Genomic DNA, 70204 nt, shown 5'->3' on the forward strand with positions numbered 1-70204 from the left:
ATTAAAGGTTTAGACATCGGAGGTCAACGCTTTTTTTGGCACATGGTAACAACTTAGGCATCAGCGATTATGAAAGAGTGAAGTCGTAACTCATCTTTAGCGATGGGGAATGTCCAAAGCGTATCACTATATCATATGCATCGGTTTCCAATACATCGGTTGTTGGGTACCTTTAGCAACGGAGTTTCCCCGAAGCAAAAAGTCAATTTTCGCGTAGTGTGCGGCCTAAATTGGAACTCCTAACAACATATGAATGCTGGTCCATATTGAAACATGCAGCTTGCTCAGATGGTAGTTCTGATATACCTCTTGGTTTAGAGAGAATTGGATGGGAGATTGATAAAAATTGTGAAGGTCTACCATTGATGGCAAAGGTACACGTACTATATATTATACATACATATATATTTTTTATACAAGCATTGCTTACATCAGGCATTTTTATTTATTTATATTTTTATAGATTATTGGATTATTTCTGGGAATTTAGGGATCATATCATGAATGGGTTATTTTGAATTGCATTGATGAATTTTCATGAGAAGGAATAACAAGGTCCGAAGAGAAAGAAGATTGTCAATTTTTTCTTTGTGTTTCATGCATCATGTCATGCCCATTCTCCACAATCTCTTTCTTCACAATCACTTTATTAAATAGAAATCAACAAAGATGTTCCACAAGACATTTGCACTAGTGGCCCACGGGAAAGGCCTTAATTGATCACCATGGAAATGATCACCGCGGCCCTGCCAGGGATGTCTCCAAACCTTAATTAACCTCAATATTGATATATGTAAATTGCCAAACCTCAAATTCACGAAAATATTGCTTATTGGTGTGGTGATTCGCTAAAAACCTTGCTTCTAGAAATTAATTTTAATTTACCTAACAAATATAAAATTAAGGGTTAAAAACCTTTTTCATGATTGGATTTTGTATAAAATTTAAATATGGTTACTCAAAAGAAAAATGTAGCCGATTTTGTCACTGGATAATCTAAAATGTGTTGGAGAAGAGATTTATGGAAATGACGTATTTCCATCACTAAAAGAATTATGCATTCGTAATTGCAAGGTGCTAATTGAATGGATGGAAGCACCAAAACAAGTCATGGTGTTTCCTTGCCTGGAGAAGTTGGATATTGAGAATTGTCCCAAATTGAGAAAGGCTCCCAGTCATTTTCTATCTATGAAGAATTTGATGATAGAAGGTAATGAGGAGCTTACATGTGTGCCAGAAGGGATGTTGTTGAAGATAGAAGGTATGGATATAATGGATTGTGAGAAGTTAACTTGTATTGCCCCCGATGTCTTTGGTTGTTGTGCATCTATCGGAAACTTGGTTGTAAACAAGTGCTCTAGTCTACAATCTATTTCAGATTTGCACAACTTCACATCCCTCCGTGAATTGAGCATTGGAAATTGTAAGAGATTAGAAAGTTTGGTGAATAATGGACTCGTCTCTGTTGTGGAGTTGCTGCGTATAAGAGATTGTAATGGTCTACAATCTATTCCAGTTTTAAACCTCTTCACATCCCTCCATAAATTGAGCATTGAAAATTGTGAGAGATTAGAAAGTTTGGTGAGTAGTGGGTCCGTCTCTGTTGTGGATTTGAATATAATTAAATGTAGTGGTCTACAATCTATTCCAGCTTTAAACCTCTTCACATCCCTCCGTGAATTGAGCATTGAATATTGTCGGAGATTAGAAAGTCTGGTGAGTAGTGGGTCTGTCTCTGTTGTGGAGTTGCTACGTATAAGAGTTTGTAGTGGTTTACAATCTATTCCAGCTTTAAACATCTTCACATCCCTCCGTAAATTGAGCATTGAATATTGTGAGAGATTAGAAAGTTTAGTGAGTAGTGAGCCCATCTCTATTGTGAAGTTGAGCATAATTAAATGTTGGGTTCTACAATCTATTCCAACTTTAAACCTCTTCCTTGTGGAGTTGAAAATAAGAGATGCCCCTAATTTAGAGAGTCTTCAAAGTTTAGACAACTTCACATCTCTCTCTGAAGGGGTGGCCCAAGCTCAAGTCTCTGCCTCAACAAATTCAACACTTCACTTCTCTAACATATTTGGAGATACGCGATTTCGATGGAATGGAGACTTTTCCAGAGTGGTTGGGTAACCTTACATCCCTTACGACACTGGGGATTTACCTTTGCAAGAAGCTCATGTATCTACCTAGTGTCAGAGCTATGCAACGCCTCACCGAATTACAAACCCTAACAGTTTGGGGATGTCCCCTTCTGCAGCAAAGATGCACCATGGACAGCGGCTCAGAATGGCCCAAGATTTCTCACATTCCTGATATCAAAACTAATTTCTTCTTTCCTAAAATCAAATTTCCTTTTCATTCTTCACCTTTCGGTTTAACTAGAGTTTATTCATTCTGAATAATTTCTCCTTTTTATTTTTTTATCAATGTTTTGATGACCAGACAGCAGACGGATTGGCTCTATGCGTACAATGAATTCCTAATAGCTCCAACTTTCACAGTGAAGAAATGTAAGCTTTTCAAACTCCCACTTCCACTTCTCTTCTAATGTGCCCATGCTCTACCTTCATTTATAAACAACATACTTATGTTATAGTCGTTACACATTATGAAGCTAGAAAAGCCTCTTATCTCCAATATAATCTTCTGCATCCAGACTTGTCTTAAACTGATACAATCTTAATTATATTAGCATAGTTTATCGCTGCTCACTGCCGCTTCTGATCAATTAAGCACACTCTGCGACTACCTAGAGAGGTTTATGGCTACTTAATTTTTGATAATATTGCTATTGTTTCAATAGAAACTAAATTTACTATTATTTGTGAAATATTACCGATGAGTTGATCTGAAGTTGTTTTAACTTCTGCTTTCACACAGATGTTGGTCTTCGTCTACAAGTTTCAGTAATATATGCTGTTGAGGAGTTTATCTGCATTCACTTTTTACTTTTGTTTTAGGTTTTAATCAGCATTGGTTGTCTGCTTGAGTCTCACCACTGGATTCTATTCCAATTCTATTAAGGATATGTTCAAAATACTCTGTTAGATGGGTTCACGGACTACATTTCTTGGTAGGAAGGCCATCCCCTACAGCTAGAAAATATGACAAGAAAGAAAAGAAAATGAAATTTAACTCAATAGTTTGTTGGGTTTATAACATAAAAGGCTTTCTTTCTTAGCGGGAGAATGAAATTACAATTCAGCTCTAGCATGATTTCTGTTCTTGTAGGTTCAATTAGAATTACAATTATAGGTATTTATCACTCCATGATTGGATTTATTTATGCACATGAATATTTTCTTAAGCATGCCGTTTGTCATCGAGCAGGTACCCTTTCGTTGGAAGGCAATGCTTCTCGGTATTTGTGGATTCTTTATCACGACTTGTTTAGAGGTAATGTTTCTAGTCTGAGTAAATATTCTTGTGCATTGTTAATTTCAGTATCTGTTATATGAAGTTGATAAGGCTGAGCATTTTTGCTCTTTCTTTTCAGGGCCTGAGGGGATGGGTACAGAGAGAGAGATTGATATATAGAGAGTGGATTTATTTGCATCGTAACAACTTAATTGAAACAGAACAAAGAAGAAGGAAATGCAGGAATGCCCTCTCTGTTGCACCATGTAGTTGATGCAAACATGCAGGACTTTTCAGATTTTGAACCTACATTTTTTAGCATATTCATCATCTCCATGGACAAAAATTGAAGTGGAGTGGAGTTCATTGTTTCTTTGAATGCTATGATAACCGTTGACAAATATTTACGTCTTAAGCATCAGTTTCAGTACCAATATTGTTCTGACATACCCTGTTCTCTAATGCCGGGATGTGTGTATAACTTTTGTTGGTTGGTTGGCATGTCAACCCATTTCTTGTCTGTAATTGATATAACCTTCAAGTAATTTGAAACATTTTCTGGATCTTGCAGATTTTCTCGATTCATAGTGTGGGATTTAATGTGAATCTTGAAAGTGTTGAACCGTTTTCATTTTTCTTGTTTGATGAGAGGCCTCCTCCCCTGTTCACAGAGTATATACCAAGTCTTTCTTATTATTAGCAGATGGTGCTCCGCAATCCTCATGTTGTTTTCCAACAATAAGATTAAGCTCATTGGTCGGATCAAGGGCAGAGAACTTTGTGGGCTTCTGTTTTGGCCTCTCCATCGACCTCTGCCCCAGGCTGGTGGAGTTCTTTGTTAACCATTCTTCCTATTTGATAGTTGAACATCAGGGTATCATGTTAGTCAACTTTCTGGAATGCACCTTTCTTGTTTGGATAGGTGGAAAATTCAAAACCCAAAGCAACTCTCTATGTGGTAGGGGTGGGCACGATCTGGTTTTCAGTAAAAATTAAAACCTGAACCGTACTGTATTGTCACGCCTCGGACCCGAGGGTCAATAGAAACCCCGCGCCCGGTGCGTGAAAAAAAAAACTAAAATAAAATAAATAGAAGCCAAAACATGGGTTTAAAATAAATTTCTCTTATAAAAATAGCTTCGAAATCTTACAACTTTACAAGAAATAAATAAAGCTCTACTACTCTCATATAATTTAGCTTCAATCGATTTAGTCTTATTCTTGCCCACTAATTCATCTGAAAAGTTAAACAGGGTGGTGGATGAGCAACCCTCGCTCAGTAGGGACATGAGACCTTACCACAGTAGATTGATATAACTAAATTAAGTGACATGCAATCACACAGCCAAATATCGCATTAATAATAATAATAATAATAATGCATGAATGCTCTTCATCAACTCCCGTTAATTCATATAACTGGACAAGCAGACATGCACGTCCTATACCATGCTTATACCACTTTGTCCCGAATGCCCATTTATATGAACTAACACCCATTTCAATCATCTCATAATTCCCATTTTGTTAGTCGTCTTGTCTAACCATTGATCTCCAAGCCCAAATCACCCAATCGACAATTATACCGCCGATTTCCTAGTCTACTGTGCACACAGGCTCGCCTGGACTTGATCCCTACAATGGTCAGACTCAACTACACAAAAGATCCTTCCTATTACCCTCTTTTCCATACTTTCTTTATCAATCCAAGAATTCCAGCCATCACTGATAACATATGATCATGTCAGTATTAATAAAATGATATAATGATAATTAATAACACTTAAACACCCAATATCAGTAATAATCAAATAATAATATCACACGTAATATATTGCTCACGAAATTTAATTAGATCAATCTTTGTAAAAAGTCACCAAGAAACCCCTACCTTGACACCAAAGCTTTTGCTAGAATTGTAAAACGATTCCCTAATTTCCACTGCATTCACAAATTCAGTCTCCCACTCTTTTTCTTGACAATTCTACTTTTTTCTATTTCTATTTCTCTCTCACTTTCTATTTTATTTCCTTGTTCTACTGCCTCTATTTTTCTTAAGAGGGAAATGAGAATTGAAGAAACAATGATTTGTATTTATAGGATTCCAAAGGTGGTGGCTATGAGATAACTTCCATGCTTTTAGGATTAAATATATATATAGGAAATCGCACTTGTCCAAATATATATATATATATATATATATATATATATAGGAAATCGCATTTGTGGCTTTTCTTGGTTGTGCAAAGTTTCTGAGAGAATACTATATAAGTTTTTTTTTTATAAATAAAAATAAAAATTCTTCCATCATGAACATTAAAGAAGCATAATGGATTCCAGTAAAAACAAGAAAAGGAACCATGATGTCCATTAAAGGGATGAACATATACGGATCCTATATTGCAATATTTAAGATGACACTATGCAGTATCATATCATGTATATATGACTCACTTCATAAACAGGTCCAAATGATTATAAGCATATAACGAGATAGTTAAGGATCAAAACCTATATATATATATATATATATATATCCCCTTCTATTGAGGGATCTCTCAAATAATTTTATTTGAGAGACGCTCTATAGGGTACCCTACAATTTTTTTCCCAATGATCCAAACCATCTATTTTTTAGGTCTTCATTCATAGATCATCCTTACAAAAAAAATTAGATAAATCGGAAACCGTTTCGACATTCAATTGTATCTTACAAAATCAATGAACACGGTGCTTCATGAAAGTACTAAAATTTCAATAACTCAAATGAGTGGTCAAATGATATCAGATTCAAGTAATTTTTTGTAAAAATGATCTTTGAATGAGTTTCTACAAAATAGACGGTTTGGATTAGTGAAATACAATCCGGAGTGGGGCCTACAAGATTTGTACCTCAAATAAACTTATATACAGAGATTTCCCTCAAATAATTTTATTTGAGGGACACCCATTAGAGTACCCTACAATTTTTTTCCTAATGATCTAAACCATCTATTTTTTAGGTCTTCATTCATAGATCATCCTTATAAAAAATTAGACAAATCGGAAACCGTTTCGACATCCAATTGTGAATTACAAAATCAATGAACACGATGCTTCAAGAAAGTACTAAAATTTCAATAACTCAATTGAGTGGTCAAATGATATCGAATTCAAGTGATTTTTTGTAGAGATGATCTTTGAATGAGTATCTACAAAATAGACGATTTGGATTAGTGAAATACAATCCGGAGTGGGGCCTATAAGGGGTGTCCCTCAAATAAGTTTATTTGAGGGATCCCTCAATGGAAGCTCTCTGTATATATATATATATATATATATATATATATATGAATATATATGTTGTGGACTGTTAAGATCCCACGAGCACGACCCTGCTTGGGCTTGCATATGTTTATTTTAAAAAAAATGGTAGAACGAACAAAGAAGAAAGGGAAACAAAATAAATAAATAAATAAATAAAAATAACGGCACTTAGCGTACAGGGAGTTCGACTAGTGCTGCAAATGTTTCTACTGAATTCTAAATTTTTATCTAGTAGAGTTTTGCATTTTAGATTTATGTGGTTTTAGTTTTGAGGGCATTTGAGTCTATTTAAGTGGATTTTTTTGCTATTTTTGAAAGTTTTTTACAAAACTTATATTTATGAAAATAGGGGTAAATTTTGGCCATTTTTGATAAAAACTCGAGAGATGATGGAGGGATGGCTGGGGTACGGGAAATGGTTGAGGAAGTGATACAAATGAATATAAAGAGTTGGGCCTGGTTAAGAAATAGAGTTTGGCCAAGTGAGATGGCTAAGAAATGGAGTTGGGCCTATATATTTATTTGACTTTTGGAGTGGACTTGGTGTGGAGAGGTCTAATAATATATAACTATATATTAAAATTATATATTTTTTAATTTGACCGGTCTAATTCGGTTTGATCTGGTTTTTGAAGGCATGGAATCAGAACCAGAACTGGTCCGGTTCGGTTTTTTGACAGTTGTTAACTTTTTGGTCAACTCCGTTTTTTTATGCGATTCGGCTCTGATTTTCGGTTTGCCGGTTTGAATGCCCACCCTTACCATGTGGAGAGGCAAATATTGAAGGGCGACAATGTGATCCATAAATACTTGATGTACATCATTGTCTGTATTGATAGTTTCTTCTAATTAAGGTCTAAAATTATGTATAATGCTTATGAAATGAAGGTGCTTCAAGTATGGAATTGGAGATTTCACTTTTGATGTACCAATCCACATGATATTTTATTTCTTCAAATATACTCAATCTTTTATGTATGTGACTACTTATGGGACATTGGAAGTTGTAAAATTTTTGCTTTCTCCACTTTCAGTGGATATTCTAGTTAAAGATGCAACAATCTAGGATAAAGACTTAAAGATTTAGGTGGATTATTATAGGGCTTGATTAATGATCATGATGGAGCCAATACTTGTGACATTATTCCAAGGAGGCCTAGTCTAGTCCAGAATTGGTGCGTCATGTGCAAAAGAAACCTGGATGTATGGATCATCTCTTCTTTTGTAGCACTATTACATTAAAGCTTTCTTTTATGAGAGATTCATTGTTATACCCAATATAGGAGCCCAAATTATTTATATATAAAAAACCTATATTAAATGGACTTTAGAAACACACCCAAAGCTTATTTACAACATAACAAAAAGGCTTTTAACTTCTTTTAAATTACAAAACTGCCATTAATTTCTTAAAACAAACTCAACCTCAAACCTCATAAAAAAGCCCAAAACACTTAACAGGGCATCAAAGTAATTTAATAATCAAAATGAAATTCAATAGGTTCAACTGTTATTTTTTGGGTTTTTTTGGGGTTTATTTATAGAAATTAAATGGTGTAGGATTTATCTATATTATTAGTGTTAAGAATAAGTATATGACTAAATATCACTCCTTGTATTTATTTTGGTACTGTCTCTTAATCAAATTGTTGTTATCAAAGATTGATTAGGATGGATATCATCTAAAGATGGCAAAAAATGAGTCACATTTTATTATAATTGCTAAATTGGATTTAATATGATGTAGATTTGTTCAGCGATGACTAGTATGGATTGGACCTTAAAATATTTATGCGGTGGTTGTAATTTACTTATAAGCCAGGTTTATTTGGTTCTAAAGGTGGACGAAGTGCCGGATTATGACGATGAAGTTGAAGATTGGTTGTTTGGGTGCAGTGAGCCCAAGGTGGAATCTTCAGGGTTGAGGAGACACTTGAGGTATGGTCAGAGGCTCTGCGGATACTTTGCTGATGTTCACACTCTACCGTATGTCATTCCATATTGATTGACTGAAATGGGCATGCTTCACCTCCTAACTCTGATGCGGGCAACCCTCGCCAGGACCACACTAGACTGAAGCTAGAAAGGCATCTAGCCACCTTGGACATATATTCAGAGTTTTGTAGCTGCATTCATCTGTGTTCCCGAAACCGGCTGATAATTATATATTCATCTCTGACAAAGTCTTCAAAGTTTTAAGACGTTGTCTATCTAACTAAAGACCATGACATGACATGGCATTGACTATGCTCCATGACTTTTCTCAAAAACACAAGGAAGCATGTGGCATCTTCCCATCGCTCTTTTCTGTGTTGAACAATTACATAAAAGGATTCATCCTTTTTCCTTCTCGCGAACCTAATTTTCCTTTCGGGGTAAAGCGGCGTGAAGCTTTCTGACTACCATAGGAAGAGAAAAGTTGTCTCATCCTCCAAATCATTGACTTGGGCTGTCTGAAGCTGCTGTCTTGTCTCTCAGTTACAGGTATCATCCCATTTCTCTTTGGATGAAGCTATTATGTACTCTCCTACTCAAATATCATGTGTTCAACATATTTCTTGTTTTTTTCCCTCTTGCGTCATTTGGGGATTTGTCTATTTTCATGATTTGGGGATAAAGCTTAGGGTTATGATGATTTTTTGCATTCTCTATTTTCATAGATCTAAGGCTTTAGTTTAGGAGTTCTTTGTGAAAAAAAAAAAAAAAAAAACCTGACCAACAAGAAATGTTAGGTGTTGCTTGGGATTACTAGTTGTTATGACCATGATTATTTTCAGAACATATTTCTTTAAGTATTGTAGTGGATCCCACATTATCTCACATGTGGTGTTTTCTTGGTATGCAAAAGATACAAAATCAAAGGATCAGATCTCTTTCTGGTCTATATTTTGATGGCATACATGGAAGCAAGCTTTACTTTGGCACATTTTGAGAATGTTAGTTTAGCATACTTTCTTATATGTATTTTAATGGCATACGTGGAAGCAAGTGTGGTATGTATTTTGATGGCATATGTTTGATAATATTAGAACCACTCTGTATCTTGGATTACTGGGAGTTGGTGAGATAGATAGAAAATATATATCAGCTGCTCTATCCTGGAGTTGGTGAGAAAGATGTGCACAACACAACTCCCCACAAATATCTAAGTGTGTGGCTCCTCAGTCTTATGTTCAGTTTTTCTTCCTCAGCATTCCATTGCTTAATGCTTGATATATTGTGTGGCTAAAAAGTGTGATTGTGCAACTATGCTCATCATCTCCTCCTACCTACAAGAGAAACTAGGTCTCTGTGCGTGTGCATCTTCATCCATCTCCAATCTTGTTCTAGTTTATTAATTAACTATAATGAAGCATTAATATCCTGCTGTTTGTCTTGCGATGTTACAGAAGGTAACTAAGATGGCCGAAGGTGTGCTTACTTTTGCGGCCGAGGGAATACTGATGAAGCTGTCTTTCCTTGCTGCTCAAGAAATCAGTCTTGCTTGGGGATTCAAAGGTGAACTAAGCAAGCTTTGCAAAACACTGTCTACCATTGAAGGTTACTTAGGTGATGCAACCACAAGGTCGGGGCAACTCTATAGAAGATTGGGTGAAGAATCTTAAAGGCATAGCTCAAGATGCGGATGATGTCTTGGATGAAATCAACTATGAACTTCTCTGATACAAAGTAGAGCTCCCAAACCATATAAAGAAAAAGGTACTTGATTTCTTTTCACTCTCCAACAATCCAATTGCCTTTCGTCTTAAAATGGCACATAAAATTCAGAAGATCAATGCCTCCTTGGAAGATCTGAGAAGTGAGGCATCTGTCATTGGACTAGTTTCCAAGAGAATATATGCAGCCCCTCAAGGAACTAGAGGACGCATACAAACTGACTCACTCCCTGAACATGATGGAATCAGTGTTGGAAGGGATAAGGTTGTGTCAGATATAGTTACAACCTTGACCAACTCCAACATCAATCAAGAAAATCTTTCGGTTATGGCCATTGTGGGAATGCCAGGCCTAGGAAAGACAACTTTGGCCAAGTCAGTATACAATGATAATTCTATAAAAGGGTATTTTGAAAAAAGGATATGGGTGTTTGTGTCTGATCCTTTTAACATCAATGTGATTTTGATCTACATGTTAGAATCTCTTAACCCAGTAAAAGCCATTGTAAGAGAAAATCAAGATGCACTGCTTACTTACCTTTAAGAAGAGTTGAAAGAGAAAAGATACCTGCTCGTACTTGATGACGTCTGGAATGAGGATTCTAGACAATGGAACAGATTGATGAGTTATTTGGAAAAACTTAATAATGCTCCGGGAAGCAAAATTATTGTCACTACCCGCAGTGCCAAAGTTGCATCGATCTCAGAAAAACTACTTCTGCGGCATAATTTGAGTACTCTGTCAACAGACGAGTGTTGGTCCATATTACAAGATAGAGCTTTCCTAGATGGTAGTGCTTGCATGGATCCTGATTTAGAAAGAATTGGGAAATAGATCGTTGAAAAATGTGCAGGTGTGCCATTGGTGGCAAAGGTACGTAAGTACTATTGTATTATAACATTAAATTTACACATGTTACTTTTGATTAACAATTTTATTTTTAAATTATATTCAACTCAGAAGTTACTAGGAAGGGGGGTGAAAAATATTAAGCAAACTAACTGATCCAATCCAATTGAATCTTATTAACTGTATCTTTTTGCTTCATTGGATTGGATTGGATTGCATTGGCTGCAAATTTTGAAACTTGACCAATACAAACTAATCCCATTAAGGTTATGTCAATGTTATCATTTGATGAAATGTTGTGCTATAACTCCAATTTGTATTTGTTAGTTCTCGTATTTTCGATTTCTTTTTTAAGTGTTACCCAAATTGTAGAAAACAATTTGATATGTATGATTTACTTAAGTCTGTAAAAGAACAAATTTAATAGTAAATACTAAAAAGAACTCTAAACAAGCTATAAAAAAAATAGCCCCAAATATAAAACTAAAGTAGAAAACAGTCACATGTTCGACAAGTGATATAGTAATTTCTCGAATCTAAGGAATAAGCAAACACATGCTCGATGAGTAATATTCTAACCAAGCAATATTGTGTTACATGCTATACAAAACACATTTGTTTCAAAATTTTCTAGCAAATTTCTTATCAAAATATAAATCACACCATATCACATCCCACTAAACCTTCATATGCAAGTTAATTTGAGATGTAAGATGTCCCTAATTTCCTCACGTCTTCGTGTGGCGCTTTCATATCTCAGATAAGTATAAAGTCCCCATGTTTCATGAATAGCACACACTTTCATGCATAAATATAAACCAAAAACATTTCACAATAGAGTAAATGCATGATTTCAAATGGAGATATAATTTATCAAAACCACAAAGTCTTTAACAACATCATGGTTTCCATCTTTATAGTAAAATATAGAGGTTTGATAATACATTTCATAAACCACTCACCTTGATATTGAGCTGTTAAACTCATATGGCAACTCATATGATCTTTAACTCATAACGAAAAGAAAATTCAACGTCCTAGAGAGTTGAAAAAAGCAACTACTTGTTTAAAAGAGTAAGAGATGCTCTTAGTAAAAAAATGTAACAATGGTAGAGTCACCAAATGATGATCTACATATTGCCATGAGTTGCCTTAGCCTCTGAACCTCCATAGGAGATTTCTTAATTTCTTTAAAAAAGTTTACCAATATATGTAATGATTTGGACAGTATGGACAAACCACATGTATTTTAATCCTTAAAGATAAGCAGCTAGCTCTGCCTCTCCGTTTGGCTTAAGGTTTAGGAGCTTGGGAATGGGTTTCAAATTGCATTATCATGTTTGGTAAGTGCACTCTTGGGAGTGCAATTATGGACTCATGGGTATAGGCCTCCCATGTAGGGGGAAGTTCATACCCTTGGCTCAGCTTGGGAAATTTTTTCCCCTCACTTGGAAAAGCATTTAATGCAAATTTTTGGAATAACTTACCCATGTTATTATTTAAAAATCCACTTTTGACCCTTAAAAAAACTCTTCAAATTAATAGCTTTTAATAATAATAAAAACAAGGATATTGTTGGAAAACCGATCAACTTTTCATAACTAATACTGCACAAACCAAACAAAGGAATGAGAGAAAACGACATTTCCTAGTCTTCATTTCCCAATGTTCCCAAACATGGGAATGAACATCCTCCTCCATTCCCATCTTGTGAGATTAGACATGGGAAGTTTATTCTCAAGAAGTTCAATCCGCGAACCAAAGGGGGTGGTACGTGTCAATATTGTCTTGTTAGAAACAAATAAGCTTTAAAGTGTACTTATATTTGAATTAATCAAGCATTGCCACGTGGTTTGATGATAAAATATAGTGAACAAATTTGTTTGTTAAAAATGTTCTTCCAGTACTTGTAGATGACGAGGGAAATCCAAATTGGATTGGATCCACACAACTTACTAAAGACATTCTTTCCTCTTTTTCTTTATTATTTTTTTCTTTTTTAACCACATTTTTCTTTTCTTTTATCCTGAAAAGAAAAAAGTTGGGCAAGAAGCTCTTTCTCATTTACTACTTGATAAGTCACCTCTAACTTCTTTCATTATAGCTCTATTTTAAAATACACATGTAATAGTTCTAACAAAGTTTTTAAAAGAACCAAAAACCAAAAACACAAAACTCTCGCAAAGTGGAGTATTATTATCCAATAGAATGTGATAGTTAGCGCCATTTAACCTATTGATGGTCCATTATTGTTTTTGCCAATTTTAATCGTATTCAGTACTTGATAGAAATTCTAATACATGTAACAGGTTTTGGGAGACATTTTGCGCTCAAAAAATAGTATTGCTGAATGGTCTTCAATCAAAGAAAGTCGAATATGGGACTTAGCTGAAGAAGAAGATAGAATCATTCCAATCTTGAAGTTGAGTTTTGATAATTTGACATCACCATCTTTGAAGCAATGTTTTGCATATTGCTCAATGTTGAGAAAAGATGTCGAAATTGAAACAGATAACTTGATTCAACTTTGGATGGCTCAGGGATTACTCCACCCTTCTCGCAACGAAAGTGAATAGATGGAGGATGTAGGTAATGAATATTTTGATATTCTACTGCAAAGCTCTTTATTTCAAGATGCTACAGCAAATGAATATGGCATTATTAGCAAATGCAAGATGCACGATCTTGTGCACGATCTTGCAGAACTTGTATCCAAATCGGAAAGCTTGATAGGAGATAAGTCAGGTTATACGCTTGAGATTCAACATGTTGCTCGGGTTTCTACTTCCATGCAAGAAAGAATTCGAGAAAGTTGGGTTGGGAGATTGAAACACTCGAGGTATCTTGACATTTCAGAAACAAGATTGAAAACACTCCCAAGGTCTATTGGAAAGCTCTATAACCTACAGACATTAAGAGCAAGATACTGCGCTTTTGAAGAGTTTCCAAAAGAAGTGCAAACCTTGATCAACTTGAGACATGTTTATTGTGACAAGAGAATGAAATTTCCTTGTGGGATATTGGGAAAATTGACTAGCCTCTGAACATTACCTCCCTTTTATGTGGATAAGGAGATAGGCCGTGAAATTCAGGAGCTGGCTGCCTTGAATCAATTGAAAGGTCAATTGGTTATTTGTAATCTGGAACATGTGAGGGATGAAGATGAAGCAAGGAAAGCTAAATTAGAGGAGAAGAAAAATGTACGTCACTTGATATTTGTATGGATAGAAAATAGGTCAAGAACCAACAATAATGAGAAGGATGTACTAGAAGGCCTCCAACTGCATCCTAAATTAGAAATCCTAGAGATTGTACGTTTCATGGGTGCTAAATTTCCATCATGGATGATGAATAGTTCGTTACGGCTTGAAAATTTGAAGAAAATTGTATTTCACAGGTGTCACAAATGTGAAGAAATTCCAGTACTCGGCTGTCTACCTCATCTTATAGTTGTTTGAATTTATGCAATGGATAATCTAAAATGTGTTGGGCTTGATTGTTGCACATCTCTCTAGGAATTGTGGATATGGGATTGCAGTAATCTAACATCAATTCGTATTACACATGGCATGGCCCTCACCTCTCTTCGGGAACTGACAATTGGATATTGCAATGTGATATCAAGCTTGCCTACGTTACAACAATTGTGTTCTCTTCAAAAGTTGGATATATCATTTTGCCCAAAGCTAACATCCATTTCATCAATATCACTCCATGAACATGACCATGACCATTTATTTGATAGTGCTTTGCCTGCCAATGTAGATATAAGTGATGAAAATTTTCTACTGAGCAGGAGCTGTAGCAACCTTGAACAGTTATATATAACCTATTGCCGTGTTCTACAGTCTATTCCAGAATTACAAAACTTCACATCCCTACGTCAATTGAGCATTCAAAATTGCGAAAAATTAGAAAGGTTGCTGTGTAGTGGGCTACAAATGCCTGTCTCTCTTGTGGAGTTGAAAATACGTTGCGCCCCTAATTTAGAGGCTCTTCTGAGTTTAGACAACCTCACATGTCTCTCTAAGTCGGAAATTAATAGTTGTGGCAAATTGAAATGTCTACCTATAGGGCCACACTGCTCCACCAGTTTGAAGGTTTTGAAACTTGGAGGGTTAGACCTCGATTCGTTCCCTGATTTTCAGGTTGGATCATCATAGCTTGAAACATTAATATTGAGGGGGTGGCCCAAGCTAAAGTCTCTACCTCAACAAATTCAAAACTTCACTTCTCTAACATATTTGTCGATACAATGTTTCCATGGAGTGGAGGCTCTTCCACAGTGGTTGGGTAACCTCACATCCCTTACGAAGCTGGAGATTTGGAATTTTAAGAACCTGATGTATCTACCTAGTGTCATAGCTATTCAACGTCTCACCAAATTAAAAACCCTAGAATTTTGTGGATGTCCTCTTCTACAGAGCAAAGAATGGCCCAAGATTTCCCACATTCAGCATATAGATGGTAATTTCTTCTTTCTTGAAATCAAATTTCCTTTCCATTCTTCACTTTTCGATTTAACTACAGTTTATTGTCTTTGGCAGAAAAACTTTCTTAAGCATTTCGCAAAGGAATGAAACTTGTTTATCCTTCACCTTTTCCTTTTACTCGCGAAGGTTACTCACACGTTATGGAATGCTCCGAGACCGGGCGGGCTACTTGGATTGAGGGCTGGTTTTCCCCAACAACTAATTCATTCAAAACGGAAAATTTCATAAACGCGACCAATTGAAGGGTTGCATAGAAAGGGAGATAGATATATAAAAGCTTGTGACTTTTGTTTTCATTTGCTTAGGAGCTGAGAAGCTCATTCTAGTTGAGAGTTTAAGAGAAAACTAGCCACAATTTTGATTTGTAACATAAAACTCTTATTTACAAGAACTATAAGAAAGAAAGAAAAAAACGAAAAGCCCATGGTCATCCCCTGTTTCATCCTGCAAAAAGACCTTTTATGAAGAACCTCTCATGAGCTTCACAAACTACTTTCTTTTTTCCAAATATTCATTTCACTTGGCGTGTGCAACAAGGAATTTCCTTGAAATCGTTTGGGTGATGTATTTTTGCCAAAAAGGACTGCTGTTGTGATGAAGCTTTCTGAACCAAATAAAAAAAGGAACAAAACGTGTTTATGGTTATCTTTTCTGAAGCATTTCTAATAGGAATCTACAGAGACCAGGAATGACAATTTTCTCCATGGGTAAGGGTCTTTGTTGGGCTTCAATCCTATTGGTTCAGGTATAAAGGATGAAAAATGGGTATGAGATGGGTACGGGATCAATAGGTACAAATTGAGTCCAAATATTGATGCACAAGATATTTAGGGCCCGGTAACGTTTTTAAAGAATGTTTTTTGAAAATATTTTCGAAGAATGAAAATGAGAAAACAAATTTGCATTTTTAGGATTTGAGAATGTGTCTAGTAGCTTAATTAGAATACAGTCTCATAAAATAAAAACAATGAAAATGTGACTGGTAGTATAAACAATGAAATATGTATAATTTAACCCCAAAAAAAATCTGATATTTTTTAAAGGTTGAGATTATTATAAACAATAAAAATATATATAATTTAACAAGTAAAAAATTCATGTTTTTTAAAGGGTAAAATTATTTTTATCTACTTTTTTTTTCTTCTCATTTTTCTTTCTTTCTTCCTCTTTTCTCCTTTCTCTTTCTTCTTCCTTCCCATTTTTTTTTCCTTCCTCTTCTCTCCTCTCCTTTCTCTTTTCTTCTTCCTTACCAGATCCCACCTTGATGTAGTATTGTATTTGCCCTACTCTTTATAAATAAATAAAAACATTCATTTCTCTCTCTCTTCTTGGTTTTGTTGTTTTGTGGTTCTCCAACATCAGTCGCCGGTGCCAATGCGGCATACTGAAATGGATAGACCAACCTGAACTCAAGGTCAACAATGCTGACGATGGGTCTGGGTTGAAGGAGATGGTTTCCACAATGGTGCTGCTCAGTTGATTGGAGAAAGAGAGATTGGGACAAAATGAATTTTCATATATTCAGAAAATGAAAATAAAAAAACATTTTGTGAGGGAAAACCACCGAACGTGTATTTGCCTAAAAACATGATACAAAAAAAAAAGGGGGCTGTAAAAACATTATTGAATGGGCCCTGAAGGTATGAGAGTTTATACACACACTGCCAAAGTGTCTTGAAGGTTCCAATTTGAGACACTGATATACAAATCGAGATTTTTTTTTATTAGACTAGACCCGTTGGCTAGTAGTCTAGAAGTTCTAAATTTGCTATGTCTCCAATCCAATTATATATATATATATATATTTTTTTTTAAAAAAAAGCAAAAAAGCAAACTGAAAATTACAGCGTACTTGTTGTAGTACCCCTTCAAGATTTACAACCGTAACACAATTTAAATCCCGAAGTCACGGCAGCGATAGTCGCCACTTTTACCCCCCAAATATGAAGATCCACCGCCTAAAAGACCAAAAATCCCATCTCAACGTTCGAAATTCCCCCCCTATCCCCCATCACATTGAAGCCCTTTTCAGTAATTTCTACCCAACATAACGTAAAAATATCAACCACTCCCTCCAGTCCGAGTCTTCCCTCTCACACACAGAAAGACACACCCACTCTCCCTTTTTCTCTCTCTCCTTTTTTTTTTTTACCTCATTGGAGCCATCGAATCAATATAAAAAGAACGAAGAAGGTGCAATCTCAACCGTCCATCTCCCATCCAACGGTCCTCGCTAGTCGGCGATTGGTTTCACCCAAAACTCCCCCTCTGTGGTTTTTATCATAAACCCTAGCCGATACCAGTCCCCAAAACGCACTCTCCCGCCTCTCTCTCTCTCTCTCTCTCTCTCAAACGCAAATCCCAAAACTCGATCGATCTTCTCTCTCTCGTTCTCTTTCAGATCTCAGTTGTGTGGATTTGTTTCCTCTGTAAATTAGTATCTGTATGTACTTGTGTACTTCTTCCTCATAATCTCTCTCTTGATTTTCTTTCTCAAACACCCAGAGCTTTCTTTTTTTCTTTTTGGTTGTGAAAATCTAATCGGTTTCTTCTTTTTCTTTTCTTTTTCTTTTTTCCGATTTTTTGTGTAATTATTTTTAATCTTTTTTATTTTATTTTTCTCTGTATAAGAAAATAAAATCTGTATTTTCATCGTTATTAATGAGCCAAACTCGTTACCAGTCCCGAGTCGAACCCCGAGTCGAAGCGAGTCCATAGAGTTCCGACTTCTCCCAGCCCTGAAAATGGCGCCGGACCATGAGAGCTCCGTCGCTGCCGCTTTCTTCGGTTGAGAGTTCCAAGCACCCCGAGTTTGCGACTGAGTCGACTCGGAGATCGACTCGGCGACTCACTGAGTCAAGGAGGAGCAGCAGGAGGAGGTCCGGAGTGGTGTTGCTTCGGAATCTGAGCACGGAAATGCCATCGGTGGAGATGAGACGGACGACCAGGGTTTTCGGGATGGGGATGGTGAAGGGTGGGGTCGATGGGGCTCGCGTCCTGCGTTCCGGGCGCCGCCTCTGGCCCGAATCCTCTGAGTCCAAGCTCGAGAGGGCCCGCAATGGCGACGAGGACTGGCTCAAACTCATGAAAAGCCATGCCGGAGACTCTGTTGTTGGATTAAATCACAAGAAATGGGCTGGGGCCAACCAAGTCGGTAGTCCAAGACGAAACACCCCTGTTTTGAAGACCTCAGTGGTCAAGAAGCCTCAAAGCAATGAGCTTTTGGCTGACGGGCTCAAAGAGCATAAGAGGTATGGGATTGTGTATACCCGAAAGAGGAAGCGTGCCAGTGCAAGTTTTTCAGGGAATGTAGAGAAGGAAAGTGGATCTGATGATAGAATGTATGGGCGGAGGTTTGCTCGGAGGCAGAGGATGAAGAAGAGTAAGGAGTTGGATTCCCATCTGGGTTTTGTGTGCCCAGAAGTGCTTCGCTTTTCGGTGGAGTCTTCATGGGCTCAGGGTTACTGGGCTGGTCGGTTTTTGTATTCTGTTTTGGTGTACATGACGAGGGCCAGTCTTGGGTTGACTGAATTTTCTGAATTTCTTGCTTTAGAGCCGATTGGCAGCATTTTTGCCTCCTATGGCATTCAGTTCTCGCTGGTAAGTGGTGGTTGTCCATTACATTTGATACATGTCAATGTAATGGGAATTTGATTGCAAAAAGGTGTCCTTTTGTGGTTTGTGAATATGTTGTTGCTTTTCTATTTGGTCATGAGTTTGATTTATTTTTTATTTGTTAAACCTTGTTTCAGGATCGTTCTTGTACTAGGAGGTCTGGGGTTTGCAAACTTTTTGGGGCCGAGCAGTTTATCCCATTGTTTTCTGTGGACTTTTCTGCAGTTCCTGGATGTTTTATGTTCATGCATACCAGCATGCATCTTAGATTCCGTTGTCATCTAGCTGTAAATAATCTGATTGATGGGCGTGAAAATGGCGAATTTATTGATCAGGGAGATGATGATGATGATGATTGTGATGGTGAAAAAGTTGATTGGATTGAGAACAGGCATGCGTTGCATTCGAGTGTAAGAGTTCCCAAATTAGCTTGTAGAAGCACCCAGTACAGGAATGGTTTATCCTCGCGAGGTATTCAGAAGCGGCGGAGTTCATTGAGGAGAAGACGGTCTAGAAATCCTTCTCTGGTTTCCCTACGCAAACCCAATGGAGCCCTAGTTTCTGAGTTAATCAGTATTAGGAAGAATGGCCTCCCTTTTTCTTCTGTAGAATCTAAGCATATGCTTAGGAAGTCAGTTTCATTTTCTCCTGCAGGAAACTTGAAAGCAGAGAGTTTGACCATGGAGGGATCAAGACGGGATTTAGATTCAGCATGCTGCTCAGCGAATATATTGGTCACTGAATTAGACAAATGTTATAGAGAAGATGGGGCAACTGTCATGTTAGAAATGTCTTCATCTGGAGAGTGGCTTCTTGTGGTCAAGAAAAATGGATTAACCCGATACACTCACAAGGCAGAGAAAGTAATGAGGCCCTGCTCAAAAAACCGTATAACACAGGCTATAATATGGTCTGCAGATAGTAATGGTGATAATAATTGGAAGCTAGAGTTTCCCAATCGATGTGACTGGTCTATTTTTAAGGATCTTTACAAGGAGTGTTCTGATCGTGTTGTACCAGCTCCAGCTATTAAGTTCATCCCCGTGCCTGGGGTGCGTGAAGTCCCAGGTTATGCGGATAGCCACAGTACTCCGTTTGACAGACCAGAAGCATACATTTATCTGAATGATGATGAGGTGTCTAGAGCCATGGCAAAGAGGACTGCGAATTATGACATGGACTCTGATGATGAGGAGTGGCTGAAGAAGTTCAACAGTGACTTCTTTGCGGAGAATGAACTTCATGACCATGTTTCAGAGGATAATTTTGAATTAATGGTTGATGCGTTTGAGAAGGCATTTTATTGTAGACCGTATGATTTCTCTGATGAGAATGCAGCTGCTAATCTTTGTCTGGATATGGGGAGGAGGGAAGTAGTAGAGGCTATATATAGTTATTGGATGAATAAACGGAAGCAGAAAAGGTCGTCATCACTGCTTAGGGTATTCCAGGTACTAGTGACATTTTGCTTCAGATATCATGTTGTATATTGGCAATACATCTATGTCAAGTTATTTAATGTATATATGATGGGATTCTTAATGCCTCGGGAAAATTTTGGTTGACTTGTTTCTTTGTTAGATAGGGAATATTTATAAGATTATTTCAATCAAAATTACTAGTTTGTGTTTGTAATTGTTCTGATTTATTTTTGTAGATAAATTTATTTGATGATTGTTGTATAATTGAAATTTATCACCATTCTTTTCAATGATGAGTAGTTCAGCCCCCGTCCTCTCTCTCTCTCTCTCTCTATTGATGATATGTAGTGCCCATTGAATGAATTGCCATTGTTGAATTTCAGTATGCAATTTGTTTTTATTCTTTATGCCTTTTGCCAGTAGTGAGATTGTTGCAATGCAGTTCTGGTGGACTGGCAGTGATCTTTGGTTTTTTTTTTTTTTTTGGTGAATCTATGGATCTCAATTTTTAAATCCACGGAATTATATTTGAATGAACTGCCCCTAGCCTTCCTCATATTCAGTGGTCTACATGTATAGCACCGAGTTTTAGCTTTTGAAAAGAATTTATTTTTCGTACATATTATTAAATTTTTTTGGTATACCACTCCTTATCTCCCTTTTTTTTTCCCCTGGTTGAGTGCACCTAAATTTGACAATAAGATCTTGAACCAGTAAATATAGTAAGAAAGGTAGCACATGTTCCATCAAAATTTCACTTTCACTCGGTGCTATGCTCAGTACACTCTAGGAAGTTGAACCACTCTCTGAAACTTGTGGATGAATTTTTTCTTTTTCTGGAAGAAATCTTATTGCAAATGCGATTTGCATATTTAAGTTCTAATAATTTGGTTATCTGGACGCATTAATGACCCTTTCTAACAGGGGCATCAATCAAAGAGAGCTCTGCTGGACCCAAAGCCTGTTTTGCGCAAGAGAAGATCATTCAAACGACAGCCAAGTCAATTTGGTAGAGGAAAACAACCAAGTTTCCTGCAAGGTACTTTTTCAATATTTTATCATGAAATCCTAGTTGTACAAGAGTTTCACAATTTTTTTTTTTTTTGAAAAATTCAAGTCTACATGGTAGCGTATGTTGTGGCATTGACATTTGAATTTTTAGTAATCCAGCAGCAGCCCAATACCTGCATCAAACATGGTATCAGGGCACATCTTATTGGTACCTGCATAATTTTTTCTGTGCTTGGGTCAGTTGTCTTTTTCCTCGATGTTTTATTGGCATTTGGGTTGTTCTAGACCGAATGCCCAGGTTAAGTATTTGACATTGGCAGATTGAACTGATTGCAGATGGGATGAAGTGTTGAGTTTTGCTATCACAATCCATCATAATGTTGATCGTGCCTCCCTTTTTTAAAGTTCAGTTTTATCTTCTCCCATACAACTCTACTTACCAACATTTAAAAGAATAAAAATAAAATGAAATGGTGCTGGCGATAGGGCAGCACACTTTGAGGAAGAAAGAGGGGTGCTGTTGTGTATATATGTATATTTTAAACGTGGAAAAAGGATTTGGATGTCGGTGTTTTCTAATATTGGTTGGTGAATCAAGCAAAATGATTTTCCAATATTTTTGTGAAAAAGCAGGTAGACAAAACGAGCAATTTTATGGATTTTATTACTCCCTCTAGTATTTCTTGATGTTCTGTGAGCTGTATCTGCATGGTTGAATCTTAAATATTTCCAGTAACCATTTTTGACACTGCAAAATGTATTTGTTGTGTTTCCTGTAAAAGATCTCATTCTTGGTGTGGCTTTTCTGTTAAAAGAGAACTAAATATGTGAACTTGTATTGGTGTACAGCTATGGCTGCTGAACAAGATGCATTGCAAGAGCAGAATGCCATGCATAAAGTTGAAGAAGCGAAAGCCGAGGCAGACAGATCTGTGGAATTAGCAATTCGCAAACGAAAAAGGGCTCAGTTGCTCATGCAGAATGCAGATTTGGTAACTTACAAAGCCACAATGGCCTTCAGAATTGCTGAGGCCGCTCAAGTTCTCGGATCGCCAGATGCTGCCGCCGCTTATGTACTTGATTGACCGGTTAGGTATTCCTGAATCCTGATGACCGTTGGAAATTCGAATAACCAATTTAAATTACAGGAGCGAGTGCAGCCTTGATGACCCATGGCTGTTTTTGAAGCCTTTGGAAGACAGGTCTTGGATTAAGTACTATAATTTTGTATAGGTTTTGATTGGATGTACATTTGTATTATTATAACCTCACACCAAATTATCAATAGTGTACAAGTCGAACTAGTTGATTTTCTTGGTAGAAAAAAAGAATGAAAAAGGGTGAAAGTACAGACAATATTAACCTTATGTTTTGGTGTTCTTAAAGATATTGTTTACATGATGCCAACTTTAACTGCTTAGTGTTTTGCAAAACTTACCGCCAGGTACTCATCTTCTTCTGGACCACCGGACGTCGATTTTGACTCTGTAGATATATATTCAATGGTCAAGATTGTGCCATGTGCCACATGCCACATAAGATATGCATATATCGTTTATAGCCTAAATTGTCTCTAATTTCATAGATGTTTATTTTTTTTTATTTTTTAATAAAAAAAAGTTTAGATATTGTAAGAAAACTATTATTTTTAACAAGCGACAGTTTAAAGCGATACTGTAACTTCTGGTCCGGAAGTCAATGCTCTTTTCTTGGTGTAAAGAAAACTACTTAAATACCCTTAAAAGGTGATTTACATGGGCTAAAGAAAAAGAAATGATACAATAGCGGACCAAATTTCATTTATTTTTTCATTGGTGTTTCATACAAAAGCTGGAGAAATACAAGTAGAGTACAGAGAGAGGGAGAGTTAAGTCAGCGAGATGGTGGTGAGTGGTAAGTGCTGGTTGGTAATTGAGAGGGAAGGGGTTGTCTGAAATAGAATTAATTTGGCTTTCACTTTTAAATTGAAATTTCATAAGTGAGATGACAACTACAGAAAAATTCAAATTGCCAAAAAGTGAAAACTGGGTGCAGGGCTTTTGGCTTTTATATGTAATTGGGTTTTAATTTTGAAGGTACTTAGGTCTATTTAAATATATTATAAAATTAATATTAATGAAAATTGGGTGTGAAATTTAGGCCAACCATAAAAACTCCTAACTTGCATTGAGGATGCAAATTTATGTTGTTTTTTTTATTATTATTTTTTTATCATTACTGATGGAGAATTGATTTGAATTTGAGACGTCTTTTGTGATTAGGATTAAAAACTAGTTGGTTTTGTATCTAAAGTTATATTGGTATTCCACGCGTAAATTTTTCTAGCTCGAAGTTGTGGATTTGTCCTGCGCTGGTGGGAGTAGTCAATTTCTTCATAAACTTTTCTTCGTTAAAGAAAACAAAAAGTTATATTGGTATTGCGCAGTGGGTGTAGTATCTTACTAAAAAGAAAATTGCACCTTGATTAATACCGAAGGAAACGAGGGATTTTATCCTGAAAAATGTTGCAGCTTGTTTCCTAATCATTAATATCTTATGAGTTTTTTTAAGTATGATACAATATGTGGGATTAATTAGACCATATGTTGGATTAGGCCAAGCTCTAGCCCAATATGGATGCCCGTGTCTCTATAAAGGCCTTTCCTCGGATCTAGGTGAGCATCTTTAAGTGAGTGTGCAAAGGACTACACGTCACTATCTTTCGTCTTCAACGTAATAGATATCTTAATACATACTTCTCCCCAAGTAGGCAATGTTGCCTACTTCGAAAGGAATTCGTGTATGGGCCTCCACCTATTTTTTTATAATGAAATATCCTCTCCATTTAGTTTTCATTTGGTAGTTGACACATAAAATATTTATAAAAACAATACACGTAAAAGATACAAGTAAAAAAGTTTAACAACTATTTGGGGTGTTTAGGAATCTAAAAACATAAAATCAAACACGTCAAGCGTATTCATCTGGATCCTAGTCATCGAGTTTAGTCAAAAAAACAAATTATGATAGGTCGGAGATAAGAAAAGATACGTCCGAATTGGAAAACCCAAATTGTTTAAAGAAAAAATCTTCTTGGGTCGGCTTATGTATTGAATGAAAAATAGATGATATGTAATTGTCACGGCATCAAATCCAAACTTGTTAAAGGGGTTGATTAATGACAAAGGCATGCCAAATTAGTTTTTTGTTTTTTTTTTAAATTTAAAATTTATACTCACCACATCACATGAGCTTCTAGATTGAGAAGAGTCCAACAAATATTGAGCCAAATTTAATGTCAAGAATTGACAGGAGAGTGCGAGGAAGTACTAAAAACTCAAGTGTTGTTGAATTTTCTGGGAAAGGGGAGGCTCATAAATGAAAAGGCTGACTATGTGAGAGAGTGGGGCAAACTTTAATTTTATTAATGGTTTTTGCCACCGTTTATACTGGTTGCTTTCAGGTTTTAGTCTAAAACCGACCGACAATATCCATGTGGGCGAAATAATTATTGGTTTTCTTTCTTCTTTGGTTTTTTTTTTTAATATTTATTTTTTATTATAACAACCTGCCAGAGGTTCTGGTGTCTTAAATCCTGGTAATTTTATTTGCACCTAATTTTTCCTTCTCTACCGGTGTGTTGAGCAGAAAATTTTGTTTAAATTCATGATAACCAGTTAGCAAGTTTTTAGGTCGTGGTTTAACTATTTAACGGTTCGAATCATGAGATAATATTGTAAAGTAAGCTCAAACGTAGGTGTGAGATTTTGTCATAAAAGGCCTCAATGTTAGTAATATCAGTAGCAGAACCATTCATTTTATATTGTATTTTATTGAATTAAATTTTAAACGTGGGACCTATATTCTTTAACAGTTATTAACTTCCCAAATCATATAACAGGAAAACATTATATATGTACACATGTTCATCCTTAGATTAATCCCAAATTAAATATTCAACCACTCGAACTTCAATTCTGAATGGTTATTCTAGCAAACTTTTCAAAAGTTTTGGAAAAGAGGCTGCGGAGAAAAAGGAAAGTAAAAGTAACTAGTGGTGCCGTTTGATGAGATGTAACAGAGAAACGACACACCATTGAGAGAGTAGAGCTCAATAAAGGTGTCAAGTCAAGGTTAGGAGTCAGTATTTAGGACCGACACTTTCAACCTAAACTATTTTAAGGTTTAAGAACTTATCACTGCCCGCCAATTGGCACTAAGTTTCAAAGGATAATCAAGTTAAACCATCTTGGACTCAGTGGCGGATCCAGGATTATGTGGCCAAGGAGTTACAGTGTAAAAGTTCCGAAATTTTTTTACAAAGAAAATAATACTAAAAAGATAGAAAAATAGTATTTCCATTCATAATTCAAAACAAAACCAATAATACAAGTTACAATTGTCCACGACGAGTTTTCATATTTTGAAAACGTTGCATTATAGTTTCGTTATCAATGCAAGCAAAAACATATCTTTCAATGTAAACAATCAAGCTATCATTCAACCATTTATCTCTCATTCTATTGCGAAGTAGATTTTTAATAATATCCATGATGGTTGCAACAGGTAAAACCAAAGCCAATGTAAGAAACAAATACACATAAGGAAATATTTTATGCATTCCTTTCTCCACCATTTTTTTCGCAAGACTATCCCTTCCAATTGAGAAAAATCACTACTCGAATGCATATGATGAAGATAAACACCAAGTTGATCTTTAAGCATCAATAAGTCTCGATTTGAAAAATCTTGAGGATAAAATTAAGTAAGATGAATTGGCTTTCGTTTGTCAAAATCTTGAGTGATGCATTTAAGCAAGTGCGATAAGTTGTGCGAGTTCAGTTTGTTTGCTTGATCACAATTGTTTCAATGTGTGTAGTTTGATGCATCAAATTGAAAGTGACTTCTCTAGCTTGGTTGTGAACACTACCAACCGGTCCCACATCAAGGTTAAATCTTTCTTTCCCCTTCTTCTAATTATTAAAGCCTACCCTAGTGAATACATCACCACCCACTTGATCAAAATTAGGTTTAAAGAGATAACAATGAAGACAAAACGCAACATCTTTAGCTATATTATATTCCAACCAATCAAACTCATCAAACCATTGAGCAATGAAGCGTCTATTAATTTCTGATTGATTAGTTTGTGGGAATTTATAACTTCTAGGTTGACAAGGTCCTTTTTGTAAATATGCTCTTCGGATCTTATATTGAATATTAGGATTATAATCCGTCATTCGAGTTCTTAGTCCAAAGTTTGCCTGAAGATTAGCCAATATCTCATCTACTTCAATTGGTCTTGCATTTGAACTACCCGGCGGAGAAGGACTATTCGTAGATAATCTTCTTTTAAAAAATTGTTCCATAAATCAACACATCAATTAATTCAATCAATCATTAATTTTTAGGGAGACTTTGAAAAAACACAAAGGAGAGAGAAATTTTGTAAAAGAACCCAAAAAGGACAAAATTGCCCTTATTTATTTTTGGATTTCCTAAGGAATCCTTTACATTAGCATGTCTTTGATTTGAAAGTTGAGAGGTTTTTCTGTCTTTTTTGAAAAATCTTTGGCTTTTTCCAAAAGTGAATTTTTTTTTTCTGGCTAAAACCTAAATTTACTTAATTGTTGTGTTATCCAAATTATCATATGAATATGAAAATGTCAATAACCCACTATCAACATTCAATATACAAAATTATCATTTCAATCAATATTCAATATACCAAATTATCATATCAAATATCAATTAGTATTTAATAAACCAAATTATCATATCAAATATCAATCAATATTCAATATACTTAATCAATCCACATTATCAATCAAGCATAAACTCAATCAATCTACATTCTCATATCCATAATTTTCATTCCATAAAAAAAATATCAATATCGACAATATATATCATCACTATAAATTTATAAAAATAAATTTTGCTTACTTGTAGTTGAAAAAAAGGGGGGCTGACGGCGGCATAACATGGTGGTGGTTGGCACCGAGCCACCGGCGAAGAGTTGTGATGGAGGTTGTTGGAGGTTGGGAAGAGATGTGAAATTGGGAATAAAAGGGGTTTGGAGGTGCTGTGCAGAGTTGGGTAAGTGCTTATGTTTTTTTTTAAAAAAAAAAAAATTAAAAAAATTTAAATGTTAAAAACATGGCCTAAAACGACGTCATTTTGAGGTTAGGTCAATTTAAAAAAAAATTGATTGAGCCTTGGACCAAACGACGTCCTTTGGCAAGGCTCATTTTAAAATGATGCGAAGCGCAGCTGCAGAGTAGAGTAAGCAAATGGGCTGGGACTTTCATCGAGGACTTGGTGTGCACACAAGGGGTCGTTCATGAAGTCCACAACCACATTTCCAGCATTCCAAGGGGTCGTGCGACCCCTCTTGTCCCAACATGCGTTCGCCCCTGCTTGGACCTCTTCTTTTTTAACACTTTTTTAAAATAAAAATAAAAATAAAAAATTATTGAGAGGAGCTACTAATTAACTCATACACACTACACGAATGTTATGACTTGAACCCAAGTTTTTTCTAGGGCAGTTGCTCCAAACCACTACACTAGTGGGTCCTTCACAATTGGACCTCTTCTTTTAAGTCAATTGGTTACATGATTTCTAATAAATAAAATATCTATCAAGAGCTAAATGTATGATAATTTATCATAAAATGGATAAAATGTCAAAGTATTCGATTCTCTCTATCCAATATCGCTTATATATTAAAATTGAAAAGGATCTCCTCTAATAAAGTGGAGAGTCTAAAGACTAGATACTTAGTAAACTAAATGGTCAGCAATGGCTCATGTCAAAATCAACTATTTAAGTACAGCTAATCTAGTGATATTTCTCTTCTCAAAATAGAAAATGTTCCAAATTTGAATATTCCCTTCTGTTGATCTAAAAAAATAAAATTAGTGTTTTTCTTACGAAATATGAAAAAGTAAATAAACAAAACATTTATGTTGCCTTGGGAGGACCACTGGCCATATAGAGTTGGAAATAGGTCACTGGGATTCTTCCTCTCTTCCATAATTCTTTGAAGACAACTTATTGTAGGAAGGAACAAAAGAAGTAATAAGAAAGCTAAATATCCACCTCAAGTTACATATATAATATCTACTTTGTCCTCATTATGCAGTCACAGATCCTAGAGAAACCACGTCTTGAAAATAGAATCTTGCTAAAATGGTGAAAAAAATGTCCAAGGATTTGGATTTCAACTGTCCCCAAACTCTGTAGATACTAAATACTCACTCATCTCTGTCAGCACCACCATATCCTCCTGACTCATATATCTCATAAGTTAACCATGTCTGCTCAGACTCCTCCAAACCAAGCCATGCAGAAGAAAACCACCAGCAACTTTTCTTGACACAACATTCCTCTGGAACTTGCTGCTTCCAAGATTTTCATGCTTTTTTTTAAATTTGTTACTAACTAATACTTGTTGGGTTTCGTTTGAATTTGTTTCCTTTTCTAGTTTCACCTCAACTTTTTGATTTGAAGTAGGCTTGTGTGAAGAGAAATATATAATTTTACAAAGGGTGATAAAGAATCAAAGATGGCGGCTGCATTGGCCGGAGATGAGCTTGTGGGGTCAGTGAGCAGTGGGAGGAGGACTCATGGATCAGTGAGCAAGAGAAGTTGGGCTTCGACGAGTTTCCGAGAACTGTGGAGTGGGCAGGGGGATGTGTTTCAGCGCAGTGGGAGGTTAGCATATGATGATGAGGAGGAGTTGAAGTGGGCTGCAATAGAGAGGCTTCCTACGTTTGATAGATTAAGAAAAGGAATGCTTAAGCAGGTTTTGGATGATGGAAAAGTTGGTTATGAAGAGATTGATGTTACCAATCTTGGGAGGGTGGACAAGAAGCATCTCATGGAAAATATTCTCAAGGTTGCTGAAGAGGACAATGAGAAATTTCTTCTAAGGCTTAGAGAAAGGACTAATAGGTGATATTATTATTTGTTTGTTTTTTCAAATATTTTGTGGTGGTAAGTATTTTTTATATGGTGATTTTACAATTAATATTTGATTTTGTATTAACAGGGTTGGGATTGAGATTCCACAGATTGAAGTCCGGTTCGAGCATTTATCAGTAGAAGGGGATGCATATATTGGAACCAGAGCACTTCCCACTCTGCTGAATTCCTACAGGAACACCATAGAAGTACTTTGTTCTGTTTTCTGCTTTTCTGTACTGTTTCATTTGAATTTACTATGACTGGATTTCTTTTCTAGTACAAAATAGAGGGTAATTCTTGTTTCCCCCTTTCTCTGTAGGACAGTAAACCCAGGATTTTTATTTTTATTTTCTTTAATCAAATGTGATAGGATAGAGCAGTACATAGTTTCATGCTTCAATGTCGACGCTCTTCGATCTGTAAAGGGCAGTTTGATCATATTCAATAATATCAAATGAAATAAGCAGCCTCTAGGATGATAGTAAAAGTTCATACTTCCAAAGGAGATAAGGCTTCAACCTAATGTATGTATGTGTCTACTGATGGATGACTTTTGTTTACACTTATTCTTCTTTTCAATTTTGTTTTTCATGTAGGGAATTCTTGGATTTGTTAAGCTATTCCCGTCAAAGAAAAGAGTAGTCAAGATACTTCGTGACATGAGTGGAATAGTTAAGCCATCAAGGTAATGTCTAATTAATTTTATGAAGCAAGCATGCACATGATTTCTCACGTTGTTTATTTTTCCCAGTTTACAAGTTGAATTTGGTTGTTCAGTGATTCCTAGACACACATTGTCAATCAGAAACCCAGATGTTCTCTAATAGGATAACTTTTCTGTTGTGATTCTGATTTAAAATGAAGTACTAGATGGATTGAGTATGCATTTCACTGATTTTGTTAGCATTTTCCAGAATGACACTGCTTCTGGGACCTCCGGGATCAGGGAAGACAACATTTCTTCAGGCACTTGCTGGCAAGACGGATAACGATCTAAGGGTTCGGCATTTCCTTCTTTTGAACACTAACAATGTCTTTCAAATATTGATGTCATGTCATGTTAAGCTTCATTCACCCTCAGTCCAATTGTTCATCATGCAACATGTAGCGGATGCTAAGATGTTACTAAAATGTTAATGATTTTTGTTAACTCCAATGTCATCTTATTTAATACATTTTCCATTTGTTTCTTTGAAAGGTTGACCGGTTCATAAAAATTGTAATCGCAGATCTGGAAATTGCTATCAGCCTTAGAAACTCCTTTCAAGAAGATTGCACAAACTATTTCTGTAAATCTTGAAATTCTGATTGGACACTGATAAAATTCATAACAGGTATCCGGAAGAGTCACTTACTGTGGTCATGAATTTTCAGAGTTTGTTCCTCAAAGAACATGCGCTTATATCAGCCAGCATGATCTGCACCATGGTGAGATGACAGTCAGAGAAGCATTGAATTTTTCAGGAAGATGCTTTGGGGTTGGAACCAGATACGAGCTACTGGCGGAATTATCTAGACGAGAAAAAGAATCAGGAATCACACCGGATCCTGAGATAGATGCCTTCATGAAAGCCACAGCTCTGGCAGGACAAGAAACCAGTTTAGTAACAGACTATGTTCTGAAGGTTTGTTGCATTCTTGTTGGTTATTTATTTTCCAACTAACTACACACCAAGTCTTACAACTGTAACTAATTAAAAAACTGTAACAGATACTTGGATTAGATATATGTGCTGATGTTTTAGTGGGTGATGAGATGAGAAGGGGCATATCTGGTGGACAAAAAAAGCGTCTTACTACAGGTGTGTATAAAATACTCAAAAAGCAAGAGAAAAATACTTATCTGACGTAGTTCTATTAGTTAACTATGCCACCATGACAACTTTTCTATTAACAAAATGCTCATTCCTGATAAGAACTTGGTCCTGATGAATGCAGGAGAAATGCTGGTTGGACCAGCAAAAGCTTTTTTCATGGATGAAATATCTACTGGTTTAGACAGTTCAACCACGTTCCAAATCATCCAGTTTATGAGGCAGATGGTTCATATAATGGATGTCACCATGATAATTTCTCTTTTGCAACCTGCACCTGAAACCTTTGAACTCTTTGATAACATTATCTTAGTTTCGGAGGGTCATATTGTCTACCAAGGTCCACGAGAGAATGCACTAGAATTTTTTGAGAGTGTAGGTTTCAAATGTCCAGAAAGGAAAGGAGCGGCAGACTTCCTGCAAGAGGTTATTTCTAGAAAGGACCAAGAACAATACTGGTTTAAAAAGAACGAACCATACCGATATATTAGTGCATTGGAATTTTCGGATTATTTCAAAAACTTCCACATTGGCCAAAACCTGTCTGAAGAACTTGGAAATCCCTATGACAGATCTAAAACTCATCCTGCAGCATTATCGAAAAAAATGTATGGGATCTCAAACTGGGAACTCTTTAAGGCATGCTTTGCAAGAGAGTGGCTATTGATGAAGCGCAACTCCCCTCTATATATATTCAAGACAACACAGATCACAATCATGTCAATAATTTCCATGACCATATTTTGGAGAACAGAAATGAAGCACGGCAGATTAGAAGATGGTGGGAAATTTTATGGTGCACTATTTTTCAGTCTCATAAATGTAATGTTCAATGGGATGACAGAGCTTGCAATGACTATATTCAGGCTTCCTGTATTTTTCAAACAGAGAGATCTCTTGTTACATCCAGCATGGGCTTTCTGCTTACCAATTTCGGTGCTCAGGATTCCTGTATCATTGATAGAATCAGGAATATGGATCATACTCACGTATTACACCATCGGTTTTGCTCCTGCAGCTAGTAGGTATGTGCCTGAATGTGTAACCATCATGTGCATAGAATTCTGTTGATAACACCTACAAGTGATAACAAATTCTTTAAATTATGATCAGTAGCACATTTCAAACTTGCACAGGTTTTTCCGCCAGCTATTGGCGTTATTCAGTGTGCATCAGATGGCCCTATCTCTGTTCCGTTTCATTGCAGCTCTTGGAAGAACACAAATAGTTGCAAGCACACTTGGCACCTTCACGCTGCTATTGGTTTTTGTCCTTGGTGGATTCATTGTTGCCAAAGGTTCATTGTTTTAGTCTTTGTGCTATCTATACAGTTAATGACTCAAGCAGCTACAATCCCACACATTCCTAACTTGTTATCCATTTTACTTTGAAGGAGATGTAAGAATTTAATTAGTCCTTTCGTGCAGATGACATTGAACCATGGATGATATGGGGCTACTATATTTCTCCCATGATGTATGGACAAAATGCCATTGTCATCAATGAATTTCTTGACAAAAGATGGAGTGCAGTAAGATCTCCTTCATATTGTCTATCAATTTGTTTCCTTTGAAAGCTTTTCTTTTTAGGTGGTTTGCAGAGGAGGCTCTCTTTTGGAGGCCACAGCTATTCTTATAATTTGACTGACAGAACACGTTTTCTCTGTTACAGCCCAATATTGACCCAAGAATCTCTGAACCTACAGTTGGAAAGGCTCTTCTAAAGACCAGAGGCATGTTTACAGAAGAATACTGGTATTGGATATGCATAGGGGCACTCCTTGGCTTTTCACTGCTTTTCAACATCTTGTTTATTGCAGCACTGACTTATCTGAACCGTAAGCTATAATTTCTCATAATAATCATTATTTCAGTTATGTGATTAAGATTTTGAGTCCAATAATGCTTTCAAAACTATATGTAGCTTTCGGAGATTCTAAATCCATTATTCTGGAGGATGATGACAAGCATAGAAGTAAAAACCAGTCAATGTTAGATATAATGGGAGGCGCAGAAATGAGTTCAGCATCCACTGCCCCATTGTCGGAAGGTTCAAGACCTAGAGTTGTACATACTGCAAATATTGCTTTTAAAAAGGAGGTAAAGGAAGCTTGCTAATGATGACACTATGTGAATAACAGGTATCGATATGGCCGTGAAGAAACCTAAGAAACGAGGAATGGTCCTGCACTTTCAGCCTTTATCACTTGCATTTGATCATGTGAACTACTATGTTGATATGCCTGCTGTAAGTCCTCTATGTGTCCTTATACAACATGCAGCATTACCATATGATAAAATTTTAAAGCTCTTTGCTTTTAAAGAAAACAACTAAAGTGATTTAATAAATATATATTTGAAAACACTGACAAATGGGAGCCAGACAACTACCCTTTTAACTTAGCAATGCACTGTAACCAAAATTGATTAATTTCCAAATCTCTGTTTTTGTTTGTATAAGCTGTAGATGGAGGTATGTTGTATGAACTTTATAAAAGTTATAAAAAAATAAAAATAAATAAAAAAACTCAAATGAAGGATATTTTCAATATGTGTGGTCATTTGCCGAAATAAATGCTGAAAGTTTTGAGTTATTCATCAGGAAATGAAGAGCCAAGGAATTGAAGAGGATCGCCTCCAATTGTTACAAGATGTTAGTGGTGCTTTTAGGCCTGGCATTCTAACAGCATTGGTTGGTGTAAGTGGTGCAGGAAAGACTACCTTAATGGATGTGCTAGCAGGGAGGAAAACTAGTGGTTATATTGAAGGAAGTATCAGCATTTCTGGTTACCCAAAGAACCAAGCAACTTTTGCCCGAGTTAGCGGTTATTGTGAACAAAATGATATCCATTCTCCAAACGTAACTGTTTATGAATCTCTTCAGTACTCTGCCTGGATGCGCCTTGCTAAGGATATTACAAAGGAAACACGACAGGCATCATCTTTTGACACAAACTTTACTTTTTTATTTTATTTTATTTTATTTTTTTTAAGTGTCTGTACCAAATGCAGTCTTGGGTCTCCCATATAGTGTTACACACACAGATATATAGGGATATAGGGATTGCCTCATAAATACTGATTGTGTTCAGTTTAGTTGTTGCTATATCAACAAGTCATGGATTTGTCATATTGTATTTATCATACTTTTTCTCCCTTCTGATATCTAGATGTTTGTGGAGGAAGTCATGGATTTGGTTGAGCTACAGCCACTGAGGAATTCCTTAGTAGGCCTTCCTGGAATAAATGGTCTGTCAACAGAACAGAGAAAGAGATTAACCGTGGCTGTAGAGTTGGTTGCGAATCCCTCTATAATCTTCATGGATGAGCCAACATCAGGTCTTGATGCAAGGGCTGCTGCAATCGTCATGCGTACAGTGAGAAATACTGTGAATACAGGGAGGACTCTTGTCTGCACTATTCATCAGCCAAGCATAGACATTTTTGAAGCCTTTGATGAGGTATCTGTCATTTCTCATAGTCAGAAATTCGTAACAAAATCTTCTATTTGTAATTGTTGTTAGCCATTTACTTTAATTCACTTTGATCATTTTTCTCACAGCTACTTCTGATGAAGAGAGGTGGACAAGTTATTTATGCCGGACCCCTTGGCCGCTGTTCTCAAAGGCTGATAGAATATTTTGAAGTGAGTATCACTTGTTAAATGGTCATTAGAAACTGATGTGTTATAATTCCCAGTACTTTCAGTCAAACAAAATGTCAAACAAATTTCTTTAACCTCCCGCAGGCTATTCCAGGAATTACTAAGATCAGAGATGGTTACAATCCTGCAACATGGATGTTGGAAATTAGTTCTCCTACAGTTGAGACACAACTCAATGTGGACTTTGCTGATATATATCAGAAGTCTGAACTTTATAAGTAAGTGGGACATTTAGGCCCTTAATCGTCACTTGCATCATTGTGCTGCATTTAGAGCTAATCATTCTTCAGTAATAGGCTAACTCAAAGTTTATATCATTTGCTTCCTCCTTCCCAGGAAGAATCAAGAACTTATTGAAGAGCTAAGCACTCCAGTCCCAGGATCCAAAGACCTTCACTTCCCCACTAAATACTCTCAGTCTTTTCTTACTCAATGCAAAGCTTGCTTCTGGAAACAACATTGGTCATACTGGAGGAACCCGCCATACAATGCCATCCGGCTCTTTTTGAGCATGGTTGTCGGTACTATTTTCGGACTTATTTTCTGGAACAAAGGAGAAAAAACGTAAGTCAGAAGGTCTCTAATTTTTCTGCTCTTGTCAAGATATTTTATTAAAATAAGCATGATGGTCACGGCTTAGTTATCCGTAATAGGATTAAGCATGCAACCCTAATTGGCATAGCCTCACTTGCTGGCGCATTATTCTGAATTTTTACTGGTTGATATTGCATGACTGAAAGAAAAAAAGGAAAAGGTGAGAAAATAAGAAAAGCTATTAACCTCATTATCTTGTTACACCATAGAACTCTGCATAGATACAATTATAAGTTCTATCTATCTCATTAGGAAATCATGTCATGCACCTCTGTTCATCTTACCAGCCTCTACAATCAAGTACACTAATCTTTGATTTTGTACTGTTACATGTTTCTAAAGTTTATTGGAAAATTTTATCTTAATAGACACAAGGAACAAGACCTACTCAATCTGATGGGAGCCATGTATTCTGCCATTATCTTCCTGGGAGCCACCAACACTGCCTCAGTGCAGCCTGTTGTGGCAATTGAAAGAACAGTATTCTACCGCGAAAGAGCAGCAGGGATGTACTCTGCGTTGCCTTATGCATTTGCCCAGGTAAAACAAGCCGAAACCTTGATATTAAGCCGAGTAGGAAAATATGATGCAAGAGTAAATTCAAAGCAACAACTTTTGTCATAGTCAGTATATTAAAAATCTTATGTCCTGCAGGTGGCAATTGAGACAATTTACGTTGCCGTCCAAACTCTGGTGTATAGTCTCATCCTTTATTCAATGATCGGCTTCCCTTGGAGAGTTGACAAGTTTTTTTGGTTCTACTACTTCATATTGATGTGCTTTATCTACTTCACATTGTATGGCATGATGCTTGTAGCTCTCACTCCAGGCCACCAAATTGCAGCCATTGTGATGTCCTTTTTCCTAAGCTTCTGGAACCTCTTCTCTGGTTTCCTCATCCCTAGGACAGTAAGTATCTGCATTCCGTAGGCACACATACAAACTATGAATTGCAAATCTTTGAGTTAACTAGTCCACAGATTAACAAGAGATTAACATGTTAAGAAGATTTTCTCATTACAAAGCAATCATATACAACAATGCTAATCATTTTTGTTTGACTTAAAACTCAGCACTAGCAAGCCTCTGACAAATTGGTCTTTAGGAAAGCTGCCATGATTAGAATCAGATCTAACTTTGACGGAGCTAATGATTAGAGTCATAAGTCTATATAGTGGCATGATAATATTCCTCATGTTTTATGGAGCAAATGATTTTAGTGAAGAGAAAGGATGACAGCCTCCCCATTTAATGACTTTAAGTAGTTATTTAAAAACAAATTATGGCATTTTATACTTGCTCATTTTTTCAGCAAATACCAATATGGTGGAGATGGTACTACTGGGGTTCTCCGGTGGCTTGGACAATCTATGGACTTGTGACTTCCCAAGTGGGAGACAAAACTTCATTAGTTGAAGTTCCAGGACAAGCTCGCATGTCAGTGCAGACTTACCTTAAGACGAGATTAGGCTTTGAATATGACTTCCTTGGAGCCGTTGTTGTTGCCCATATTGGTTTCGTGCTCCTATTCTTGTTCGTCTTTGCCTACGGCATCAAGTATCTCAACTTCCAAAGGAGATGAGGAAGCATACTGGTTTTACTATCTGTCAAAGTTTTGTAAATTTTTCACAGCTCCAATTGTATTTGTTCTCGAAAATACTGATATATGTTGAAAAAGGAAGTGAGATTTGCTTTACAAATCAGAGAGGCAGCACATTGCTGGATGGAAGTGATTAGGCTTCCCAAAAATATCATTATTGAGAGGCTAGTGGTCAAAACAGACGCATTTTGAGCACACGACAAGGCACAAATTTCACCAGAGAAAAAGGATGACAATGTCGGAGTGGATCTTTCTGTGTGGCATTTGTTAGTATGTCCTTGGAGTGGATCTTTCTGTGAGGCATTGAAAGAGACATTCAACCACAGAAGTTATGTGTGTGTTTAGGGTGTTACTTGTCCTTGGTAAAACCGACTTGCGAGGAAAATATACCCATGTCTTTCAGTGTTACCTTGAATTATAACCAACATTGTATGTTTTCATATATAAGTCCTTCAGTCTTACCCTTTGTGTACAAATTTAATGTTAGAAATGCATTAAATCTTTTCTAATATTAAATCAGGAACACAAGGATGTTGGCATCGCTTGCTAAACAACCTGGTAATTTAAGCATGTTTTGTTGTCAGGACTGTCGATATATTAAGTTTATTCTTGCTTGAGTATATGTTTCAGATTCATATATAAACCATTCTGAATTTGCAGTTTGAAAGATAGTGTAATTTGCATCTTAGGGAGGCCATTTTTTGCACTCACACTTCGCACTTCCCTTATTTTTATTGCCTACACTTTTTTTTCCTCTTCTTCTTAATACAAGTGATAGTCCAAAATACAAGGGGTAGGCACACACGCACTACCAAGGTGCCATTGGAGTTCGAACCTGAGATAACTAATATACTAGTTAAATGCCTTTTTCCACTGAGCTAGATCTCGTTGGCACCTACACATCTTTTATCAAAACATAAAACAAAAAACAAAAAAACGAGTGTGCAAGTGCACAAGATAGGAGTGTGGAAATTGTCACCCATCTGTTACAAACACAACTATAATCTACTTCCACAAGAACAAAACCAAAATTACCAAAATTTAAATTTAACAAAAGGCAAACCTCCTTGGATCATAAAAAATCCATCTGCAGCATCACGCATTTTAATAGTTGTGTTTAAACTTTTTAGATTGTGATCTTTTCAGTTGGCATTTCCTTCCATTCAAATAATGAAAGGCAAATTTTTTAAATTGTTTATTTTTATAGAATCCAAACGGCATTTCATTCATGAAACTAGTCCAACACAGGATAGGCAGCCTCAGTAATGGAGTTAAGCCAACTTGGCCTTTTACAAACATGACTACAAATTACAACAAATCAGCTTTTTTATATAATGGAAGGTACCACGTCTTATATGACGCGCAAAATATAAGGCTTTCCATGAGTTCAGAATAGAGAGTATTTGCACTAATAATAAAAGCTAGAGGTGACTTCAGTTCTTATGCATGATATTTTCTGTTCTGTTTTCTTTCGAGTATCTTTTGAGGAAAGTACAACTAAACCTCCTTGAATTAGTGTTTGTGCACAGCTATGAGCTACCTCTCATCAGGTTTGACAGGAGCATCGGCCAGGTCCTGAATCTCCTTCTTGCTCTTTATCACAGTCCAGTTCCTGGTATGGAAATCTACTTTATCCAAGTCCTCCACAATCCCCATATACCCATATAGAATTTGCTCCTCCACGTTGTCTCCCTGCATTCCTGCCTCTCTGATTTCTCCATTGGAGGATGTTGCTTGCTCAAAATCTACTCTCCCACGCTTATGCTCCGCAAAATGCTTATGAATTCTCTCTGCATCCCCCAGTCCAGTAAAAGTTCCTAAGAACTTCACCACCAACATACTCTGGTCAGCAGGCTTCCCCAGGCACATCTTGATTCTTCCTTTGATTAAACCTTTACCTGCCATTTCAAGGAGAACCCAAAAGATTCAAATCAGATAATTGTAAACCTAGCTCCAAGTAATTCAAAAATCTACGAATGCAAAAGGCATATTGATATGATAACCCGAATATTGTCACTGATTCAGATGCTACATGCTAACAATTTTAGCTGATAGAACATGATACAGTTCATTCTTCTTTTCTAGTTTCACTTCATTTTTCTAATGCTTTTCCTATCAACTTTATGCTCAAGCATTTGATAGCCTTAGTACATCGGGAAATTTTCACCATTGGGATTTTTACGACCAAAGTCACTCACCTCTTAGAAAAGCCTCAAGCGCTTCAATGGTAACCACCTTCCAATTTTGAGGATTGTTGTCTGACATAGAAATATTGTGGACAATAATAACTGGAGGCCAGAGAATCAAATCTTCCTTCTGAGCCAAAGCTTCTGCCTTGGGCAAGATATGGGGAACCCATGTGACAGTGTCAGAGGGAACAACAGTACTCCACCCCAACAGAACACAAACTGCTTTGAGAAGGCCCAAGTGCTGTGCCCTCAAACCAACTTTGTGAGACATAAATGCATGTGTTACCAAACGTCGAGTGTCCATGAACTCCTTTGAGAAGCTGTAACAGCATAGATAAATAAACAAATGAAAACTGACATATTACTTGTGAGTATAACTTCTACCCAAACAAGCGGAAGGCAGAAACATCAACGGTATCCCATTTAAACATGCTAATCGATACCATATTCAAATTCCATGCCCTAACAAGTATCATATATGCAAATAATAAAAAAGAAAATTAAAAAAAAAGACTTTGATATCTTCACCAAGGATAAATAAATAGTGAAAACAAAAACCAGAAACTTTTTGAAGACCCTCAACTGCTACAGCCTTGTTTGATTTAAATTAATCATCTTGTCTCTCATTTGCTACAAAGCTCGATTACCTCATATCAAGTAAAACACATTCATAAGATCCGATATTTATATCAGCAACAAACTACCACAACCTCCTTTTATCAGGCTTGGGATAGACTTGTATCAAATTTAAGACAAGTCTGACACAGAAGATATCCTCATAAAAGTACAAAGTACACATCAACCTTGGAGCAGTAACAAAACAAAACAATGCCCTGTCTAACACTCGATAAGACTTTGTCCAATGATTGCTTTCTTAATTTCACCCTTGAAGCTTTATGACATTTTTTTATATAAAATTTCTAATTTGGGTTCTAATCGTCTTTTCTAAAAGCTCTTAGTTATCTTCCACAGCATATAGGAAGTAGCCTACATATTCAAGAACTTCACAACCAAAGAAATATTTGGTCTTCCCATGTCACCTGAAAGATCATGTTAATACCATGCAAGATTGATTAGCAAAGTATCCTTTCCAGCTATTTCTTAAAAGTCATTCAGCGATCTCTTGGGTTTGGTAAAGAATTCTAAACAATAGGCAGCTTAATTTGCACAAGGATGTATCCAAACTTGCTTATCACCTCTCAGCCAGCAAACCAAATGGTTGATGTCAATGTCACTGACTTCTTAGATCATTGCGAAAGGGAACTTTGCGCCTACTCATGCACAGTGTATTCCAACAGAACCTATTTCTCCAACTTCCATTGCAAATCCTTCTTTTGCATTCCTTATCCAGCTTTATATGATTTTCCGCTGGACGATGACCCTTGTGTTATCAAACGGTGTCTGCCATTCCCACTAAGAAAGCCAGGTTACTTAAAATTTCAACCATAATTGGTGAATGAACTCCAAAAGCACCATTCTCTATTAGTTGGCGTTTGCCGCACGACCAACATGGAACAAATCAAAAACCACATAATTTTCACGAAATTTAAATGTCATAAAAAGCAACTTGAACTAGCATCATGGCGTAACCTTTATGGCTTCACCCACATTTGTGGAGCTCACCAGAGATTCATGCCTTCCTACACTGAATTGATTCCAATTCACCACCCACCTCTAAACATTAACCAGATAACTATATAACAAAATCAAATTATTGGTCATGTAAAAATCCTAAAGAAAACCCTAGTAACAAAAGCTTAGAGTTACTGCATGGGAGTAATACTTAAAGTTTCCTGAATGAAAAGATCATAACTGGAGCCCCACTTGAAAAGAATATGATAGAAAAGAAAAACAGACCTTCGGCCACATACGATGCAGAACAAAGTACCAGCCTTTCCTTGTTCCTTGTATCTTCTCTGGACAGCCGTGTTCATATTTAGCTTTTTAGAGTACTTTAAAAAGGCTTCATGTACCATTTGCATAAACTCCACAGAATCCTCGGATGGCTCAGGACCTGTAGAGCTCATCCCATTTTCTGATGGATCAGCATCATTACCATCATCTGCATGGACATCTTCTAGATAATTATCATTTCTTTTCCAAACTCTGTTCTGTTTGTGAACACCACTTTTTATATCAGTGTGGTTCAACTTATGTCTACTTAATGAACCAGGTTTTCGATGACCCTTTAAATACCGATCACCATGTTTATAAAATCTGACTGAATGACTTTGTGCTTGTGCCAAAGAGCGTTGAGATGGCAACCAATCATCGGATGCATATTCATCATGATAGTTTCGCCCAACAAACCCCCTCTCAGCCTTACTGTATCTATTATGGTCAAATCCAGCTGAAGCAGATGTATACAAATTGCCTACATCTCCATCATTCCACTCTTCACCACTATCATATAAATCCTGGAATTCTCTAGACCTCCATTTATCAGACATAAATGTTCTAGGATTATGTGTACTTGTATCTTCTCCAATAACATAGTTTCTTTTGAGCACCCTATCTGATGGTTCATATATTCCAAGCTCCTCTCTCCTAATCTGCATTCCAATAGTATGCCTACGCATTTCTGAATCATATGTAGGCAGAGGAGACAGCCTGTCCTGATACTTCATACTCACATCTCTTTCCAAACCATAATCTGCTTTCAGGTGTGAGATCTGACAATCCTGTGACGCACCAAAATGGCATATTTCATAATCTTGTGACATTCTCCTTCCAAAGTCGTCATGTGTGCATCCAGAACCCAAATATGTCCCACCATGTTTTGATGCCTCTGATATCCTGCTTCTATCAGGGTAGTCTGATAATGATTGCCTTTGCAATGTAGGATTATTCAGCATAATGCCCTTTCTTGAGTTTCCAGAAGAATCCTCAGTATTATCTAATCTGTCCATAGCAGGGTTCATAATACTAGGTCTTGAAAAATTTCCATGATTATAAACCATTTGAGTATGATCAATGTTTAGTGGTGCTCGTGGATGCATCATTTTGTGTAAGTCATCAGATGGATATCCACGATCATCAACTGCCATTCCCCTTGATTTGGTGTGAAAATAATCATCATGCTCACCTCTAGTAGGACTACATCTCTGGTAAAATGAAAGATTCCTCTTGCCAGAATCAGGGTCTCTAGAAGAATCGGCTAGTGGCCTTTGCTTATAGGCATTGATGCTAAAGGAATCTGTAAGTTTCCGGCTGCTACTTGAAAATTCATCCAAAGAAGGCAAGTGCATGCCACCCCGATAAGATTCCTGAAATTCACTCCTTATGCCTGTGGAGGAGCTAGCAAGGAAATCCTCCGAATGAGCACCTGACATCATGGGGTGAACACCATCCCTTGAAGGAAAAATGGGGTTCTCTCCTTTGTAGGATTTCGTCACCGGTAATCTATCCAAAGCAACAGGATCCAGATAATGAAGTCTTTCTTGCTCAAAATGGCGTATATTCATGCTTCGTGATGATGATGGCAAGTGGGCACCACTCTCCCCAGGAGTTATCACAGGATATGGGTCTGGAGGCGGCCAATATGTTCCTAGTACAGTGTTATCTTCGGTAAGGACAGATTTTGATCCCCTTACCGCACCATCTTCCATAAGCACTGATTTTTGACTCAACGTCCCATGTTTATCACCAGCTGACAATCCGATTTCATTTAATTCTTCTTTACTGATTCTAGAATCATTATGGTCAGACCCGTAAACTCGTCTACTATTCAAATCATCAGTTGCATTATATGTTCCAGGCTCAGCCAATTCTTGTCTGCGTGGTAACTCCGAACGAACTGGTACCTGTGGCAGCGGTGAATAATTCCTACGCAAAACCCCAACCCCTTCATCAAAATGCGGCCTTTTCCGCATGTTGCCAAAAGGTTGCACTGGTGACGCCGATCTTGACCTCTGCCTCACACGATCAGTCCTACCACCACCCAAATGCCAACCATAGTCCCTCCTATCAATATAATCAGTCCTTTGACTCACACCCACATCCTGTTGCAATTCGTGAGGGCTCAAAGTCCCCCTAATAGAGTGATCAGCCGCCTCACGCCGTATATTACTCCTCCTACTACCACTATACGGTTCAGGACCCGATTCGAGCCGGTTGTGGGCACTAAATCTAGAAGCTGGGGATTGCTTATTGAAATTATCATGCTTCCCGGATTGCATTTTGAAATTCACAGCTACTAGAAGCCCTCAGGTTTCTATTTCATATATAATTGAATAAATATTATGGCAAGAGCTTGAAAACCCTAACCCTAGTGACACACATCCAATCACAACCTTAACAACACTCGTACAAATGGATAACAAACAGATATCACCACACGGAAATTGAATTCCATGGAAAGTGAGAATTCTCAGAAGAATTTCGAACCTTTTGTTGCAAATCCATGAAATTATTGTCCACGAAGAGAATCGATCTTATTGCAGAAAAAAAACACGATCTTTCTGACTTTCGCTTATTTCTTCTCCGATTTTCCGATCCGTGAACCACAAACTTGATGCTGCTGCTGCTTCTTCTTCTCAGAATTTCTGGTTCGAGCCAACGAGCATGAGAAATCGTTCCAGCTTGACTTGGGAATTTCTTTGCTTTTTTCGCTTTTGGTCGCTCAAAGAGTTTTCAGAATTGGATGAAAATTGGAAGTGGAAGATTCGTGGTCGCTCTGCTTTTGGTAGTGGGCACACTATATTAAATTTTTAATTACTTTTTAATTACTTGGGGGTGAGGGTTAAGAAGGATAATTATTTAATTTGTTAGTGGACGAGGATCGTGTGATCCGACGTGACTGTTTTGGCTTCATCTCCACCGTTTGTTTAGAATACTTTTCAGGTCATATTTTACATTTGGGTTTTTAACTATAAACGTCCCTGAACTTTACCTCCAATTGCAATTGGGTCCATACACTTTTTTTTAGGCAATTACATCCTTTAACTTCACAAGTTGTTCCAATTGGGCCATGTCATCCAAGTTTGTCAATTTGTCCGTCAAAATAAGGGGTAAAAGCGTCCTTCTGAGCTGCAAAATGATTTTTTGAGAATGATTATAAACAAAATTGAATAAAAGAAAAATCTTGGACAAAATTTCACCGAACCCAACTGTGATTAGCAAACCATACAGCTCAAATTGAGGTGGGTTCATCTTTTATGAATTCTCATAGCAAAGACCACACAAATTTTGTACTTTCTGGTGAAAATATAGAAACACTGAAGTGTTAGAAGAGAACCCATTTCTTATAATTACCGTTCGAGCCTTCTTGGCTTTCTTTTGAGCGAAAACCACCAAGCCTATTCTTCTACCTGACAATTTACAAGCTTTGCCATTGCCACACTTTCTTTCACTCTTACATAAGATCACACTGTCTCTCTCCCTCTCACACATACATTCTCTTGGGCTTATATGAGATTTATGAACAGGTTTGCAGACATGGAGCTGGTCATCGTGAAAACTCCAATACACCCCTCACAACAAGAGCATGTGCCATTGACACGGTCAAACTTGACGGATTGTGTTATGGCAGGACCCAATTTGAACTATTTGTAGAGTTAAAGGATATAATTGCCTAAAAAAAAAAGTTCATAGACCCAATTGCAATTGGGTGCAAAGTTCAAGGACGTAAACAGTTAAAAATCCTTTACATTTTTACTAGAGTTTCAGGTGCCCACATGAGGTTTGGCCTAAGGCTTAATTATACCAATGCCTTATGAAACTTCAATCAAATCCCAGTTTACTCTCTCAAACTCAAAATGGCCCACTTTCATTCATTGATCGAGGTTTGGTGACCCAGTTTGCCATATACTGTCGACTCCATCTAAAAGTTTATTAACTTTGATGACGTGGCAAATGAAGGACCTACTTTTAGGCTGATGTGTCAATAAAAATAATAATAAAAACCTTAAAGTAATAAAACATTAATATTCTTTTTAAAAAACTAATATTTTTTAAAACATAATTTAAAAATAATAATAAAAATTTCTCAATCGTCATCCTCTCTCTCCTCGAGCCACCTTCTTCGACCCAACCCACAGATCCGCCAGTGACCCACCCCAACAAACCCCTGCTTAGGAATCGCTCCCCACTAGCTACCCGCCTCCCTCCCCATCTCTTCGTATACAACTCCCTATGACCCACAACCAATCTCAGCCCCCACCCCTCCTCAATTCATGAAAATAATATAAGAAAAAGAAACAAAAATAAAAAAAAATTGAAAAAAAGAAAAGAAAAAAAGCTAGCCAAGTCATCCCTTTCATGTTAACACAACCACCTCATCCCATCTCACCACCCCATCCTCAAGCCCAGCCACCCCACCTCCACCCGCCTCCCTCTCTCTATCTCCCTATCTTCCTCTCTCTCTCTCTCTCTCTCTCTCTCTCTCTCTCTCTCTCTCTCTCTCTCTCTAATTTGTTGAACTAGCCCGCCTAGATCTAAACTCCACCACTATCGCAACCCAATTTGTAGCACCAATCCGCCCCTCTTTTCTTCAAGCTCGCAATGTACCCCTAGAGCGCCGCGAAGAACGGTGACATGTCGTTCATCTTCGTCCTCATCACACCATCCAGATCTGAGAAAGAAAGAGAGGGGGAAAGAGAAGAAGAGAAGGATGAATAGAGTGGGAGAGAGGGAGAGATTGTGATGGGGATGGATTTTTTTGGTTACTTTTTAAATTTTATTTTGTTTAAATGTAGTTTTTTTCTGTTTTTATTTTTAATTATTGAAATATTTAATTATATTTTATCTATGTAGAGGCGGGCTTCACTTGCCGCGTCTCCCATTCAATTGGTGGATAATGATCCATGTGTACGAAATTACAAAACACCTATGTCACGTCATCAAAGTTAACAGACTTTTTGATGGTGTTGAGGCCAGGAGGCAAAGTGGGTCACCAAACCTTGGTTAAGGGATGAAAGTGGGCTAATTTGAGTTTGGAGAGGCAAAGTGGGATTTGACCGAAGTTTCAGGGGCCCTTCTCTTTTGAAATGGAATCGATGAAAGCGAGAGATTTACAAAATGTAGTCAAGGTTTAAGCTTTTTAATTGTTTGCTTGCTTTGTTGGGTCAGTTCCAAAGGTGTTGAGTTTGAAAAGTCTAGAATAAAAAATTGTTGTGGTCCCCTATGTCTTGTTATTATGTTTTCCTATTTACTAGTTATTTATCGATTCTTTTAGTGCTTTAAAAATGTTAGTTGCGTGTGAATCTTGCTCCATTGTTGTTCCATGTCTATTTACTTGGTAGTTTGGTCTTTGTGTTTGTTGAAGGAAAATATGAACCTCCCAACATAATTTCACCACCACTAATTAATTAATGGGGTTTTATTATTTTAGGTTCGACTCATTCGAGACGCAAGTCTCTTAATTACAATCCCTTACTACAAGGAAAAACCTTTTGATTCCATCATAAAGAAACAAAACGTGTGTGTTTGGTCTTGCAGCTGCTCCCAAGTCCAACCTCAGGGTGCCTATGTATCCATTGCAGGAATCAAGCCACTCGTAGTTCAAAGATTCGCAATGAATAAATGACTCATCACAATTGGAGGAATTTGAATGAATTTGATTGAGGAGTGTTTGAATGAATTTAGCTGAATAAACCAGGGATTTGATATGGAATTGTGTTTGGGATGGTTGCATCTAGATTGAACCTCTAGATTGCCTACTTACCCTTTCAAAGGGATCAAACCAACGTAGTTCGGAATTTGGTAATTAATGGGTAAATGTGGCCCACTAATTGAGAATTCGTGTCTTTGGGACATTTTGGGGATTTTCATAGGTAGATGACCTATGGAAAAAATTGAAAATTAATGGGTAAGTGTGGCCCACTAATTGAGAATTTCTGTTTGAGAGATTTGGATTTAATCTCATTGGAATTTTCATGGGTAGATGACCCCTAAAAAATTGGATGGTTTTGTACCACTTTCGTTGTTGTCAATGTCCAAGAAAAATAATGAGTAATTTTAATTATCCCATTAATTTTCCCCTAAAAAGTGACAATTGCATTTGGGAAAGTGTTTTGTCAAAATTTGGTTAAGATAAACCAGATATTTAAATTTGGTTGCGGTTGCGTCTACGTACCCTTGACGAGATCAAACTGACGTAGTTCCAGAATCGCAATGAGTAAATGACTCATTGAGGAGGGAAATTTGATTTAAATTGCGTGGTTTTGTACCACATAGGCCTTTGATGTGGTTTTGTACCACTTGGGCCTCTGATGTGGTTTTGTACCACTTGGGCTTCAATTTGTTGATTTAGGAATTAATGGCATAATTTAAGCACATTATTCTATAATTTGCGGACTTGAGACTTTGCACAAACTGTTCACCAATTGGAATTTTTTAATGACCAAGCCCGTTGTATTTGAGACCGTCGAGTCTTGGAATGTCGGCTTGAGACTGATTGGTCTTGAGATGTGAGACGAGCCTCGTGGGTATGGGACCATTATGTCTTGGGCCATCAAATCTTGCAATTTCGTATTAGGCTTATTGTTGTCACGATTTGGTAATAGGCTGAACCTTCACAAGTCTTTACCTTTCTTGATCACGTTTTCTAAACCCAAAGCAACAACCCACATGGTCTTTCAACTTGCAAACTGAGGTCCTTTGTGACCTTTGGCTATTTTGTTTGCTTGCTTTTATCTTGAGTCTGATTTTTGTGCAGGTGGAGTTGGAACAAAAGGGAATAAAACCACTTTCTTCTTATTTTCACGAGGTGGGTTCACCTTCACAGGCTTTTATTCTTTTTTTTTTCTTCTTCTATTTACATTCAGCAAAACGTAGTAAACCAAAGGCCTTGCTTTGCTCCAGCTAGACCCCTCACGTATTGGTGCCATTAACAAGTGTCTTTCAATTTGATTAAGACACCCAAAGGATAAAAATCCTTCTCCAAGTGAAGTATGGATTAAGCTCCTTGTTGATTTGGAACTGCTGGATCATCCAGTAAAGTAAACTTCTTGTCCACATAGGATTGGGACATATGTGTTTTTCTTATAAAAAAAGAAAACATATGTGCACCAGCAAACAACAACAAAATGAAAGTCTTAATATCATTCTTTGTTTGCATCTCCAGACCAGCACATAGCCCTGGTCAAAGCCACCTGTTGCACCATCAAAGAGAAGAGGATTTCACGTGGTATCCCACATGCCATTCTTTAGTTCTTCTCTTTTATTTTTATTTTTTCTATTTATTGATTGAACTAACTAGGATTTTTGCATGGACAACAATAGTAGTAGCAATAGAAGACCCTCCAATCAATTGGATGCTTCTGGGCTTCAGTCTCGCAAGTGACTTGGAACCAAAAGAGATAAATTATCTTATTGTCCCTTGCGTGCTGTAACTTTCCTAAGGTCAATAACCGAAGACAAAGGGAAAAAGAAATCCTCTTGCCTTTCACGTGGTAACCCACCCCATGAACTCCTTTTTCCTTTGCTTTTTTTCTTTTGTCTGTTTCCATGCTTCTGACCTCTTGTCTTCTCTTTTGTATGTAGAGACTGTGCTGCCAGCTTGAAGGCTTTGGAGATTTCTTTATTTGGTGGAGAAAACCATTTGTCCTTTTGCTTCAGAAACCAAAGAGAAAACTTGTGGTACTTGCTTTGCCAACTCCTTTTTTTGTTTGTTATTGCTGTACTTTTACCATTGCTCATTTCCTTTTCTTTTACTCCATTTCCAGTCAGAATAAACCAAAGAACCATTCAAGAGAGGGAGGAGGGGCTGTGCGACACATCCCCTCTTTTTTTTTTAATTTCATTACTCTTTTTTTGTGTTGTCCCTTGTTTTGTCTTCTTGCACAAACATAACCAACCACCATATTCATTTTACTTCTTTACTCCCTTTTTTAGTCAAAGCATATCAAAAGAGGATGGCTGTGCGAACAGCCCCCCTTTTATTTTTTTTTATCTCTTCTTTGTTTCGTCTTTGCAAACAAAACACAACAACAAGACCTGCCACTTTTCCTTCTGCTCCACCATCTCTTCTTCCGCTGGCTCTTCTTTTTTGTTGGCTTGCGGGCAACAAACACTCATGAGGAGGCAATTCAATTGCCATGAGGCCCTTTTGGTTTTGGATGATTCATACAGAGATTTTACACAGAGACTTGTAATTACAAGCTTTCGTTCTTTTGATTTTGATCCCATGGTGGGTTCATCTCTACATCCATGATTTGAGGGATTCTTTGCTTCTGGAAGCGCTTATTCGGTGTTGCCTGTTGGAATAGACTATGCCATAAAATATGATGATTGAAATCATCATGGAAGGCAATCTTCCCATGTTGGTTGTGGACTGGATATTTGAAAACACTGCTGGAGTTATTTAAGTGAAGCCAAGCCTTGGAGAGATTCTCAACCTTGTTTATGATGATTGAAATCATTATAGCCAAGAATCTCTGTGGATTGATCAAACAAATTGCTGGAGTTATTTGAGCGGAGCCAAGCCTTGGAGAGATTCTTAACCTTGTTTATGATGATTTCAATCATCATAGTAAAGAATCTCTATGGATTGATCAAACAAACTGCTGGAATTATTTGAGCGGGGCCAAGCTTTGGAGAGATTCTTAACTTTGTTTATGATGATTTCAATCATCAAGAATCTTTGTGGATTAATCAAACAAAACTGGGTGCGGATCGTATCCTCGGAATACTTGAGCATAGCTGTCCCTTTGAGAGATTCCTGGCCCTTTTTATGATGATAGAAATCATCATAGCCAGGAACCCTTGGGTTGAAAGAAACCTGAAGTCTTGAGCAAAAAACCAGAAAATTGTGCCATGAAACTAATTTTTTTACCTTGAAATGGCTCTTCCATTTCTGAAGTGTGCTTGCTAATTTTTCCTTCCTGCGGCTGTTCTCCTTTCTCCCCTCTTTTTCTTCTTTTCTTCTCCCTGTGGCTGTTCTTTTCAAGGTTCTTTTATAGGCCCTTAATTTCGAGGAGTTTGAGATTAAATGGATAATCCCTCCTTGGCTTCAGTGTTTGACACAAACACTTTAACTGAAATATCTTGTAGGCAAAGAACTGTAATTCCATTTGAACACATGCTCCATAGCTAGAATATTGGTGTTATCTTATTTTATAGGAATTTCCATGTGTGCAGCCATCTTTTCTTATTTAGTGAAAATTATCATTTAAACAGTGTTGTCCTTTTTAACTTGTACATATGACTAGGCAATGGTTATAGTGTATTTTTTTATGTTTTGTTGTGCAGATGATAAAGGAATAGTCACCTTTGAACTACACCATAGAGGTAGAATGGTAAAGTCCCTAAACCTCAATGAGTGGTGGTTTTATGTGGGGAGACAAAGGGTCTGTTGATTATTTGGATTGATGTCTTCTGAACTACATTAATTTTTTAGAGATATATGAGTATGCAAAAGAGCTCAGTTACCATGACCAAGTAATTGTGGTAGGGATACAAAATGATAAAAAAGAGCTCGAAAGTAAAGTTGCGTCTCCTATGGGCTTAGGCTCGAGCCAATCCGCGCTTTTCTCTCTACCTTGTAAGGATCAAGGGATACTAGCTCAACGTCCTCCTCGGGCCTCCATCATTGTTTAGGAGAGGCCTTTGGATGGATTCCCTTGTCTTGGTCCTGGCATTTTGATTGCTATTGGGGAATAGCTAACCCTTTTTCCTTCTTGTATGCTAAACTATTAGGAACGAGGTTTGCTTCCTTCATTGCTTGTTATCCTCATTTCTAATCTGCTTGATTTACATGGATGAACTGAGTCTGCTTGCCCTTCTTCAGCCTTTGAGCTGAGCTTCTTCTTGCCATTGCTTGGTCGCTATTGATCTGCCCGACACCGTCCTCAAAGATTGTGTAGCAGATCTTCTGGTACGTGGTAAAAGTGATGGCATTGCTCATGCCAATCCATGACCTGCCTATGATGCCATCATAAGGGAGACTTCGTCTATGCTCATGAATGTCTATGAGCTGATAATCAGTGATGAATAGACATCAAGCTCTATTGTTCCCACGGTGACCGTGGTCACCTCGTTGAAGCCGGTCCAAGAACCCGGCTAATTTGGTCTCCATGCCCATTTGCTGGACAACTGAAATTTGCAAGATATTGGCTACACTGCCCTCATCCACATGAAGTCAGTCGATCACGGCTTGCATAATCTGGATGTTCATGACGAGGGTGTCATTGTGCAGAATATCAAGCCCCGATCAAGTTATTATTCTGGAAGCCAATTACGAGATCGTCTTGTATTGCGGGGTAGCTGGTTAAAACTTGGGATATCATAATTACATGCTTAATCTTCCTCTTATTTTCCTTGCTGGTCAGCCCAAACTCCTTAGAGTCGGCCAAGATTATGTCAATCCTTATGAGATTATGGGGAGGTTCCTTGGCTGCATCGCGGTTCTCGATTTGCTGGATAGCATTCTTTGCCACATACTTTGAGCAATGGCCTTCTTCGACTAGCTCATTGAGGTGTTTTTTTTTTTTTTAAAGCAAAGCAATCCTTTATATAATGCATATGTGTCCTATGGAAGGCACAGTACCTGCTTTTATTCCTCTTAGTTAGGCCTCTTTTCAAGGGTGATGATCTCTTCAGGTAGGGCTTGTCTTTCACTTGGGCTAAGATTTGATGTATCAGGATAGAGAACTTAGTGTAGCTCTCATCTGTTGGGGTGCTTATTTGGGGTTGCGACTTGCGCCTTTCCCCTTAGTTCCTGTTGTTGGCTCTATCACCCTTCTGACCTTTGGCTGGTCTATTTTTGGGCAGACTTTTTGGCAGCGATTCGATCGTCGTCCTAGAGCACATGGCTTTCCGTGATAACGAAGACCTTTACTAGAGTATGGCTGAGGCTATGGTCAGCTCACGGTATAGGTCGTGCTCGGTTAGCAAGCCCTTCTTGAATGCATAGAATGTGATCCGATCATCGCATCCTACAATGTTAGTTTTTTTTTTTTTTTTTTTGCCTTTGACCTCTTAATGTAGTCTTAGAGAGACTTACCATGCTTCTTAGTTAGGTTGAATACGTGATTAGGCTACTTTTTGATCATTTAGTAGGAGGTGTACTCATTTGTGAAAATGAGCCCTCGCTCTCCGAAGTTGCTGATCGACCCATAGGGTAGGGTATGAAATCAGTCTTAAGCTGCTCCTCACAAGGTCATTGCAAACACCTTGCACATTAGCTCAACTTCGGACTTACAGAAAATCATGACACTTTTGAAATGCTTCATATGGCTCTCGGGATTAGAATCCCCTTTGAATGGCGTGAAACATAGCGTCGTGAATCGCCTTGGTGGGGCCACCTACTCGATCTCATTGGTGAAAGAAGAGTAGTTTACTTGGTCTACCTTCTTGAGTAAGGAATCGTCTAAGTCTCCTTTAACTTTCAAGTCTCGAAGTCGGTCATTCACGAGTCTCTTGACATCTTCTACTCGCAAGGCTTGCGACTCACATCAGTGTCTCCCATGATGCGGGTGTCGCTGATCAACTTCCTCATTAACTCTCGGGGTTTGATTTCCTCGGTTGTCTTGCCTACACAGCGTATTAGTGAACTGCATATGCGAGAGATTTTCTGTGGCTTGTTGCCGTGAATTGGCTCTTCTGGAGCGGGCATGTGAGCATTGTGGGAACTAATATTTCGGCAACCAATCATGAGGCGCGACATGGACAATGGGAATATTCCTTAGGTCAACAATTGTGCTTCATTTTAATTGGTCAATTGTTTAGACTTAAAATAGGGATGATACCATAAATTAGAGATTTGATATTCATTAAATCTCTTACTGATTCAATATCTTCATTTAAGGGAGAGACTAATTCTCTGAAAAACCCTAGAAGGCAAGAGCACTATAAATACATGGTTACACCAAATACATGAGGTAATTCCAAAAACCCTACAAACTCTCTCTGTCTCTTACTGCCCCTTCATTGTCTCTCTTTCTTAGCTCCGGCCACACATACGGCTTTGGCTACCTAGTTCTCTCGTACCTTAGAGAAAACTCCGACCTTCTCTACTATTTTTGTATATTTCTTAAGATCATCTAATTGACTTTGTCATCAGAGGGACTTTGGCCAAAACCCCCCAGATGTGGTCTATTTACTCTAGTCTATTTAGCAGGGATTGAGGAGGAAGAGAGAGAAGAAAGGTAAGAGGGTGAAGAATCAACCCGTGAATATTCCCCATGTAAAAATTTGCACAAAACTTTAATTTTCTGTTTATAAATGTTAGATTTGAATGATTCATGAACCCAATTTGGGAAAACTTCAATTTTTTACAAACAATGTTTGGTTTTTTTATTTTTATTTTTTTCAGTCCATGAACAGAGACTTGGGTTTCCGTAACTATATTGTATTTTCATGAAAGGTTCATGTTTTCTTATTCACTAGGCGTGAAGGAGAAAAATGACTGGCATCAAAGACGATAGTCTTAGATGTTGATGAGTTTTTTGTTCTTGTTTTTCATCTATGTTATTAAACTCTTCTTTGAAAAAAAGAAAAAAAAAAAGAGTTTTAATAACCAAAATAGTATTTTATTACAGTAAAAGTAAAATTAAATATGACATATTGATATTTAAGCCAGTTTTTTTCTCAACCCTTAAATTAGATCCAAGGGTAGGTAATCACAACTTTCTTGAACCATAGGGTCCAGGAGAATGAGACTGAATCCTCTTGAAACCAGATGCATTACTTTTATTATATTGACACGCCCACCCACCCAATCTCTAGTACGTTCCCCCTTAGAGCACTTCCATCTATTTGCCATGGCAAAAGACAAGAGTAAGTAATGACGGTTACTGTTTACTTGAATAGTATATGCCTTAGCAATTTTTTCTGTGCTTTTCCACCCATTACCATTACAACTCAAGGGTAATTACTATTCACATGAGATTAATTTTATTTATATGTATGAGATTAATAAATAAAAATTTGCTAGGTGTTGAGGCTCAAAAAATCCACAGTTGGGCCCGAATAAATTTCTGGCCCAGTAAGACATCTAACTTGGGAAGAAACCCAATTTGGTATGCAAGAGTTCATCATATACGCTTGCACATGTGCCAAGCCAAGCAAATAAGCAACACGCCATGCTATAAGCTTAAGTGGACCCAAGCCACGCGAATGCCTAGGGCTTGCTGAGCGGATTGTTGTATGGATGGTTACAAGTTTTCATGAGGCCCATTGATGGGCTGAGAAATGGAAGTCTCGGGTTACTTGGGAGCCTCAAGACTCAAGCCCATTTCTTGAGCCCAAATATGTAGGTGAGCATAAACGAAAGAGAAAAAATAGCCCCACACGTGATGAAGCTGGCCCATTCTCTTAATACAGTAACCCATCACCTTAGAAAGGCCTAAATGGCCCAAGTGGCTCAGAAAATATCTAAAAATCTCCAGCACATGATTTGAAATAAAACCACGATAGAAAACAAAGAGATGTTTGTACACTTAGGCTGCTGGGAGACTCCAGCACATGGCCAAAGACAAACCCAACGCAAACCATTAGAAAAACCAAGGGATACTTGAGCAAAACACCCTTCAAACTAGTGTACATACCCATTTTTTTTCTCCCCATCAAATCTAGCCATAGAAGAGGGGGAAAAAAAGGAAGAAAGATGGTTGAAAATGGGAGTCCCCCACTGGAACAGCTGCGGGAAAAGCCTAGAGCTCCCCAAACCCTGTTTTTGGGCAATTGGGCAGATAGAATTTCACCAACTAAGATGAGTCAAAGGAAGAGAAGAGAAAGGAGAGGAAAGACTTGGCCAAATTGGATAGAAACCATTAGGGTTTCTTGAGAAAAAGGAGTTTCCAACTCCTATAAAAAGAGGCATTTCTTACCTATCATCTCAACCTACATCTAGAGAGCAAGCTTCATCTCTCATCCTATGAAACTTTGCAATTTGGAGCCCCATTCCTCCATCTCCTCCTATTTTCTCTTATGGTAAGTCATTACAGAGCTTGACAAAGCGTTTGTCAAGCTGCTGGAAAATTACCCAAAACACCTAATACTTCATCACTAGCTACAACATATATTCAGGGAGCAATCTTCATATCTCATATCTGAAACCTCTGCAATTTTGTGCCATATTCCTCTATTTCCTCCAATTTTCTCTTATGTTAAATCATTCCAAAACTTGACAGCCTTTTCGTTAAGCTGCCGAAAACTACTCAACACACCTATTATCCCCCAATCCATCTCTCTCTTCAACAAACCCTCTTAGAATCCATTCCCCCTTGTCTTCCTGTTTTTTCATAAGAATTCACAACCATCTCTCTGTTTACGCTAAATTCATGATGGTTTTGCTTCCATGCCACAATCTTCTCATGCCAAGCTAAGAATCTACCTGTAAGCGATTGTTAGTTTTGCTGGTGAAGATAACCAAGTTGCTTCTTAAAGTTTAGCGACTGTTAGACTCATTGGCAATTTTCACACACTTGGCTCTTTACAGTAGCCTAGGGCCATAGTAGCTGCCGGAACGAAAAATCCCCACACTAGGTATGTATAAATTTCTTTTTTTGAATTTTTTGGTAATTTTTCAGAATTGTTTTCGATTTTTAAATTTTTTTTCCTTCGCTGACGTCAGCGGCTATCTTGCCATGGGCTTGCCCGGGCTGGATGTCACCGCTGGAGCTGATTTGGGAGACCAGGGGCCTTTTTGCGTGGGCTGGGCTGTCTTCTTGGAAACCATTCGTCCAAAAAAATCCTCTACGAACCCAACATCTTCCTTCCCCTTGTATGCCAAGAGAGCAAGAATCAAACGTGGGCTCATCAGCTGTAGCACTCTCCCTCATGTGCCCTCGATTGCTCGTCTGCTGTCGGCGGTCAGGTACTGTTGTGTAGCAGCGACGTCGTCTACCAGGTACTGTTCTCTCCTCTGGAACTGAGTCGTTAAATCTTTCGTTCCAGATCGATACCGTACCGCGGTTGGGTACGCTCGATCCAGATCGAAATTCGTAGGGGGTGAGCGAATTAGGCAACTATGTTTACAATTAATAAGGGTATTTTCTACGTTTCCTATAGGCTTTGAAGGCCTGGGTTTGAGCAGAAAGACCGGATGGACCAGGTTAGTGATGGACGTGCCATTTTTGTGAATTTGGGTATTTGATTTTACTTTGTTTTTGTTTATTTTCTATGACTCTGATGTTTGTCGTTGTGCAGTACGAGAAAGTTGAGAAGATTGGTGAAGGAACGTATGGCGTGGTTTACAAGGCTCGTGATCGTGTCACTAATGAGACTATAGCTTTGAAGAAGATTCGTTTAGAGCAGGAAGATGAGGGGGTGCCAAGCACTGCCATACGCGAAATTTCACTCTTGAAAGAAATGCAGCATGGCAACATTGTCAGGTATATTGGATTCATTGTGACTAATTTCTTCAATTAAGGGGTTTTATGAGAAAGTTATTCATGTATTGACAGCTTCAACTTCATGTTTGGGCATTCAGTTTATGTGAATCATAAAAATGCTGAAGGTATTACCTGTTGTTGAGGAAAAGTAGACCTATGAATTTCAGACTTTTCTCTAGAGTTAATATTTCTTTTCGGACTGCATTGTAGCTTTGAGTTGTAGCATGTTCTTCTTCCTATATTCATTCCCCTTTAAATGGAAATTTAACGTATCAAAGAATCCAAAATATAACATGACTGAGCTAGTTAATCACTGTTTATTTACTTCACTCTCAGCATGTTGCTTTGCCTGGCTTGTCTGAGCTTGACCAGGAAAGTAGCGTTTCTTTTGGTGTCTAAGCATGAGCACCCCAAAAAATAAATTAGTGGAACAGGGATCCTCATAGAGATGTTTAAACACAGTCATTGGGTGTGTCCTAAATTCAGTGCTTCTAGAATGTATTTTAAACAGAAGACAAAATTTAATATAATGAAAACTTTTTAATCTGTTTTCTTAGGCATCTCCCATATTTCCTTGTGGCTTGTTTACGTTGCAAGATATTCATATTTGGTGCTTACACTTTTATTATCTATCAGGGAAGAAGATATATTTAACAAATTCTTCTAATGGGTATTTGCTTAACAGGCTGCAGGATGTAGTGCACAGTGAGAAGCGCTTGTATCTGGTTTTTGAGTACCTGGACTTGGATCTGAAGAAGCATATGGATTCTACTCCTGAGTTTGCAAAGGATCCTCGCCAAATAAAAGTGAGTGATTGCTTTCTTGTCTTTACAAACCTTTAATTGACCTAGTTGGTACATTTAGTAGTTATTTGATCAGCAAATTATAGTATTTCATCTCAGGTGCAGTCCATTCCTTGACTGTCATGGTTTGTAAATTTTGGCAAGGTTAGGGAGGCTAGAATGGAGATGCATGTGTGATGCAGGGCAGCGGCTATAAGCTGCTGTCCAGTGACCCAAACATACCCAAAATACAGACAATAGAAGAATAAAGCAATAGAATTGAAGTTGGAACAAAGATAATTGAGTTCTAGGGCAAAATCCCAACAGAAACTGTATAGACTAAAGTCTGAAATTATATTCATCAACAAAAACTCCATACAAGAGTCTCTAACTGGCCTATTTATACTAGAATACAGAAAATCTAATTGACATAGGAAAGTAAAAACCTAAACAGGAAATTAAACCAAATCCTAGTAAGAATAGGAAAACTAAAGAAGTAACTAATAATTTAAAGTAAATAGAACCCTAGCCCAATCGACTGACGGGCCTAAGTAATCTTAGAGAGCTTCGTAGATGCTCCTGCATCAATATGGGTGTTAATTTTTAATTTTAATTTTATTTAAGAAATTTAGCTTTCATGAATAAGTATAAGAGGCTATCATTTGTAGGCTTTTTATTTAGCTTCCTGCTTTTACATTTGTCATTTATTTATTTTTGTACTTCTTCTCTTAGTTTGTAAAGCAGATTTCAAATGCTTTATGGCCCAATGTTGTGCGATGCTTATGATGTTTACTTCTAGTTTCTACAGAGGTTACCGTATATCATGCTTGAAATTGTTATATTGTTATGTAATCCATCCTGATTTTGACAATAGACTACTGCAATAAAATCTTACAATGAAATGTCATTTGGCCATGTCCCGTTTCTGCAGATGTTCCTTTATCAGATTCTCAGAGGCATTGCTTATTGTCATTCACATAGAGTTCTTCATCGAGATCTGAAACCCCAGAATCTGCTGATAGATCGTCGTACCAATTCACTCAAGCTCGCAGATTTTGGACTGGCTAGAGCATTTGGTATTCCTGTTAGGACATTTACTCATGAGGTATGAGTGATTCAGCTCATGACATTTAGCTGTTGCAATAATTCAGATCAGTTTTCTTTCCTCTCACACTTTAATTAATAGCAATAGAAAGCAAAGAAAAAATGTGGCAATTAGTACCACTTGAGCACAATTTAGTGTGTCTGTTGTGATATGATGCAAAATTGAACTGCTTTGCTCCAAGAAAAATCACATGTATTGAAATTAAAAATTAATATTTCTGAAAGCAATATTTAGGTAGTTTGATATGTTAACATTTGAGCACTATTTAGTGTGCCTGTGTTTGTGTTTTAATATTAACAATAAAGTCTTAACCCAAAAAAAAAAAAAAAACAAAACAAAAAACAATAAAGTGATTTAACTGTTGGCGGTTCTGCGTAGGTGGTGACTCTCTGGTATAGAGCGCCGGAGATATTGCTTGGTTCCCGCCATTACTCTACTCCAGTAGATGTGTGGTCCGTGGGTTGTATATTTGCTGAGATGGTAAACCAACGACCTTTATTTCCTGGGGACTCTGAGATTGATGAATTGTTCAAGATATTTAGGTGAAAGATTCCCAACCAAATCTATGCTTTTCTTTCCTTCTTTTTTCCTTTTCGTGGAAGACATGCAGCCAGATGGCTGTAGACCATGTTATGCATCCCATCATCCTCAATGTATCCTGTCGTACTCACACTGTTGCTTTTCATATGAAGAATCATGGGTACTCCAACTGAGGATACATGGCCTGGAGTGAATTCTTTGCCTGATTTTAAGTCTTCCTTTCCTAAGTGGCTTGCTAAGGTAATTGAACTCTATGTGTGTTGCTATCTAGTCCCATCATAAAATTGTCAACCTATGTGTTACTCATGATATTGAGAGAAGCATCCTTGACTTTGCAGGACTTGGCAACTGCAGTTCCCAATCTTGAATCAGCTGGTGTTGATCTTCTCTCTGTAAGTTCATATTCAATTTATGCACTCCAATGGGAAAAAAATTGTTCATATGTGTACATCTACACTGTGATTTAATTGTGCGTCTTACATGAGTTCCTAGCCAGTCCCTCAAAGATGTTAGTATGGTATATGGGGAGTACTGTAGTTTCCCCTATTGCCAAAAGAGAAGTACCTTAATTTTCATTGGTAAAATTCGATAATCAAATTTGGAAAATAAAAAAAGAAGTTTCCTGCACTTCGATTCCCTGGAAGCAAGTCCTTTTGGTGATTCATGTTGTCCATTTTTTTTCCTTAGTTTCCTTTTATGAATTTATTTCAGCAACAACTTGAGGAGTTCAGTGGGTTTGTCGATTGCAAATTTTAATACGTTCATTCTTGACGCTCTCTCTGTTGCCAGTCCGCATGACATGTAGCAAATTTAAGTGGGCTTGATAGATGAGCAGAAAATAATTGTTAAACACGACATGAAAGCATCTACTGCAGTTTGGTTTTCTATCATTTAAGTATTTGCCTTTTTATCTTCCAGAAAATGCTCTGCTTGGATCCCAGCAAAAGGATTACGGCCAGGACTGCTCTTGAGCACGAGTACTTCAAAGATATTGCCTTTGTACCCTGATTCCTCCTATCTTCACTTCCTGGCAGAGAGTGTTTTGTTTATACTATAGTGTAGCATCCTGTGAACTTTGCTTGAATGAGAAATGTGTGTTGCTCTTGTGATTTTTTCCCCTCATTCCTCAGACATAGTTCCAATTATGTTGATTTGGCTTTCAGCAGATGTTAACATCAATTACAGTCTGCCCTTGGTTTCTTTCATTTCCCATTTACGCTTAAAGATATACAGTAGTAACATTTTCTGAGTTGCTTGTAATTGACGATACATATCCTGTGAGAAACAATTTTCCCTCGAGGAATGTAAACGATAGGTTTGCTTCTGATATGTGGTCATTTCACTTCAATGAAAATGACATCATCTCATTTTCGTCTTCCTACCAAAGGTGGATTTTGCTAGAAATGAATCCAATATGTTGTTTGGTTCCTCCGAAAATTCAGAATTGTTAAGAAATTGTTATGATTGATTGGCAAATGTGAGCAATGTTATGTTGTCAACTGTAGTGGAAATGTTAGATTCTAGAATTACTTGCTTACAGAGTTCTCTCACATGCGGTAGCTGAATGGTTGGGTAAGGCTAATTATGTTGCTGTGTCTTCTCGCAAACTTGGGGGCATTACATTTGCAAATTATGGTTTTATTTTTATTTTTATTGTCTATGTTTTCTTATGTTGTTATGGAATGAATTATTTGTGCAATTAAGTATTTGCTGCAAGTGATTTGATTCTGACGTAATGACCTGAAAAGTGGACTTTTGTAGCTGGTTTTCCTTTATAGTGAATTGACAGACAATAAAATTGAAAAGGAAAGCAAATGAGCTTATATTACCCAAGCATTATTTATATGTATGATATTGTTGCTCGACACAGTTCCTCTTGCTTCAAGCAATGTTGAACCATGGTTGCCATACTTACCATGGTTGCCATACTTTCATTGCGTAGTCAGTTACCTACATTTGAGGAAGAGTGTGTCGAAATTTGACATTTCAACTACTTTTGGATAAAATTGAAAGAAATATTATCTCCAAGCTTGAAAAATGGAGAAGATGATAAGTACCTAAATTTGACGACTGACTTTTATTTTTCAAGTACATGTCATTTTAATTGGACTGTTCCACGACTCATCGCTATCACGTGACGAGAACATCCCACAAAATTTTTCTTCATAAAATGAGATTGCAATAAGAGATGCTCTAATTGCTCTAATTGTAGGTTAGATAATGATGGGGTAAAGACCTAGATCAAAATGCACCAACAGAAGTCAATTAGGCCATGTTGTCTTCTGTTAAGCACTTAGAATTTGTCTCCTCTTCCTTTCTGACAGACGTACTAAAAAGAAAACAAGAGAAGAGGAGAGAAGACCTACCAGATAAGGAAAGGGGAGAGAGAAGTTTGAAGCAAAAGCAATAGAGATAGTATATAGAATTAATAAGAAGAATACTTATAGGAGGTGGGTTTTGTGGATGCAGATAGAGGCCAAATTGAATTTGGAGCTGTGACAAATGCAGAAAATGAAGAGCCTTGGGAGCATTTCCAGTAGTGGGAGGCTATCAACAGAGGAGAACGAGGATGAGGAAGTTTCAAGATTGGCAATATCAGCATGGGAAGCTAGAGAGGAAGAGATTGAGAGGAAGAAGATGGAAGTTAAGGAGAAAGTTGAACTTCAATTGGGTCGTGCTGAGGAAGAAACTAGGCGTTTGGCACAGATTTGGGAAGTAAGTTCAACAAACTTTTGTTGGAATATTTTCTCTTTTCACAATTTGCTTATCAATTTATGTTAGACTCTCAAGCTATTGAAATAGGATCAAGCATGTGTCCAAAACACATTACTTTGGTAATTAAGGGCAAAATGTCGAGTGTTGTAGTGTGAGCTTGTTACTAAGCGGGACATTTAATTGATTCAATATGCAACCTCACGACTTGAAGGTTAGAAGGGTACCCTACCCACTATGGATATCCACTAAAAAAATAAAATAGGAAGCCTAAAACGATGTGATGTTAGACATAACACATTGTGGACACAAATTATAAGGATCCTATTTTGAATTTATTTCAACCTTGTTGGATATTTTTTTGTTTTGTTCTTGATTAGGAGGCCTTGGTAACATGGTTCACTAGTAATTTGAACCCAAATGACTTGCCTATAGGACCTATTCTTCTTAGTTGGCCACGTAAATTACTTCATAATGAAATTATATCATACATTAACAATCTAGTAGGAGCTCGAAGTGATGGGAGATCCCATGAGGAAGGAACTTGCAAATGTAAGGAAGAAAATCGACATGGTTAACCGAGAGCTGAAGCCACTGGGACTGAGCTATCAGAAGAAGGTGCTTAACAATTGCTAATTATGCTTGATTATACTTTCACCTAGTTACTGCACTAACATTAGAGCATGCATCTATTCACATCTCATCGACAACAGGAAAAAGAATATAAAGAAGCGCTGGAAAGCTTCAATGAAAAGAACAAAGAGAAGGCTCAACTTGTAACCACACTGATGGAGGTAAGTACTAAGTCTCATTTGCTCTACAAATTTATTGTTACATCCCATTCTGCACTTGGTAATTCTTCCAATTTGTAATCTGCTTACCAGATGCTGACCGAGAGCGAGAGATTGAGGATGCAGAAGCTAGAGGAGCTGAGCAAGAACATAGAACCCACACACTGAAATTTCCTAATGCTGATCAGTAGATTCCATTGTCTAATATATTCAATTAGTACATTTGGAAATAAATTTTTTGCATGTATGGAGATTAAAGACTACAGAGGAATCTGCATCCTTGGCAGATGTCTTGTTTCATTGTATCAATCCAGATAAGAGAAATTCAAAGTTCTATGGTAAAACAGCAATGCAATTTTTCCAAAGGAATCTTACATTTTTTGTTCTTCACACCAATAGCAAAGCTGGTAACAATTTTTGGAATTTTGAGAACCTATTATTATAATTATCTACAGTTTAAACATTATGCAATTAATATGATTTCCAGGCAAAATACTTGTCAAGCAAGCATACGCTTTATGTTTGTCAAACTTTATGGAAGGGTGATGCGACCAGCAGAAATTCATCATAACCAGTACACAGACCTCAAGATAGCTTATAAGAGAGTTTACGCAGTCGATTTAGGAGATCGAGTTCATTTATAACATATGCAAAGAAGTTTCAATAAATAATCTGAAATTTCCAGGGAGTGGTACTAAGAAGTTCATTCATTTCATATATACATACATATACTTGTATACCTTAAAAAGGTCTACCAAGCATAATATATCATCTAAAACTGCAGTGGATTCCAAGGATGTCAGAAAGACAGTAATATTGGCATCTTTCAACAAGTCTATGGTAGACACGTACAAGATCTTTAAATCAGTCTAGCAATGAGTTCACAAGTGGAGGTTTGTGCCGGAGAAACATGAGAGCACAATACCTTAACTTCAATGAAAATGGAGATTGGTCACAATAAATCTTTTAGAGGACAGCGCTTTTTTTTGTTTTAGTTTTTTCACCTCCACTTAATTTGGCAGTAGCTGTTTGTACTCTGCCAGCAGCTTTGGGATGTCATCCATACGCAACTGAAAATCATCACGAAATTAACAACCTATGAGAAGAGGGGAAATAAAGGAAAGTATATATAAACAGAAACTAGAATGACAAGTACTGAAAGAGAAAAATATAAGCATGTGGTAAAGATAATGATTAATTTGATTGCATTGCATAACTAAACATAATTAATACCTGGTTAACATTTCTGATATGATAAAAACCATAAGCCACTTTTCCAGGAAAACTAGACTCGATGAACTGCACATGAGATCCACTATTCGCCCTATTATAGCCACAAAGCAAATTCCGCACGAGAAAAAGGAACAAAAACACTGATGAGCAAAGTTTAGACATAAAAAATTGACAAACAATGGCTAAGACATATAAATCCAAAACAAACGATTAATTATTTAGATAGATCCTGCAACAATGTATATATAAAAAAATTTACATATGATGATACCCCAATTAATCAAATTTCATTAATTGAACATCTGTTTCAGAAAACAACACCAATTTCAAATTTAAGCAACAAAACCAATCTGGTCCAGAGTATCATCGTACTCCTACCATTGGAGTCTCCTTTTTGCTTCACACTATCATCTTGCTTCTACCATTGGAGGACTCCTAGCAGCATCATTTTGACTATTCTCCAGCTCACTGTACTTGGCCTTCTAAAATAACCCCTTTTTATCCTATTCTAATTTCATGTACAGCATGCATCATAACTATTTATTAGAAGTATATCATCAAATTGTTATTTCAAATTAGGAAAAATCTATTAGATAAACTAAGTAAAAATGAGGCAAAATTTCTAATAACACTTCCCGAGCTGTGATACAATTTCTATAATCGTTGTACTGTACCAGAACATAGGTCATGGACTCAACTGAACAACCCATGCAATGTGAATACCACGAGCTAGAATAGGATATGATGTGATTACTGTGTGTACCACAACTATATACATAAAACGCAAGACTGAAAATTTGGGCATCTTGTATGCACAGCCAAAGATAATTCGAGGACTTTGAGCTAGCCATTAGTTAAGCTGGTAATATCTTTAAAAACAACCACATAATTCTCAAAAAGTTCAGCTTATTGTTCTTACTGAAGACGACGAGTAATCAACCGTTGGTAGTCCCGAAGCAAGGGTCCAAGCTCTTTAAGTGGTATATGTCTTGGTGTAGATTTCCTCCAGTGGTCACGAAGTGCCTGAGTTGTGTTTTTGTTAGTTTTGTACTTTTTCACACCACAGTTAGCACTTATCATTTAAAACTCAAAGTGCCTAGTATCAGCATCATAAAAGTACCCAACCTGAATATCTGAAACCTGTTGATTACTAGAAACTCTTTCTCCAACCAGACTCGATGCTAGTTGAACAAATTCTCTGTCTTCCAACTCATCCACAATTGGAACACCATTACCAAGGAGAGAAACTGATATTCCTAATCTTTTTTGTAACTCTGAAACAACAGATTCTTCCATTTGGCTCTCCTGTTAAAATTAGGAGGAAGTTAAAATCTAGCAGTAAGCAAGTAATTTTTGGAACAAGTCAAAATATGCATGCATTCCCGACTTTTAGCAAAAAAGTTTGAATAACAATCAACCAAGTTCAACATGATTCTAGCAGACATGATTAAAGGCAACAAAAAGTTTATGAAAGGCAGTTTACTACTTGATAACTCCATATAGAAAGTTGGATGTAATTAGAGGCATTTGCTATACCTTGCCTTCAGATTGGACATTGTTATTTCCCATCACCACATCCTTATTTTGAGGAAGATTGGTTGGTGAAGTCGAAAGTAATCTCTTTGCAATAGAGTCCTCTACAGAACAAGCAAAACGTGACAATTTGAACATGTTAGAATTAGGTTCTAATTCAAACTTCATGGGGCATTAAAGAAATAAACAAGGTTCCCTTCTGCTTGGACAAATATATAGCAGGATCATGAAATATTTTTCTTAGCTAATAATACATGCATCTAGCATTTTCTCTTCTTCAATAAACCCACTTCTAAGCCTTATGATGATTTTGGAGCCTGCACATCATGACCATAATTACCCTCCAAATTGTGATATAAATTGTAATATCAAAATCTAACCTTAGACTTTTAACCATCACATTGAACATTTTGTAAGCGTTCCAGCAGTAAAAAAAAGGGTATAAAATAGATTGAAGACCAACTACAAATTTCTTTTTTTAGAAAGTTTGGCAATATTCCAAGTTTAAGGAAAGTTTTATGGTTTGCAAGATTTGAGGTTATGACCTAAGGCACTCAATTTAAGCTCAAAGGCAACAAAGTTACTTAGGAGATTGTTCACAACGTAACCCAGTTCATCTTCAAAAGTGGTTGGTGAGACAAGCAGCAAATGATTAGATGAGAACAATAAGAAGACATATTAGTACCTTCGGGAACCAACCACCATAGATCATCAAATGTTGATTTTCCATCAAAGCCACCAAATAACAGATAACGTGAACCCATGCATGTTAGAGAATGATATGCTCGAGCAGGAGGGGGTTCATTGCCAGTAGGCAAGCGCTTCCACTGCGCAGAAACTTGATTCCAGAGGAAAGAAAAATTATAAATAAATGCACAAAATAAGGAAAGAATTCAAACCATGTCAAGAAACAAAAATGTGTTGGGTATGGTCGGTAGGGAATGATTCACAATTTTGTAAATCAAGTTCTGCCAAAGAATGACGGAAATCAAAACAACTATATCAAAAACTTAGAAATGTCTCACACTATACAGTTGTCTACTAAGTATATAAGATATAATTAACAAAATATTTCTTCAGCATTTAAAGTAATCCCCATTTTGCTAATTTTTATAAACTGATCTTAATAGTGCAACACACTTTTCTATTTCAGGTTTCCATGTTAAGCAGTGGTTGTTAATGGCATTAGTCAAGACATCTGTGTACGACAACCTAAAAGTTTCTGTAGGTTCTCAATTATAGGATTATTCAAGAATGCGGTATCTCGGTGGGCAATGAAATACATTTTACTTCTTTCTTCTCTAACATAAGAAAAGTGGACCAATAAAGCACATGGGTTGTTGAATACTGAAATTTTAATTGGAGCACTTCTGTCAGTTGAATGGTAGGCCTATTGCTTGTCAAAACAGTAGTAGCATGGTAAAATAAAAACGGCTCATCAAAGATGGCACATTCCGCACAAATCAGCTAAAAGACAAACAGAAAGGCAAGAAGTAGTCACCCCTGTCTAAAACAATGCAGTCATTGTAATAAATGTCATAACGACTCAACCAGCCACCCGTTCCATGGCCACCAAATAGCAACAGCTGCAAGTACAGTTTCTATAATCAGGTACAAAAAACAACAATAAAATATTGAAAACAAAAAGGAATACGATGATATGATAATATCCATTGTCATCATCAATAATTTTTTTTTTTTTTTGACACAAGCAATAATCTACTTTAAACTAATCAAAACTACAGGAAGGAGGATTCGAACTGGGGTGCAGAGTGGGGAGCACATCCACTCTAGCCAACTTGGCTAAGCCCATATCTGCCATTGTCATCAACAATATAAATATGATTCTTGTAATCAACAACCATAGAATACAGAAATGAAGTTTACTTGCTTTGGCCAAAGTGTTACAAAAAGATAGATACTAGGGTAAACCTCTTCTCGTTAGTCTAAGATTCAGAATTGAAGTGTTTCTTCTTTATCTTATTGTGTGTGAGTGTGACAGATTTTTAGAATTGGTTTGACCATTCACAATCAAACATATAAACTTATTTATTTTATATGCATTTTCTTTCCTTTTCATCCCTCCTCTCCTAATTTAAGGCTCGGCCTACAATAACCATGCTTTCCCAAATTATCACCATATATGGAACTAATCACTGAAACAAGCTTTATGAGAGCAGATCTGAATGTTACAAAAAAATAATCTACAACTTTCTGTAAAGAAAATATGAAGCAACTTTTTAAGGTTAAGGTTCCTGTAGGTCAGAATCCAAGTGTTTCTAGACAAATCTAGACTACTTGCCATGAGAGCTGAATGCATACAACTTCTGCAAAAGTAAGACAATTGTAAAAGTAACAAAAAAATGAAAATTTTCACTAAAGAAAAATTCTGAAGCTACTTGTTCAAGTAGTGATGTCTATCACCAACGAAGAAAGCGCTTAAATGGTGAACATGGCATCTGAGAATATGTATGTAAACTTAAAGCTTTGAATGGTGATCCTTCTTCCTTTACTAAAATTATCCTATCCTAACCAGTTTCTCCATAATAACACAACAGTACAAAAGTAAACTGAAGTGTAATGAAGTAAATGTCGTCCATGAAGAAAGTGCATCAAACATAAAAAAACTTACAGCAAATGTCACTTACATAGTGCCCTCCCGATGTGATGGTATGGCCGCAACGTGGAGAAGGAGCTTGACCAGGAAGCTTCAATTGGGTCCATCCAGGTGTTTCATTCTCTTGCTTCCACAACAAAGAAGACAAAATACTAAATTCAGTTGAACAACTAAAAACCAAGTAGTAATATATATACACACACAATGAGTATCTTGAATTGACACATATGAAGTTAGAGCTCATGGATTTGAGTACTTTAAAAAATGAATAAGAAGAAAAGTAAAGCTAAAAGAAACGAAAGAGAAGAAAAATAATAGCCCTAAATATGTGCAGGTGCAAACAATCTCCTCCATATCAAATACATGTGCGCTTCCAATTGAAGAAATTGCAGGGTTCCTTAATCCTTTTAGGTACCATTTGGAAGACAGAAGCAAAACTAAAATGATGCATCCATCTTTCAGGAAAAACTCTTACGTATCTTTTGGTGGCTAGACCTCAGTTTGGTAAGGTTCAAAGAGGGTGCAACAAAAAGCTAATACCATGGCTGAATGTCAAAAGGATGAGTAGTTATACTATTTTAATTTACATGGCAGTAATTAGAAGGTGAAAATCCATCATCTAGACTAGTGCTGTAATTGGAGCACAAGTTACAGTTATCTTGAGAGGAAACATAATATGCAATAAAATAATCTCAAGAAATAGAGCAATTTTCAGAAACATGAGAACAAAGTAAAACCAAAAGTTGGAGCCAAGACAAAACTCATGTTGAATAAACTTAAGGGAAGTAGTAGACTATCATAAAAAGGGGACTAACTGCTAACCTTCTTCGATTAGACCCTTCAGAGCCCATAAATCACCCATGATTGGACCTCCACCTCCTATGAAAGGCAAGACGAGTACTCATGTCAGCTAAAAGCTGCTAAATCCACTAAAATGAACCCAAGCATCTAATGCTTGTTCTTACACAGAAAAGCTAAAATTGGCATATATACATATGAGCTATACAAAGAGTGAAAAGGAGAAGAAGAAGAAAAACAAAAGCAGCACCAGCAGTAAATTTGAGATTTATTAGATTACTATTCATATATCAACAAACAAAAATAAATTCATATATCAACGAACAAAATAAATTCATATATCAAAAAACAAACATAAATTCATTTATCCTGTTACTTTAAATCAAACAGTTCAAGGTAGTCATATGGACAGTCAAACAGTAGAAGTTTGTTATACCAAATTATTCAAGCATTCAAAAAGCTTATGGATACAATGTAGTAGTATTATCACTTAATAAGGAATGCCCATGAATAGTGCGAAAACATAGACCCTAAAATGATCTGCAATAATGGATATCCCATGGAAAGAATGGTCTACCTTCACAAGTAAATTTCAAGGGAAGACCCCATGTGGAAAATGAAAATTTATTTTAGGGGTGATGGGATTTACCTTGGAATTACAAAATTGTTATGCCTCAATTAACTAGGTTGGTTTAATGTGATGTGAGAAATTGCAGAATTTTTCAGTAAGAAACTTTGAGGGGAAATGAAAGAGTGCCAAAAAGAGGACAAGCTGTCTGCTGGCCTACAAATCCAGACTAGCAGTCAAAGAAATTACATCAAAATCGCAGAGACAGCAACAACAAAAATATAAGACACTACGGCTTCAACATTAGGTTTCCAATTGATAAGAAAGGCATCTTTATTTCTCAACATTGACAAAATAATGAAAGAAACTTTTACAAATAAGCATTCCCTAAATCACTATTTATTTTTATTTTTATTTTCTGTTTTCTTTCTGCAAATTAGTTGCCACTATTGGAACACAGAAGGGAAGAAAACGAGTAATGCAACTCTAGTTACGTTGTGACATATTATCTAGAAGGAACAGTAAATGATAACAAATTACATCCTTTTACCATAATGGAGGGTATTGCTCGTAGCAAACTTAAAAAAAGTCAAATAGAATAAAATAAATTAGAGAGAGAGAGCAAAGAAAAGTGAAACTAGAAAAAAGAGTCGGTTAATGACATCCAAGTATTAACGTAGTCAAAGCATGCTACTTCACCTCTGCCACCATAGACAAGCAACCTTTTCTC

At 37.0% G+C, this 70204-nt stretch overlaps 6 protein-coding genes, 1 long non-coding RNA gene and 2 pseudogenes across 8 annotated transcripts in view; 7 read left to right on the forward strand and 2 right to left on the reverse strand.

Annotated features, from left to right (window-relative positions):
* Positions 1-2403: 2403 nt before the first annotated feature.
* On the forward strand, positions 2404-3938 carry LOC107881112 (uncharacterized). The gene is made up of 3 exons (XR_016126652.1): positions 2404-2510; positions 3331-3396; positions 3497-3938. It is a non-coding gene; the product is annotated as an uncharacterized LOC107881112 (long non-coding RNA).
* A 6126-nt stretch (positions 3939-10064) lies between these two features.
* On the forward strand, positions 10065-11325 carry LOC103343708 (putative disease resistance protein RGA3; annotated as a pseudogene).
* A 1891-nt stretch (positions 11326-13216) lies between these two features.
* LOC148916957 (putative disease resistance RPP13-like protein 1) lies at positions 13217-15621 on the forward strand (annotated as a pseudogene).
* A 2124-nt stretch (positions 15622-17745) lies between these two features.
* LOC103343792 (Enhancer of polycomb-like transcription factor protein) lies at positions 17746-23076 on the forward strand. Its single transcript, XM_089053679.1, has 4 exons — positions 17746-19262; positions 19415-20728; positions 21623-21737; positions 22559-23076. The coding sequence occupies exons 1-4, from the start codon at positions 18420-18422 to the stop codon at positions 22792-22794; spliced, it is 2508 nt and encodes an 835-aa protein (XP_088909805.1). The 5' UTR covers positions 17746-18419; the 3' UTR covers positions 22795-23076.
* A 5588-nt stretch (positions 23077-28664) lies between these two features.
* LOC103331148 (pleiotropic drug resistance protein 2-like) lies at positions 28665-37950 on the forward strand. The gene is made up of 20 exons (XM_008233754.2): positions 28665-29647; positions 29745-29865; positions 30256-30344; positions 30574-30658; positions 30994-31284; positions 31371-31461; positions 31598-32498; positions 32610-32770; positions 32901-33004; positions 33145-33310; positions 33397-33522; positions 33614-33720; positions 34075-34407; positions 34643-34933; positions 35035-35118; positions 35221-35354; positions 35473-35700; positions 36099-36270; positions 36385-36639; positions 37043-37950. Exons 1-20 carry the CDS (start codon positions 29259-29261, stop codon positions 37310-37312), a joined length of 4398 nt encoding a protein of 1465 aa, XP_008231976.2. The 5' UTR covers positions 28665-29258; the 3' UTR covers positions 37313-37950.
* Positions 37951-38638: 688 nt separating this feature from the next.
* LOC103331149 (uncharacterized) lies at positions 38639-44216 on the reverse strand. Its single transcript, XM_089052670.1, has 3 exons — positions 41377-44216; positions 39529-39839; positions 38639-39228 (listed from the first exon to the last, which is right to left on the reverse strand). Exons 1-3 carry the CDS (start codon positions 43695-43697, stop codon positions 38867-38869), a joined length of 2994 nt encoding a protein of 997 aa, XP_088908796.1. The 5' UTR covers positions 43698-44216; the 3' UTR covers positions 38639-38866.
* An 11954-nt stretch (positions 44217-56170) lies between these two features.
* Positions 56171-60589, forward strand: CDC2 (cell division control 2). The gene is made up of 9 exons (XM_008233756.3): positions 56171-56311; positions 56473-56515; positions 56611-56795; positions 57481-57601; positions 58509-58682; positions 59061-59224; positions 59375-59462; positions 59561-59614; positions 60141-60589. The coding sequence occupies exons 2-9, from the start codon at positions 56507-56509 to the stop codon at positions 60228-60230; spliced, it is 885 nt and encodes a 294-aa protein (XP_008231978.1). The 5' UTR covers positions 56171-56311; positions 56473-56506; the 3' UTR covers positions 60231-60589.
* An 838-nt stretch (positions 60590-61427) lies between these two features.
* LOC103331151 (uncharacterized) lies at positions 61428-63090 on the forward strand. The gene is made up of 4 exons (XM_008233757.3): positions 61428-61937; positions 62442-62552; positions 62648-62728; positions 62819-63090. Exons 1-4 carry the CDS (start codon positions 61725-61727, stop codon positions 62891-62893), a joined length of 480 nt encoding a protein of 159 aa, XP_008231979.1. The 5' UTR covers positions 61428-61724; the 3' UTR covers positions 62894-63090.
* A 293-nt stretch (positions 63091-63383) lies between these two features.
* Positions 63384-70204, reverse strand: part of LOC103331152 (Galactose oxidase/kelch repeat superfamily protein) — an 8459-nt gene continuing 1638 nt past the window's right edge. Inside the window, exons 7-16 of one of the 2 annotated variants that reach the window (XM_008233758.2) lie at positions 70174-70204; positions 68931-68987; positions 68140-68231; positions 66993-67077; positions 66177-66329; positions 65495-65595; positions 65084-65263; positions 64878-64981; positions 63959-64049; positions 63384-63795 (exon numbers count right to left, since the gene is read on the reverse strand). The exon at positions 70174-70204 is cut by the window's right edge and continues 77 nt beyond it. In XM_008233758.2, the coding sequence (XP_008231980.1) occupies positions 63736-63795; positions 63959-64049; positions 64878-64981; positions 65084-65263; positions 65495-65595; positions 66177-66329; positions 66993-67077; positions 68140-68231; positions 68931-68987; positions 70174-70204 (954 nt within the window). In that variant the 3' untranslated portion in view covers positions 63384-63735. Of the gene's footprint in view, positions 63796-63958; positions 64073-64877; positions 64982-65083; positions 65264-65494; positions 65596-66176; positions 66330-66992; positions 67078-68139; positions 68232-68930; positions 68988-70173 lie in introns of both variants that reach the window. The other variant, XM_089051611.1, reaches the window with a different exon arrangement.

This window comes from Prunus mume, linkage group LG5 (genome assembly GCF_029339155.1).
Source record: "Prunus mume cultivar Tortuosa linkage group LG5, ASM2933915v1, whole genome shotgun sequence".
Taxonomy (NCBI): domain Eukaryota; kingdom Viridiplantae; phylum Streptophyta; class Magnoliopsida; order Rosales; family Rosaceae; genus Prunus; species Prunus mume.

What these genes read in the sequence shown, in the direction of transcription:
- CDC2 (XM_008233756.3), top strand. An exon ending in AGGATCCTCGCCAAATAAAA is followed by an intron (nt 57,602 to 58,508) that starts GTGAGTGATTGC and finishes CCGTTTCTGCAG; the next exon opens with ATGTTCCTTTATCAGATTCT. An exon ending in CTGGTGTTGATCTTCTCTCT is followed by an intron (nt 59,615 to 60,140) that starts GTAAGTTCATAT and finishes TTTATCTTCCAG; the next exon opens with AAAATGCTCTGCTTGGATCC.
- LOC103331149 (XM_089052670.1), bottom strand. Translation starts at nt 43,697, where the DNA reads ATGCAATCCGGGAAGCATGATAATTTCAATAAGCAATCCCCAGCTTCT. An exon ending in TGCATCGTATGTGGCCGAAG is followed by an intron (nt 39,840 to 41,376) that starts GTCTGTTTTTCT and finishes ATGCTGTTACAG; the next exon opens with CTTCTCAAAGGAGTTCATGG. An exon ending in GCTTGAGGCTTTTCTAAGAG is followed by an intron (nt 39,229 to 39,528) that starts GTGAGTGACTTT and finishes TTGAAATGGCAG; the next exon opens with GTAAAGGTTTAATCAAAGGA.
- LOC103343792 (XM_089053679.1), top strand. Translation starts at nt 18,420, where the DNA reads ATGAGAGCTCCGTCGCTGCCGCTTTCTTCGGTTGAGAGTTCCAAGCAC. An exon ending in ATGGCATTCAGTTCTCGCTG is followed by an intron (nt 19,263 to 19,414) that starts GTAAGTGGTGGT and finishes ACCTTGTTTCAG; the next exon opens with GATCGTTCTTGTACTAGGAG. An exon ending in CACTGCTTAGGGTATTCCAG is followed by an intron (nt 20,729 to 21,622) that starts GTACTAGTGACA and finishes CCTTTCTAACAG; the next exon opens with GGGCATCAATCAAAGAGAGC.
- LOC103331151 (XM_008233757.3), top strand. Translation starts at nt 61,725, where the DNA reads ATGCAGAAAATGAAGAGCCTTGGGAGCATTTCCAGTAGTGGGAGGCTA. An exon ending in GTTTGGCACAGATTTGGGAA is followed by an intron (nt 61,938 to 62,441) that starts GTAAGTTCAACA and finishes ACAATCTAGTAG; the next exon opens with GAGCTCGAAGTGATGGGAGA. An exon ending in TTGTAACCACACTGATGGAG is followed by an intron (nt 62,729 to 62,818) that starts GTAAGTACTAAG and finishes TCTGCTTACCAG; the next exon opens with ATGCTGACCGAGAGCGAGAG.
- LOC103331148 (XM_008233754.2), top strand. Translation starts at nt 29,259, where the DNA reads ATGGCGGCTGCATTGGCCGGAGATGAGCTTGTGGGGTCAGTGAGCAGT. An exon ending in AAAAAAGCGTCTTACTACAG is followed by an intron (nt 31,462 to 31,597) that starts GTGTGTATAAAA and finishes TGATGAATGCAG; the next exon opens with GAGAAATGCTGGTTGGACCA. An exon ending in CACTGCCCCATTGTCGGAAG is followed by an intron (nt 33,523 to 33,613) that starts GTTCAAGACCTA and finishes TGTGAATAACAG; the next exon opens with GTATCGATATGGCCGTGAAG.